Source organism: Platalea leucorodia (genome assembly GCF_965183815.1).
Source record: "Platalea leucorodia genome assembly, chromosome: W".
Lineage (NCBI taxonomy): Eukaryota > Metazoa > Chordata > Aves > Pelecaniformes > Threskiornithidae > Platalea > Platalea leucorodia.
In genome coordinates, this window is record NC_138859.1 from 6,240,761 (window position 1) to 6,301,708 (window position 60,948).

The 60,948-nt window shown below is 55.4% G+C and overlaps 5 protein-coding genes across 6 annotated transcripts; 4 read left to right on the forward strand and 1 right to left on the reverse strand.

Annotated features, from left to right (window-relative positions):
• Positions 1–9,513: 9,513 nt before the first annotated feature.
• Positions 9,514–15,694, reverse strand: LOC309601680 (prominin-2-like; the record flags this gene model as incomplete). The annotated part of the gene is made up of 23 exons (XM_082334846.1): positions 9,514–9,577; positions 9,691–9,797; positions 10,025–10,114; positions 10,263–10,331; positions 10,546–10,626; positions 11,044–11,097; positions 11,209–11,301; positions 11,376–11,447; positions 11,528–11,674; positions 11,795–11,879; positions 11,965–12,056; positions 12,608–12,731; positions 13,094–13,246; positions 13,373–13,532; positions 13,649–13,712; positions 13,800–13,874; positions 13,961–14,160; positions 14,266–14,355; positions 14,441–14,504; positions 14,699–14,819; positions 14,922–15,124; positions 15,236–15,285; positions 15,478–15,694. The coding sequence occupies 23 exons, from the start codon at positions 15,692–15,694 to the stop codon at positions 9,514–9,516; spliced, it is 2,475 nt and encodes an 824-aa protein (XP_082190972.1).
• A 2,092-nt stretch (positions 15,695–17,786) lies between these two features.
• LOC309601598 (RNA/RNP complex-1-interacting phosphatase-like) lies at positions 17,787–23,691 on the forward strand. Of its 2 annotated transcripts, XM_082334702.1 has the most exons (10): positions 17,787–17,904; positions 18,248–18,323; positions 19,289–19,420; positions 20,068–20,191; positions 20,732–20,792; positions 21,122–21,168; positions 21,646–21,721; positions 22,015–22,143; positions 22,570–22,614; positions 23,012–23,691. In XM_082334702.1, exons 1-10 carry the CDS (start codon positions 17,870–17,872, stop codon positions 23,274–23,276), a joined length of 990 nt encoding a protein of 329 aa, XP_082190828.1. In that variant the 5' UTR covers positions 17,787–17,869; the 3' UTR covers positions 23,277–23,691. The 2 variants fall into 2 exon arrangements, with proteins under 2 accessions (XP_082190828.1, XP_082190829.1); XM_082334703.1 differs by lacking the exon at positions 22,015–22,143.
• A 1,783-nt stretch (positions 23,692–25,474) lies between these two features.
• Positions 25,475–40,041, forward strand: LOC309601793 (STAM-binding protein-like). Its single transcript, XM_082334921.1, has 10 exons — positions 25,475–25,545; positions 26,082–26,322; positions 32,507–32,582; positions 33,234–33,329; positions 34,024–34,399; positions 35,104–35,228; positions 36,193–36,330; positions 37,524–37,636; positions 38,099–38,198; positions 38,658–40,041. Exons 2-10 carry the CDS (start codon positions 26,108–26,110, stop codon positions 38,712–38,714), a joined length of 1,296 nt encoding a protein of 431 aa, XP_082191047.1. The 5' UTR covers positions 25,475–25,545; positions 26,082–26,107; the 3' UTR covers positions 38,715–40,041.
• Positions 40,042–43,286: 3,245 nt separating this feature from the next.
• LOC309601642 (actin, gamma-enteric smooth muscle) lies at positions 43,287–46,664 on the forward strand. Its single transcript, XM_082334798.1, has 9 exons — positions 43,287–43,304; positions 44,091–44,262; positions 44,363–44,491; positions 44,588–44,698; positions 45,268–45,352; positions 45,449–45,610; positions 45,704–45,895; positions 46,116–46,297; positions 46,407–46,664. The coding sequence occupies exons 2-9, from the start codon at positions 44,137–44,139 to the stop codon at positions 46,548–46,550; spliced, it is 1,131 nt and encodes a 376-aa protein (XP_082190924.1). The 5' UTR covers positions 43,287–43,304; positions 44,091–44,136; the 3' UTR covers positions 46,551–46,664.
• Positions 46,665–47,257: 593 nt separating this feature from the next.
• On the forward strand, positions 47,258–49,667 carry LOC309601832 (deoxyguanosine kinase, mitochondrial-like; the record flags this gene model as incomplete). The annotated part of the gene is given in 9 exon segments (XM_082335007.1): positions 47,258–47,336; positions 47,643–47,725; positions 47,729–47,755; positions 47,842–47,979; positions 47,981–48,024; positions 48,481–48,628; positions 49,017–49,132; positions 49,255–49,354; positions 49,566–49,667. Coding segments are annotated over 9 exon segments (798 nt in total). The 3' UTR covers positions 49,629–49,667.
• Positions 49,668–60,948: the final 11,281 nt, after the last annotated feature.

Below are 60,948 nucleotides of genomic sequence, written 5' to 3' on the forward strand. Positions count from 1 at the left end.
CCATTTTTAGTAGAAGGGGTTTTCCATGCGCTGCATAGAAATCTTTACCTGCACCATTATTCTGTATTAAACTGCACAAGAGGAAAGCACAGCTCACGGATGGTGTTTCTCCTTTGCTCTTGACAACCATAGGTTTTCCTGTAAAAATTAAAAAAAAAAAGAAAAGATAAAAGGACTATATGAATTTTTAGCCTTTTGCTGTGGATGAAAACAGGCCAGGAGGCAAAACTGGCAGGAGCAGGACATTAAATACATGCACTTCCAGAGTATCATCAGCATGCAGTTACGCAACCCGTGATGGTGAGGAAGAGAAGTCCCAGCAAGTCCCTAATCCCAGAGGCACATAAGGGCACAATGTCAGGAGAGGAACCATCGAGGGGGAACAGCAAGCAACCCAAACTTTCCATGCAACATCTTGCGCTGCTTCCAGGAGGGTTTTTGGGGTTTTTTTTTGGACAGATGCAGCTCTGTTGCAAAGCCAAGGAGTGCAAAGCTAGCATGGAAAAAATAAATCAGTTTATGACTGCTCTAGTAAATCAGACTCATTGTAGCTGTGATGCTGGGGAGGAGTTTGCCTCCCTGTGTTGATCTGCTTTTCTCACCTGTGATGTCTTTTTGCAATGTGATCTACAGGCAGATGTGACTCACAGGCAACAGGATCCTGCGGACATCTGCCTGCTGGTGGGAGGTTCCAGTGAGGAACTATTGAAAGGTAATTTTGGGGGGAGAAAGCAGCAAATAAGGCAAGTTTTTTTCTTGTTGTGTTTCAAAGACAAAGTTAGATCCTTGAGAAAGCAGATTAGCCAAATTAATTTAATATTAATTTCTTTTCTGCATGGAGCAGCAACTGAAATATAAAATATTGGAGGCTGCACGCACCCTCCTTCTCTTTACTATTAGACAACTATCTTAAAAAGGTTATAAATGTTCATCCAGCTGCTACAATCTGATTAGGAGTGTAATAACCTCTGCCCGTGTGCTAGCTGCTATTCCAGGCAGGGACATACGTAAGCTCCTTACGAATGGGACCCTCCCTGGCCACAGGCTGATGCCTTCCCAATGATGCACTGCGTCTTTAGAAGATAACCTGCATGAGACACAGCTCCCAAAAATGTGCCTTTAACACCTCCCAGGGTTGGTGGCATCACCCAGGTGCGCTAGAAGGTAAAATAACAGCTTTTATTAAAAAAAAAAAAAAAAAAGCGCCTTTTTTGGAAATACTTTTTCATTTTGGAATAAACACTAATAATAAAAGTACTTTGAAGGGGGAAAAAAAACCCCAATTTTGGGTATTTGGGTCCCCCTGCTGCCAGCTGGATTAATTTATGGGAAATGAGAGAAGTCAGTCACACTTGTTCAAGGAAGATGTTTGCTGTCCGATTTGGTTTCAGCCCAGCACTTGGTTTAAAAATAACTTGTCCCTGTGCCTTGGGAGCAGCCACTGTGGGACACACTGCGTTTGTGCCTCCGGGCTGAACAATTCGCTGCTGTGTCTGGGAGAATGAGCGAGGGGAAGAGCCGTGACCCGTCACAGAAAGGGCTCCTTGTGCCTTTTCGTATCAATAAATCTCCTCTTTTTCGGACAGATGAGGACAGCCTGGTGTTCGGGCTCTTTTAAAACATGATGACCCTCCATAAAGCTGCAGGAGCAAATACTTTCCCAGTGATGCTATAATCCAGCTTCCCATAAACTTCTCCAAGCAGTGCAATACCCCCCAGCTGGCTCCTTCACAGGAAAAGCTGAATATCTGTAATTTTTTTTCCTCACAGCAGGGCTTGTAATATATGACTCACCGGGAGGCTTTCCTTTGCCTCCCTCCCATTTATTTTTAACTTGCAATCCCCTCAGAAGACTTTCCGAGATCAGAGCAGTGGCGTAAGCACGTTGCATGACATAACGTGGCTGCGCTGAGGTCACCTTCTTAAAAATAAACCAGGGCACACCCGGGATGGGCGCAGGCGCTCCCATTTTCATTGTTTTTACATCAGTCATCTATGCCAGCCTTGGATCCCACTTTGGGGAATTGCTCCTATCCTGGAATGCGTTAGCTGCATGCCGAGAGCTTGTAGGAGCATGCTGAAATCCCAGCTGATGCATTTAAATGTTGTATTCCCCAAGCGGAGCCACGGGCAGGAGCATCTTCTTTTGGAGGTCTGATGGGTGGAGGGATAATGCCACGGTCCTTGAGGCTCCCTGTGGATTCCTGGCTGGGTTGTGTTGGGAAAGGGGCAGGAGAAATCAGTTTTCCTGGTGGGAAAAGGGGCTGTGGGGTGAGATGGGGAAAGCTGAACCCCAGGAAATACAGACAATTGTTTGATTTTTAATAAAAAAAAAAGTCAAGATGACTGCAACAAGGACCAGGTTGGAGATGGAGAAATATTTAAAAGAACTGTTACATTTTTCTCTTAGCTATATGTTTTTCTTTTATATACATAATTTTGGTTCAGGTCTTCACCTTGTTTATTCATGTGAGAACAAATCGAGCTTTTGCATCTCATGACCTGGTTTCTAACTCACGTGCTCGGTGAGGATGAGATTATTAAACCCAACTCGCTCACAAAATAGTCGTGCAAATCCTCTTAGCTGAGCCGGTGAGTACGTTTCCACCCTGATTTTCCCCTCTCCCTCCATATAAAGGGTTCCCAAGGCCGGGGCTGGCTGTATGGGGTTTCATCCCCTTTTTCTCCAGGTGTAAATGAGAATAAGAAAAGACGAACTGGGCTTGAGAAACATGTGCCCACGGGGGAAATCAGGCCAGGTTTTTAGCCATTAGGGTTTTTAATCTATTGAAACAGTTTCCCATGTGATGTGCACCTTTCCACCCATTTTGGAGCATCTTCCAGCTGGGATGTCAACCCAAGATTGCACGTGACAGTCCAAAGCTTTTCTTTCCCCTAAAGCTCTTTAAGAAGCTTATGCTGAGGATCAGGCTGACATTATATACCAAAGAGACATTATATACCAAATATTCAGGCATTATATGCCAAATTGCTCCATATGTTTAATTCTTTGCCCTTTTATCTTGGAAGGGGAGCTGCTGATGGGGGGAAGCTTTACCATTGCCTGTGTGGGAGCAAGAACAAGCCAATAATCGCTGTCTGCAGCCAGGAAAAGCCCGGGGAGAGACAAGACTGCTCTGAAGATGCTCAAGATGCTCATGCAGAGTTGTCATGGGCACGATGCTCTCCGTAATCATCTCCATGGCTACCTCGGCACCGAGAGGAGGGGATGCAAGTGATGTAGGAACGGCGTTGTTAGCTTAAATGCTGCATGCTCTCTCTTGGCTGGTGTAAATAAGTAATGCTTGGGATCACCCAAGAGGTTTATCTCCAGGGATGACAGCTGTTTTTTAGCCGGAGCTTGAAGGCAGCTGAGATTACAAATGTTTTTATTTATGAAAACCTGAGATTTGTAGCATCTCCCCTAAGGTATTTCTACAGCACATGCACTGGGGTACAAGTGCATGATGTACTCAGATGAGGCTCAGGTTTTTTTACTCGCCCTTAACCAAAGCAATTAAAAACCCCAGATAATATTCCTGCTTCTGACCCAAGGTTATCCTATGAGAATGGCCAGCCTAAGAAATAAAGCTGTGTAGGAAGCTGAGTTTTGACCAGGGTGTGGAGAAGGAAGCGTTTTGAAATGAGTTTTTTTTCCCCCAGCTAGCAATATTTTTTTGTAAACAACGGCAAAGATTATTCACAATAGGACTACCGAGTCAATACAGCCTGGAGCTGAGATGTGCTAGCTTTAGGGCCTGAGTGGAGATGCCAGAGCCGACAACTCCCCTAAAGGATTTCTCCTTAATTTTATCTCCTTAACTTTTCCAAAGTAACTCCCAACGTGGTGCTAACGGCGTGGCTTGCAGCCTGCGTGGAGAAAGCAGTAAAAGTCATGTTAAATCTGTGCAGAGGGCTTGAATTACAAGGGAAGAAGCCCACAGGCTTTTCAGGGCTTGAGGTTTTCGTGATCTCTGTGCCACCAAGAGCAAAAAACCAGAGGTATCAAGCACAAGATGCAAAGCATTTTATCTAGCGATGCTTAGAGAGGATGGAGGAAAATGGTTTATAAGATGATGAATATAAACCCTGCTATGAGCCCATGTGTGGGAGCAGCACCAGAGGACAAACCCCAGCTTGGGCAACGGTGTTTTGCTCCAGTGATGGGCAAAGAGATTTTTTTTCTCTCTTTAGTTATGCCTAAAGCTGCGTCTGGTTGAACTACACAACTCTTAATGTTCCCTTTTCCCAGCAGCTCCAGCGACCTTGGCCCCTGGCTTGTTTTTCAGCGTGTTTCTCAGCAAGCCCAGCAAGGCTCTAGGGAGGGAACAATGATCAAAGTACAGAAACCAGAGGAAATTAGTTTTGCATTTACAGCGGCAGGTCGGGAGCGTCTGTTTATCCTGGGCAAATCGTTCACACCAGGCTCAGCGCAAGGAGGCTTCCTGCAAGCAAAGCCCCATCCGCAGCTGTTAAACAGCAAATAATAATTAGCACTAATAATGCAACACAGTTTATTTTTCCCAAGGTGTTTTCTTGTCCATATTCTGGCCTGAAACATCTGTGCCATCCAAAATATTTTTGCAATATCAATGATCTAAGGAGCTTTTCATGTTAAAAATAAAGGAAGCTGGAGCAAAGCCTCTGGGACTTGATTTCTCACAAAGCTTAGCCTGTTTGGGAGCTTGGGTTATTCTGCTAAGGATTCATTAGGACATCTATTGCTCAAAAAAAAGGAAAGCTTGATATAATTATGTCGACTCCTTGGCTGAGATTAAATGAAATAAAGCTGAGAATTGAGGTCTCATTGCTCCCTTACTAATCGCTGGAGCTCTTCTGCACAAATAGCTTTAAAATGAACATTTTGGGGACTGGGATGGGAATGAAGTTTTGAACAACTCTTCATGGCAGCTGTTTTGTATCTAAGCTTCCTGAGCTGTTTTCAGGGGATGATGAGAAAAGCAGATGGAAGAGGTCGCGGATCCTTTTTCTGGAGAAAAAAGGAGGTTGGCATTCCTTGAAAAATGGGGAGGAAAAAAAAAAGGGAATGAAATAACAATAGTAAACCTGGATATTATTTTAATTCCAGAAATAGGCTGATTCTGGCAGAATTGGCTGCAAGCGCTTTTCCTGTATTTCTCCTTAGTTCCGGGAATAGAGAAGAGAGATCTATGTCTTGAAATAGGTGTTGCTGGGGAACCGCAAATGGGCTGAGCAGAGCTCCTGGCTCTCTGCCACAGACCCAGCCCAGCGAGGGAGAGCCGACAATGCCACTGCCCTCCAGCCCTTTGAATTATTGATCTTATGTATCTTAATTATAGATACTTCTCAGGGTCAGTAGGTAGAGCACAAGGAAGGTGTGCCAGATGAGGTGTCGCAGGAGTTGAATTTCAAGAGAGGAAGGTTTGAGAAGGGAAGTGGTTAAACCAACACCAGTTTAGTTAAGTCCTTATAAGTGCACAGAACACGGATCCCAGACAAACTGAGACAGAAAAAAAAAACTCTGATGGAGGAGATGATAACCACTTTTCATAAAAAAAAAATACCACATCCAGGAGCTGGAAATGAGCTAATTTCAGTCTTTTATTTATCAATACAAGTAATCAAGCAGAAGGAAGGTGTGTCGGTCTCGTGGTTTAACCCCAGCCAGCAACTAAGCACCACACAGCCGCTCGCTCACTCCTCCTTCCCTGGTGGGATGGGGGAGAGAATCGGAAGGGTAAAAGTCAGAAAACTCATGGGTTGAGATAAGAACAGTTTAATAATTGAAGTAAAATGAAATAGTAGTAATAGTAGTAGTAGTAATAATAATAATACAATAATAATCTACAAAGCAAGTGATACACTCTACAATTGCTCACCACCCGCCGACTGATGCCCAGCCCATCCCCGAGCAGTGATCGCTCCCCCTGGCCAACTCCCCCAGTTTCTATACTGGGCATGACGCCATACGGTATGGCATAGCCCTTGGGCCAGTCTGGGCCAGCTGTCCTGGCTGTGCTCCCTCCCAGCTTCTTGTGCACCGGGCAGAGCATGGGAAGCTGAAAAGTCCTTGACTGGTGTAAGCACTGCTTAGCAACAACTAAACCATCAGTGTGTTATCAACATTATTCTCCTCCTAAATCCAAAACACAGCACTATGCCAGCTACTAGGAAGAAAATTATCCCAGCTGAAACCAGGAGAGTTGGCCTATGCGAGGGTCCCTTTGGGGAGGGATTGGAGGTTAACCATAAACCATGATCTTGCTTTGGGTGAGGAATCATTATTCAGTTATGGCCTCTTTTTTTTTTTTTTTTCTAAAAAATAAAGTGCCCTCCAGTTGGTTTAGGACAATTTTCTGCATTATTCGTTGGTGATTTACTATTAACTCAGAGATGCAACTGCTCACATTTTTAATCCACCTATCTCCCAGGCAGGGAACAGAGATATGGCAGTGGTGAACACACATATTTATAATACAGATCTATTTTGGGATGAATTCCTCTGTTATTCATTGCTTATCTGATATTTATTGTGACCCAGCTACAAGAAATAACTTTAGGAAGAAGAGCCAGCTGAATTTGGCTCATTTTTTTGCAAACTTGTAGCATTTTTTAATCAATGGATCAGCTAAACAAATATTATTGCATTTATGTTACTTACCATTTAAAGTAAATAATCCCCTTGCTCTTCTGCACCACATAGTGGGTATTTTATTTAAAATGTAGTACTACGGTTGAGAGGGGCTTATAAAAATGAGGCAGACCTTTCCCTTTTAATTATCTCAGAACATCAGGATTGTAAGCCTTCAAAATATACCCAGCTGGGAGCAGGAGAGTCATGGACGTATTTTCTGATTGAATCCCAGGTACCAACATCACTTCTCTGCACCCCTGGCTCTCCCCACCACCACCCTTCCTCTGACCACAAAATGCTCCATTTTAAAGCTGATTTTTGCGGAAGACGCCACTGGGTAGTTTCCAGATGGGCTGAGGACATCCCTGGGCGTGGGGGTTCCTGCAGAAATCCTCCTTTGGGCTTCAGCTCCCCAAATCCCTTTTGCAAAAAGCCTTTGCAATGCTGACCTCTGCAGGCAAATAGTGCATAAAAACAGCTGGCTCTAGGCAGCAGTAACCTAAATAATGCATAAACCAGGTATTTTACGCATTATTGCTGACTGTGTGTAGCAATAGAATCATAGAATCATAGAATCGTCAAGGTTGGAAAGGACCCTTAAGATCATCAAGTCCAACCGTTAACCTATCACTGCCAAGTCCATCTATACCATGTCCTCAAGCACCACATCTATCCGTTCTTTGAATACCTCCAGGGATGGAGACTCAACCACTTCCCTGGGCAGCCTGTTCCAATGCTTGACCACCCTTTCGGTGAAGAAGTTTTTCCTAATGTCTAACCTAAACCTCCCCTGGCACAACTTGAGGCCGTTTCCTCTCGTCCTATCACTCGTCACTAGGGAGAAGAGACCAACCCCCACCTCGCAACAGCCTCCTGTCAGGTAGTTGTAGAGAGCAATAAGGTCTCCCCTCAGCCTCCTCTTCTCCAGGCTAAACAGCCCCAGCTCCCTCAGCTGCTCCTCATAAGACTTGTGCTCCAGACCCTTCACCAGCTTCATTGCCCTTCTCTGGACACGCTCCAGCACCTCCATGTCCTTCTTCTGGTGCGGGGCCCAAAACTGAACACAGGACTCGAGGTGCGGCCTCACCAATGCCCAGTACAGGGGCACTATCACCTCCCTGGTCCTGCTGGCCACACTATTCCTGATACAAGCCAGGATGCCATTGGCCCTCTTGGCCACCTGGGCACACTGCTGGCTCATGTTCAGGCAGCTGTCAACCAACACCCCCAGGTCCTTTTCTGCCAGGCAGCTCTCCAGCCACTCCTCCCCCAGCCTGTAGCGTTGCATGGGGTTGTTGTGACCCAAGTGCAGGACCCGGCACTGAGCCTTGTTGAACCTCATGCAGTTGGCCCCGGCCCAACGATCCAGCCTGTCCAGGTCCCTCTGCAGGGCCTTCCTACCCTCCAGCAGATCGACACTTCCACCCAACTTGGTGTCATCTGCAAACTTACTGAGGGTGCACTCCATCCCCTCATCCAGATCATCAATGAAGATATTGAACAGGACCGGCCCCAACCCTGAGCCCTGGGGAACACCACTCGTGACCGGCCGCCAACTGGATTTGACTCCATTCACCACCACTCTCTGGGCTCGGCCGTCCAGCCAGTTTTTAACCCAGCGCAGAGTGCACCCATAGCCTTTTAATAATGCATAAAACCGGGGCATTTCTCTGTTGGTTAGCAAACAGAGAGTATTTCGGTGAGGGAAATACTGGGAAATCCTCGTTCGCTTGGAAGGGGCTGATCTGCTAACTCCTGTATAGATTTTTGTAAATAATTTGCTAGTTGGACAAAGTGCTTTGAAGTCAGGGGTTGAAGGATATGAATGAAAAGCAGGCATTTCATGACGTAAAGCCATCCATGCTATAAACTGGGAGTCAAAGGCCCTGCCTGGGCTTCCGTGGGGAGGGGGAAGCCAGAAATTACCTGCAGCATACCCCCCCACCCCCTTAACCTGCAGTTTTGCCCCTGAGACCCCACCTCTAATTAAGCTCTAATTAACAGCACCCTGAGGGCCAGGAGGGCCCCCCAGCTCTGCAGTGGGAGTGGGGTTATGTGTGCTGGGTCTCTGGGGGGCTGGAGATGGGGGTCCCGTGGGCCCAGACCCAGTAGCCAGGCCCTGGCCTAGCCGCCTCCTCAGGGCCCGGCCCCGGAGCTCCCCTAGCCACGGCCCCCCCTCAGCCCCGGCGGGCCTGGAGCCCGCCCGGCCCCGACGGCCCCTCGGCTGCGGCCTTGCCCCCGCCCCAGGAAGGCCCGGCCCGGTCCGGCCTGGCCCGGCCCACAGGGCAGGCCCCGGTCCCCGGCCCTTGCCCCGGCCCCGATGCCTTCGAGGCCTGCGGGAGCGGGTGGGCCGGGCCGGGCCTTCTTCCCCTCGGGGCTGCCCCCCACCCCCGGGCCTGAAGGGGTACCCTGTGGAAAAGGGGGGAGATGGTGGCCGCGAAACAAAGCAGGCGGTGGTAGGTTTGGCTGGGGAGGACTTTAATGTGCCCACTGCCCCGGGGGTCCCGGGTGTGGGGAAGCATCGTGGGGCAGCGGGCGGGCGTCCTTCCCTGGGGGGTCTGCGAGGGGTACACCGGTGGTTAGCGGGAGCTGCGGGGAACCTTCCCCTGTGCCCTGGATCAGCCGGGCTCTGGAAGCATCCCTGACGGGTGCTCAGACCCCAAAGGTGGCCGAGGAAGAGACATCGGAGAGACCTGGAGCCCCATAGTGCATGGAGATGAGTGCCCCATGCCCGGGAAGGATGCTCAGACCTTGAAGGACACCGAGGAAGAGACGTCAGAAGGATCCAGAGCCCTGCGAGATGTTGGAGGGACCTGGAGCCCTGCAATGCTTGGGCACAAGTTTGACGGGAGTTCCTGGGGTGCAGGGCATGCCACCATACCCGGCAGACCCCCGTCCTAGAGCTTGAGCACCGTGACACGGGGGATGTGGAAGGGACAGGTCTCCTCTGAACCTGTGGAGCTGCAGAAGGAGAAGGAGAAAACATCAGGGGGTCAAGGAGGAGCCCACATCTCTCCTCCCTGTGTCCTCCCACCCCAGGCAGCCTGCCTGCCCACCCCGTGCCTGCCGCTTACATGAGCCGGTTGCGGATGGGGCGGAAGTGTTTGGTGAGCCTGATGGCGAAGATGATGTTGGGGATGAGGAAGAAGGTGCAGCATCCCAGGCTGAACCAGAAAGCATTCTGCAAGAAGAGAGCACAGGGGTCCCTGCTGAGCTATGTGGAGAGAGGCAGCCCCCAGGCTCTGGAGGGGTTTGGGGAGCCTTGCGGTGGCTGGTCCTGGTGGCGTGGGGGTATTAGGGCTGGCTATTGGCCCTGGCTGTCCCGAATTTGTGCTGGTTGGTGGTGGGATGCTGCATCATGCAGGTCCCCACCAGACTCCCGCGGAGGGACAGGGATGGGATCCTTACCCAGGGGTCGGCGATGCAGTCACACAGGATCACCCGCCCATTGTCCAGGGCTGTGGCGAGCGGCTGGCACGAAGCCACATCCTCCCTCAGCTGGAACAAGAAGTGGAGACAAGGCGTAAACCCACTCCTGGCTTGGGGGGATGCATTTTGCTGCCTTGCTCAGCAAGGGGCTTGCATGCAGCATCCATGGGGGCTCCCGACCCCAAAAAATCCCTCTGTGGCGAAGGTGAGCACCTACCGTCTGCCCGACCCAGTTCAGGTACTGCGTGAAGTACCGCAGCTCCTTCCTCGTGAAGCAGCCGATCTCCTGGGCAGAGGGAAGGCAGCATGGAGGGCAAGCGCTGTGCTTCCCAGCCCAGCTCCAGTCCCGCTCCAACCAGCTCTGGGCTAATGTCGGGCTTGGAAATGAGGGCTGGAGGCTTTAGGTGCCCCTTCCCCTCTTGCAGCACCCCGTTCTGACTCTTTTGTTCTGGCTGTGGGGAATTTTGTAACCCCTGAGGGCTAATCCAGCCCCAGCTCACCTGCTGGAGGATCTGCTGGGCTTGCACAGGCAGCCGGGCTTCCACTGAGGCTGTGGTGGCCAGTGTTGTCTTCACCCGCTCCTGAGGAAGCACAGGAAGGGCAGGGCATCCTTAGTGCACCAAGCAGCAGGACGGTTGCCCTGGGGGTGCCGGGAGCAGGGCGTGCAGCGTAGTGCACGTGCCGAGCATCAAATTGGGTCTGGTTGCCGGAGGGCAGGGAAAGAGGGACCTGCCCCGAGCAGAGAAACCCCCTGGCAGGGAGCGGGCGAGATTAAACACCATGGGACAGCTCTGCTGGGGACGCTGAAATGTCCTGAGTGCTGCAGGGGGATTTCTGATTTGCAGCAGCAAATCTAATCACTAAAGGAGACCGATCCTCCCTGGATGACATTTTTCCTGGCTCTCCCATCACCCTGTAACTGGCTTTCTGCAGCCCTGACAGGTGGGACACATAGGGCACCACATATTTTTCAGAGCTGAAAGAAACCGCGCAAGTACCTGGAGGTGTGGCACCAAGCGGGAGAGGAACAGGACGCTTTCCCCCAGCTTTGCCTGTGGGACAGGGAGGTGAGAAGGGTGCAAAAGCCCTGTTGCCCCTTTCACGGGGACACCACTGGGCAAACGCCAGCAGCACCGCGAGCCACCAGCCCGGCATGGACTCACCACCAAAGCCTCCTGCGATTGCACTGTGGAGTTTTGCATCTGCCACAGGGCCTGGGCCTCAGCGGCCAGCTGCCCCGCCACCGTGCTGTTCCTCTGCGGGGGGACAGCAGGGTGAGGACGTCCCCGTGGGCATGCAGGCAGCCCCCGCTGCCCACCCCGCCGCTCACCTGCATTTTCTGCAGCCTCTCGAGGCTCCTCGCCAAGCCAGGGAGGCTGGTCTGCACCACAGGGTTTTTCATCTGGGGGAAGATGGAGTTGGTGGCTGCCTGAAATCCAACCAGCTGCAGCAGGGACCAGCTCCCCACGAGTATCCCCTCACCTCCTCCTGGAAGCGCCCGTAGTCCACCTTGTCCACACCACTGCGGGCGAAGGTCTCCAGGTCCTGCCTGCCCTCGCTGCGGAGGAGCCGCACGTCGCCCAGGCGCGCCGTGAAGTCGCCCAGGCGTTTTTGGAAATTGGCCGTGTACTGTGGGGGCGAGACACAGGGGATGCTGTGGGGTTGGGGCCAGGCATCTCCATCCCAGTAACCCCAGTAAAGCTCATGCTCGCACCGTTACCAGAAGCTCTGGCTGCAGCCAGCCCTCACCTTGGGGGTTTTTAGATGCTCATCCAGGTTGTAGGACCTCTCGAGCTGCAGCACCTCCCACAGCCCCGCGCCGCTTTTGCACTCCCTGGAAAGCAAAGGGATGTGGGTGGCGTGACCCCAAATTAGCCCTCCGATGTATAGGGGCAGAGGTGGGCTTGTGCAGCACCCACCGGTATGTAGCGCTGAGGTTGGAGTCCCTCCTGAGGTTGAGCTGGTGGGTGAGGTTCATGGATGGAGGCAGGTTCCCAGGGGTGTCAATGAACTGGGCCAAATGGGAGGAAAAAGAGGGTCAGGGTCAGACGCAGGCATCCCCAGCAATGATTTTGGGGGTGCTCTGCCCTCACAGGTGCGTCCTGGTGTACCCCATGCCAGCCAGAGCTGATCTTGCCTTTATTTATATGATCCCCATTGCAGAGCCTTGTCAGGCAGTGTTCGGAGGGAAAGCAGCAGACAGCCCCATTCAGAGATTTGGCTGTGTGTGCACGGCCACAGGACAAGCCCTGATCCCATTCCCAACCCTGCTCCCAGCCCCATCACAGCATGCCGCCAGCCCCAAGCACCCCAGGGATCCCCAAACAACCGGAGGACAGGGGTCCTGCAGGTAGGAGCATCATCACCTCGAGCAAATTAACAGCACAAGGGCAATTCCCCACTGCTGATGCAAATCCAAGGACCTAATCCTAAACTTAATCTTCTGGTTTAGGATGGAGCTTTTCTGGATGGGTTTAGGGAGAGGACACAGAGTGTTTGGAGGCATTTTGGTGCACACAAGCAGAGATTTATGGAGCAATGGGTGGATGCATCATCACCCACCTTATAAATCTCCTGGTTGACCCAATTCCTGCAAACCAGCGTCTGGATGTTGCCCCCAACCAGGAAGGTGGCGAAAACCAGGAGGATGAGGAGCCAGGAGAACAGGAAAGCCAGGCCTACGCCACTGAAAGAGGGAGGGGAGGTGCTGGTGGCAGCTTTGCAGACCCGAGCGGGCAGAAAGGCTTGTGGGGACCTGCCCCGACAGCTGCAGCCCCGCGGCTCCCTCCTGCGCCCGGGCATGCCGGCCTGCCTGGGAAGGGCCTGCGGGAGCAGGGTGTGCCGGGCAGTGGGGCCAGGGCATGGGAGCTGCCAGCTCCCAGGGAGGAGCAACTTCTCCCAAACCTGCTGGCACAGGCAGTGGCTTCAAAAGCCTTTCTGCTCAGTTGGCTCCCAGTCCCTCCCTTGGCTTTGCCCCTCAGTTTTTCGGGGGGAGAGGGGGGGGGTGAGATGGCAATAGCCCCCTCCCGCACCCGGAGAGATGCTTACACCAGGAGAAACTTGGCTCCAGCTTCTCCTCGGCACTCGTAGTCGCTCGGGTCCTCCCGCTTGGAGAGCCCGTATGCCCCCAGGGCCATCCCTGTCACGTTGCAGGCAAGGATGAGGAGGATGATGGAGCACAGCACCGTGCCCACGATCCACCTGGAGGAAAGAGCAGCAGGGCACGGCCTCAAGATATGGGGCTGATGCACCATCTGGGGCTCAGAGGGGGGCTCAGCACCCATCTCTGCTGCACCCCCTGCACCCCTTCATGCTCCCCAGTGTCACCTGTACTGCTCAAAGCGCTCCACCTCACGGAGGTACGGCTGGATCCTGTCCTCTGCCTTCACCAGGGCTTCGCTGACGGGCTGGGTGTAGTCGGGCAGTGGGAAGCTGTTGGCGATCGACTGCACTTTCTCCGTCACGCGGGCCATCTCGTCCCGCAGATCTGCAGGGCCAAGGCCATGCTGGAGGGGTGGATGGTCCCCACATCCCACCCTATGTCCCCAAATTGGGATTTGCCCCACAGAGGGTGTCCCCACTCGGTCCGGCCATCCCACTCACCCTGGATGACCTGCGCCATCCTCTCCACAGCCAGCTCCGGGATGGAGTTGAAGGTGCCATTGCCCTGTGAGGAAAGAGAGGGTGCTGAGTGGCTCGGCCAGGGCTGCCCACGGGTGCCAAACTCCCCTGCTGCACCCCAACCCCCCCCAACCTGGCGAATCATCTCTGCAAAGTCGCTTTGGGGCAGACCGGCCAGTGCCTTCAAAACCTTCTCCACCGATGGCACCTTGGGGTGGAAGAAGCAATCCGTGAGCCTCAGGGCTGCTGGAGAGGTGGTGGTGGTGATGGTGGGGGGCCAGCACCCCGTCCCACCTTGCTGTAGTCAGCGCCCAGCTCCAGGCTCTGTGCCCTGCCCAGGACGCTGGCGCAGGAGGTGCAGCGCGGGTCGTCCAGCAGCGCGACCACACGCCGACGCCGTTCCCGCAGCGCGGGCTCCAGCTCGGCCCGCGCTGATGCCAGCGCCCACGCCGTCTTGTCAAGGATCTGTAAATGGTGCAGCGAGGTCTGTAGGTCTTAAAGAGAAAGCCCAGGGCTAGTTCACACTGCTCTGCTTGGCTGCCCTGGCTCTCTGGCGAGGCTTCGGCACTGGCCCCGGTGAGAGCCGCACTTGGCCGTACCTCCAGCCCTGTCCTGCAGGTCTGCCAGTGCCGCGTAGGTCATGGCCTTCAGCTGCGCATGGATGGAGAGCCCCACGCTCCGGCTGAGCCCTGCAAGGCATTGGGCACCCTGTCAGCATCTTATCCCAGTGAGAAGCTCTGGATGGGGCCTGCCAGTGTCCTGCACAGTGCTTACCACCCAGATCGGAGATTATCTGCTGTCTGGGCACCTCGAACCGATCTACCACCATCTGCACCCCCTGCCAGGAGAGAGGAGCCGGTTGGCTGGAGGTTGCAGCTGCCAGGAGCGGGGGAAGCCCCACATCATTGCCATTCAAAATACATTTTTAATGCAGCCGCACCACCTCCTCCCGCCTCCCAAACTACTCCATGAGGGAAACGCAGCCATCGCTGGGCTGCACCCTGTGCCAGGGGAGGCTGCTTGGGGACCCACCTGGGGGACGTTGGCGATGTGCTGCCGCAGGGTGTGCAGGGTGGCCGGCACGGCCCCCAGCCCTGGCTCCATCTGCCCCTTCACCCGCTGGCTGGTGATGAAGGCGCAGATGACGCTGGTCCTGCCGGGAACAAGCAGGCAGTGATGGGGCTGCCCGGTAGAGCACCCCAGCCCCGTTCCCATGGGACACAGTTCCCCCCACCCTGGGGCGAGGGGGACTCACAGGATGACGAGGGAGGTAAGGGACAGGCAGGCCAGCAGGCAGTGGCGGCGGCAGCCCAGTGAGCGCCGGTGAGCACGCAGGCGGCCCCCGCACCGCTGGTGGCTCCAGCAGTAGCAGAAGCACATCCCAGCCACTGGCACGGCCACGGTGAAGAGCAGAGCCACCGCGGCGCAGACGACGTAGCCCAGCTCATACTGCACCACCTACGTGATGGGAGAGCCCAGTCAGCACCGATGCACCCAGTTTTTGGAGTGCTCCGTGTGCCCAGGTGGGTGTCATCCCCGTGGGATCCTCTGCCCCACGTCCTGGCTCACCTGTGATGTCTGCACCGAGCTGGGGTCATTCAGGGCTGTCCTGAGAAGCTCTGCAAAAGAAACCGTAGTGCTGGTAAAAGAAGTCCCACCCAATGCACCCCCAAACCTCCCTGGGCAGCGGGGCCGGGACAGAGGCAGCATCCCCCTCCATGAAGTGGCTCAGACCCCCCCGAGCAGCTCTGGACATGGGAATTACAGTAGGCAAAACCCCGGTGGTCCCGGCACCCCAGCTCAGGGCTCACCTGTGGGCAGGGGGTTTTGCTGGATGAGGTCCAGGCAGCGCCGGACGAGGCCATAGAGCGGATCAAGCGAGCTCGGTACCCGGTGCAGCGCCGGTACCCGAATCTCGGCGTGCGTGTCAGTGAAGCGGAGGATGCCGCCAGGGCTGGCAAGATGGCATTGCTGGGTGCCAGCAGGACGCAGCAGCGCCCAAGCCAGCAGCAACCCAGCCGCCCGCATGATTTTGGTGGTGAGGAGAGAGCTGGGGGGCTCCGTCAGCCTGCGAGCGGGCGGAGAGGCATGCCCAGCCCCAGATGGCTCTCTCCGGCTTGGCTCGCTGCTCCGGGAAACCTGCCTGACGAGTTGGCTGCTGCACAAAGCCCAGACGCTGCCGTGGCTTGTTCCCCTGACAGGCTCCCTGGGGCAGCTGGGCTTGGCAGGGCTGCGTGGAGGCGTCTCCCAAACCATCCCAGGCCTGTTTCACAGCCCCCGACATCCCTGAGTCACCACCGTGGGGTCCCCACAGTCAAGGCCATTCCCAGAAAGGGTGACAAAGCCCCTGCAGGGTTTTGGGGAGAGGGCCAGGTGGTGGTGAGCCCCCTGTCCTCGGGCTGGAGGGTGCTCGTTCCCACCGCAGCCACCTTGGAAGGAGGGATCTGGGATTTGGGCATCACTCGGGGGGTGGAAAAACCCTTGCAGATGGATCCGTGCCTGCAGATGGGGTCCCCACGGGGCTGAATTGCCCTTTGCAAAAGCATCCCAAGCCCTGGGGCAGCACCAGATGCAATGGAAGTAGAAGGGAAAACAGGGGGAATACACACAGATGGATGGTGAGCCCTGGATGGCGATGCCTGCTCGCCGGCCAGGTGTGAGATGAGTTTTCCGGGCTCAGCCAGTTCCTGCTTCACACCCCGAGGCGACCACAGCTCCTTCCCAGGGCCGGATCCTGCTCGCCAGCATGGGTCGAGCACTAATTACAGGGTTGGCTGGAAATGAGGGAGGTTCAACCTGATCTCCCTGGTGCGGGGGGAGCAGCCCCCGTGTGCCCAGATGGCTGCAGGGCACCCCGAGAGCTGGGCCCCCTGCTTGGCCGGGCGAGTCGAGCCAGCCCTTCCCCGCCACCGGCTGCTGACGCCTCCGTCCTCCCGGCGTTGATGCTAATCCATGTGGTTTTCCTCCCTCTGGAAAAGGGGCTTTTCTCCCAGCTGGAGATGTTGGCAGCATCTTTCTAGGCTGGGCACAGGGTGCTGCTCCCCACCACCCTCTTGGGAATGCAGACTGGAAAATCCTGCTCTGGCTTGGTTGAGCCCTCGTCCCGGGACAAAACTCCCAAGGCCAGGAAAGCATGGAGTCTGAAGAGCGATTACGTGCATGGTGCATATATCTATGTATATATGTCTGCATATGGCAAAGGAGCCCTGGCTGCTTGCACCATCACTGAGGTGGTGATAGTGATGCTGGTGATGATTTCCCATCCCCACAATGTTTTTCCATGCGAATGATTTCCCATCCCAACAATGATTTTTTTGGGGGGAGGTGATTTTTGTGTCCAAGGGGAAGGGATGGGGCTGGCACCAGTGACCCTGCAGTGCCGACATGTGTGTGCTGCCCCGTCCTGCCCCGGTGCTGGGGATGGAGGGGTTTTGGGATACTTTTGGGCTGTTTTTGTCCTCCCTCTCTCTGCCCCGAGGGGCAACTGCTGCTCCAAACTGCGGCTGAACCATCCCAGTACTGTGTGGCCATGATGGGGAGCCCGTGGGGTGGCCCGTGGTGGGGGTCCCCAGGTGGGGGTGGCTCCTAGTGGGACAGGGGATGCTGGTGCTGGTTGTGATGGTACTGGGAATGTCGGTACCAAGACGGGGTAGAGATGCTGGTACCAGGGATATTGGTATCAGGATGGGGTAAAGATGCTGGTACTGGGAGTGCCAGTACCAGCATGAGGTGGGGATGCCGGTACTGGGAACACTGGTACCAGTGCTGATGCAGGGTGGGGATACCAGTACTGGGGCTTTGATGCTGGTGCTGGGGTGAACCAGGGTGCTGGTGCTGGAAAGGTGATCCTGGTGCTGGGGTGGTGATGCTGGTACTGGAGCGGTGCTGCTGGTGCTGGACAGTGATGCTGGTACTCGGACGGTGGTGCTGGTGCTGGGAAGATGGTGCTGGTACTCGGGCGGTGGTGTCGGTGCTGGGCGGTGATGGCGATGCAGGTTCCGGGGCTGTTGTACCCGTTTGTAACCGCTAGGCGGCGCCACAGCATAAGATGTCGCCAGTCAGGGGGCGTGGCCTTGTTTGGGCGTGGTCGTTTTCCCTGGGGGCGGGGCCTCAGCACGGCTTCGCTGGCGTGGACTACAGCCGCGCGGCGACAAGGTGGCGGAAGCGGTGCTCGACGGGTCGGGTGTTATTGCTGTTGCCATCATGGTGGGCAGAGGGGCCTCCCGCGTACCGCAGCGGTCAGTGCTTCTTCCCCGCCTTCTCCCCACGCAGCTCCGCGGCTTCCTCCCGGCCTGGGGCCTCCCGGGGGCTGCCCCGGGGCGCAGCGGGGGCGTGCGGCCCGCTGCTGCCGGAAGCCGCGGGGCCCGGCCGGGCCATGACACCGGTGGCGCTGGCCCGTTCCATTCAACGTATCGCAGGGCTGGGGCAGCGGGGAGCCGGAGCTTAAAGCCTGGGGGGCGTCGTAGGGTGGGGGAGTGAGGGTCCCCGGGCCTGGGGAGTTTTGAGGGTCCCCGGGCGGGGGGGAGCACGGGGCCGGTTCCCCGTGTCAGCGGTTGAATGTCTCTGTGCTGCGGGGTTTAGGTGGACCGACTACGTCCCGCTGGGCAGGAGGATGCCGGGCACCCGCTTCATCGCCTTCAAGGTCCCCCTGAAGAAGGTAAGTGCCACCCATTCAGGGTGGAAAGTGGCTGTGGGCAAGTGTTGCTTTGCAGAGAATCGAGTGAATTCCTTCAAAAAAATGAAAGAGCATCAATAGGTCATTTTGTTGTTTATTTTTAGTAAGTGGGTTATAACCCAGGGGAGAGAGGAGCACAGTGTGGTCACTGCTGTTTGACTGGTCAGAGCATGTGATGAGATTGTGGTGGTGGTCACACTGTGGGGGTGACCGGGAGCAGCTTCTGGGGGTTGTTGGCAGCTTTCTGGGTGCTGGCAGCACTGCCCGGGCACCCTGGATACAAGGAGGTCTGTCCAGGCTGGCTCTGTTGGGGCAGGAGGGATGCTGTGGGCAGCCCTTGCTGGCGCTGCCAGGTGCCTGGAGGCTGTGCAGCCTGATGAATGTAGTGCCAGAGCCGAATTTCAGGAACGGAGTCTGTGAGGGGTTGGCATGGTGGTGCTGCTGCCCACCTAGCTGTGCCTGGAGGACCCTGCTGCTGTGTGCTGGGGCGAGCTCTGTTCTGGAGTGGTTTGAGTGCAGCAGTTATACCTAAAACAAACACTGGGTCACGTCTGGGGGGGGGGGGGGGGGGGGTCACAGAGCTTGTGGCAGGGAGCAGTGCTGTTTGTTCACCCCTGTTTGAGCTGAAGGCCTATTTTATAGCTTTCGCCAAACAAAAATGTCAGTTTCTGGACGTGTTTGTCACGCTGCAGTGTTCTGCCACAGTATAAAGTCTTCAGTTGCTCCTGGAAACCCTCAGCTGAAAAGTCCCAAAACAGTGAGGGCCTGAGCGTGTTCTGATTTGGCTCGGTGTAACTTGTGTGTCCGTCTGCGTCTGCCTTTGTTTGTTGCCTGTGTCTTTCTCTTTGAAGGGATGATCTTTAGGAGGTTCTGGAGCATGAACCTCTTCCCACCAGTCACAATGCACCTGAGTTTAATGTCTGCTTTTAAACATTATTTCCCTTCAGAGCTTTGATCGGAACCTTCATCCAGAGGAGAGATTTTCGCCTCATGACCTCATTAAGAAAATCAAAGAGCAGAAGGAAGAACTGGGCTTGATCATTGACCTGACGTACACAACTCGCTACTACGGGCCAGAGGTCAGTCTTGGTCTTACTGTTGGGGAAGTGAAGCACTGTGTGAGCCCTGATATTGCTGATAAAGTGGAAGATGTTTCTTGCAAGAAGATAACTTTAAACAGTGTGAGACACTTGAATCCTCTGGCAGGGGGATGAGGTGAAGCATTGCAGGCCCATCGGGATGGGGTCTTCGTCCTCGATAAAGTACAGGCCCAGGGTCTTCAACCCGCATTGTGCAGCTCCTCTTTGTACCAACCACCACGCGTTTTGGGATACCCTAAAGCTGGTTTTTATAGGCTCTCCTGAGTGAAGAGCTGATTACAACCAGCTTTGGCTTTTGTGGTATCAAATGTGCGGATACTTGCTTGGAAAGGTGTTCCGTGCTCTGCATGTGCTTCATGTTCCCCAGGGAGGAAAGAGAAAGGCACAAGAAATAAAAATGCAAACAGGCTGCTCTGGAATATTGGTCATATGTCATAGGGGAAAAAAAAAAAAGGGGGGGGGGGGTGTCAAGTGGGTGAAGCAGAAGTTTTCTTACCTAAAACTGTGTTGCTGCTCTTTTGGGCTTAGTTGAAAAGCTCGGCTTCTTCTGGTTTATTGTCTATGGTTCTCTAATTGATAAGAATCCTTGTACTTTTTCTGGAAATTATTGACTTACTTTCTTGTAGGAGCTTCCAGCCACACTCTGCTACTCAAAGATCTTGACAATGGGACATGAAATACCAAATAGGCACACCATTTTTCAATTCAAATGCATTGTAAAAAAGTTTTTGAGAGACAACAAAGACAACGGTAAGTGTGGATTTCCCTTACGTTGCTGTTGTTGGGAAGGGCACTGCAGACTTGGAGGGCAGTGACGTTTTAATGAACAGCATGAATTTCTTTTCCTTCTCTTGGCCTGTGAATGTCAAGGTAATAAGATCAGTTTGTTATGGTAAAGGAATTCATGCTGGCTCCCTGATAATTTGGCAGCGAGTTGAGCTTTAATTGAGTTTGAGACTGCATCTCTAGACTGGCTGTAAATACTGATTGCTTTTTGGTTCCAGTGTAAGCAGCAAGCTGTTAGTGCTCAGGAAACGTGGGATAGCTTTTTGTGGAGCTTTTAAATCTTTCCTGCAGTGAGCTGTGTGACCATGCAGATGAGCTCACAAAATTAAATGAGCTAATGAGCTGAATCAGTGGTGCTAATTAGACATAAATAGGGTGATGTTGTGTGGTCATTTCTGTTTGTTTACGCTGGTGTCACTATTGGAGGATGAATGCAAATGGATTTGTTCTGGTTGGGTTTTGGAGAAAGAGCACTTGAATAAACCTGATTATTTTGCGTTGTAGATAAACTTATCGGAGTTCATTGCACGCATGGCTTAAACAGAACTGGCTACCTGGTTTGTAGGTGAGTTGTCCTTAGTCAAACTGAGTTAAGTGGTGGCATTGCCAGCTTCTTGTTGCTTCAGGAGGAAATAGTGTTGCACCAGTAAAACAAGAGTCAAGTGAGCTGCATTGTCCCAGACTTGCAGTGATTTAAAGCTTTTCAGCTTCAATGGGTTGTTGTTAGGGGACACTTTTTATCCCCAATTTCAGCAGACCAAATGCTGATATTCTATTCTGGCATGTAAATAGCTCTAAAACTTCCCAGTTGTTCGTTCTTTTTGAATCATCGCTAACCTGTCAATGTTTCCATAGTTAATTGTGTAATTAGAGCTTTCTTGCTGATCTGTTCAGGTACCTGATTGACGTTGAAGGCATGGAGCCAAATACTGCAATAGAGTGTACGTATGTGTATGTTCTTTGTGTTCTGATGCAAAATGTTTATCATGGGCTCGTGGTTTTAGATGGTCAAAAGGTTTGAGCTACTGCAGGGAGGTAACTGTTTTAGCTGTATGTGTGTGCGTTTTCCTGTCGTGTAGAATGGGAGCTGGAGGAGGAGAGGTGTTGGGGGTTCTGCAAAGGAATTGGATAGAAGGAATTAAGTTCATGGCCCAACTGTGGAGCGTACCAGGGTTGAGTGAACCTGGGGGGCACTAAATGCTGGTCGGGTAGTGCCGCGCTGCAGCTCTGCCTGCGTGTCTGCCTTGTCACGGGCTGTCGTGCGAAGGGCGGTACGCTGAGTGGAATCACCCTACGTGACCTGAGTTTGGAAGTATTGGTTAAAGGGGTTAAAATCCTTCTAAAGGGTTTAAGTGCTCTGCAGCCCCAAAGATGACTTGTACAGAGTGTTGTTTTAACTCAGACCTGTCTCTCTCCAGTGTTCAACAGGGCTCGAGGGCATCCTATAGAGAGAACCAACTATATCCAAGATCTTTGGAAGAGATCTGTAAAAAAGTAAGTCTTTTTGTGTGCGTGAGCAAGTGCATGTGCCCAGAGAGAGCTGCTGTCAAACAACGGATGTTAAATGTGACTAGCTCTTAGGAAGGGAGGTAGAATGGGCCAGTGGGTAAGGAGGAAGGTGGGCAGTTGGGAGGACTGGGTTTAAAAATCTACACAGGCCTGCTGCCCTTCCTTTTTTTGGGGAGCAGTGATGCAAAGGGGTGGGGTTTTTAAGTGTAAAAGAGCTGTTGTGATCACTTGGTGAATGGTTTGCAGACACAGTCAAGACATACAGAATTCTTTTTAAGGAACTGTGGACTAAAGAATTTGGGCTCAGGCCCCTTCAGAGAAAAAGCCATCGTTACACCAAACACTAAAAAGCAGATGGCCAAACATCATCAGCATTGTTTGAACCAACCCCCCTTAGCAGCGCCTAGGTAGGTTTTTGCTTCTTGCCTCTGTGCGTGCCGTACAGCTGAGCAAACGGAACAAAAAGAGCTGCTTTCTCATTTTTAAGAAACTTAAACTTGGGTTTGTACAAGCCGCAACTCACACAAGAGAGTGCCCGTTGCCTTGCCAGCTCTGCGGTGGGGGGAAAAAACCTCCCTGAAACTTGTCTAGAGCCTACATATCAACGTCAAAGTGTTCCTTGTGTCTACAGCAGCAAAGCTCTTTGCCTCTGAATAACGCACGTGTGCCTGCAGATGTGGAATAACATTACTGACGGTGTTGGCTCTAGTTCCCAGTGGGGCTGAAAGGTTCTCAAGCTGCCTAAGAGATTTCAGGGACAAGAGGACTTTGAATGGGGTGCCAAGTGAGGCAGCTCTTCCCTGAGAGTGAAGGGGAACTCTTTTTCTTCCTAGGCTCCTCTCATATCAGCAGGGACGGCAGGGGAATGGCGAATGCAGGTAAAGAGCTTCCTCTTGCCCTAGGGCGCACATCGGAAATGGGAGATGACCTCTTGCAGCTCCTGGCTGTGGGGGAGTCCTGAAACCATCTCAGGAGCAGATGCGTGGTAGCCAGTGGCTGCTTCTGGCAGAGCAGTGACTCCTTCAGCCCCGCTCTTCAGGGGCATGCAAAATGTTTCCTGCTGAAAACTTCCCTTACTGTAAGAAATCGGCATGTAGGAAACGAGCTGCTAGCTGGGCGTTCCTCCTGGGTGTCACATTGTTCAGGCTGAAGGAAAAGGGACCGGGTAAATCCGGAGGGGCCAAGGAGATTCACAGCCAGCCCTTTTGGGCTCTGTGTACGGAGAGACTGAACGGGGCTGTGACTTCTGGTACTGACTCCTGAATTTTCTTCCAGGAACTCCGGCAGTGCCAAGAAGAACCGCAAGCGAGGTCCCAAGGCACAGGTGCAACACCAGGAGCTGGTAGATGAGCATGGGGTGATGGAGCGAAGGCGGCCGTGCGGTTTGGCAGCGAGAAACTGTCAGGTTTCATTGCCCACTAATGAGCGGCGCAATGGACTCTGCTTTTCCCCCCAGAGCCCCCAACTCTGCCCACCCCAGGAGGTGCAAGTGGCCAGGAAATGCAGGCGCCAGCGTAAGAAACCTGTTGTGACGGTGTAGGGAATGTTGTACGTGACGAAAGCCCGTCCGAGGGCTGCGTCCTCGCCCCGGAGGAGCTGCACCATGGGTCTCTTGCCACTTGAACCAGCAGCTTCGCTGTAACCTCCACCAGCAGCCGGGAACTGCAAACGCAGGTGTTCTTAATCTTAACACAGTGCTTTTTTTTTTTTAATTAATTTTTTCTTTCCCCTGCTGCTACTTTTACAAATCTTGCAGAAATGTTTTTAATCCTATGTTGTACTGGAGTCATAGCTCTGCTCCTTGAGGGATGCGGAGAATAAACGTGGACCTAAACAGCTGGAATTACCCTAAAGAAACATCCTCAGGAGCATCCCTTTAACCTTCAACAAAAAGGGCTTTTCCTTGATTTCCTCAATACAAAATGAGAAATAGTATTTGGCCTGAAACTAGATGCTTGTTGTTGTTATTCTTTTCACTCTTGCTAAAGTAAATTTCCATGGTGTGGAAACCTCAAGCCCTGGTTGTGGAGCGGTTATTTCCCCCGGATGGGCCTGACGAGCCCTGCAGGATCCGCGCTTCGGCTCTCACCCGAGTGGAGGGGTGTTGGGTGGTGGACTCTGGCCTCGCGCCTGGACAGTTTTGGGGTGAGAACGGGTGTTCTCGGCGTGGCCCGGTGCTGTGCAGCTGGGAAGGGAGCTGCCCCTTTAAGGTTCAGGGCCGGTCTCTGATGTCATGAGGCCCGGCTAAGGGAAAGGAAGCGGCCGCTCGGCCGGGCGGAAGTGGAGGGGTGGTTGCGGCGGCTCCTGATTGGCCGCTGAAAGTGAGGCGGAGCGGTGCTGTCGGCGTTTCGACAACAACCCGGAAGCGCTGAGGGGAAGGTGGCGGGTGGTGGCGCCCTTCCGGCGGCAGGTCAGGTCTGGGCCCGGCCCGGCCACTGGGGCTGCGGGTGGTCCCTTCCTCGCTTGAGGGGCCAGGGCTTGGGGGGGGAGGCGGCTTGAGGGGCCGGCGCCGGTCGGGGAGGTACCTTCCTCTCCTGGGGGACTGGGCCCGGCGGGCTCCGGTTGGGGGGCGGTCTCGTATCGGGGTTCCCTTCGTGGGGCTCCGGTCAGGGGGGCTCTGGGTGTGGGTGTCTTTCCCCTTAGGAAGCGGGATCCGTTTTGGCGCTCCCCTTGTTCTGTTGTGGGGGGCTGGGAGCCCGCGGGGGCTTTGGTTGGGGGATCCTCTACGCGTTTTTAGAGGGGAAGGGCAGGGGGAGGCTGCTGTAGGAGGGACAGGCAGTCCTGGGGGGCTCCTCTACTTTGCCTTGCAGGAGAAGGGCTGTGGGAGTCCTGGAGGGCTCTGATTTGGGGTGGGTGTGTGTGTGTCTTCTCTCTTGGTGGGCAATGGCTGGGGGGCTCTGTAGTTTGGGGGCTAGCAGCTCGGGGGGGGGGGGCGGTGGTTTGGGCACTTTCTTTATCTTGAGGGGTGCCGTGGGAATTAGAAGGGGAGCTCTGGGTTGGGGGCATGAGGAGTTACAGTGTGTGAATGGTGCCTATCCTCTCTTGGAGGAGGAGGACGACTGTGGAACTTGGCAGGGAGGCTTTGGTTTGGGGAGGTGACTGAGAGCTCTGGCTTGGGGGAACAATTGAACCCACGCCCCCAGTAGAAGCACCAGTAAGGGTGAGAAGCTGAAGCCCACTCTGAGCTGTGGCTCTGTCGCACCCTCTGTCGTGAGCGCTTTGGCATGGCAGCCTCTGGCAGAACCGAATCCCACAGCCCTTATTTAGGGCAAAATGCCTGTGGAGGCTCCTCCAGGATGCAGGCTGAGAAACATGGGCCTGCCTGCTTTAAAAAGGGGCTTCTGCTCCAAGGTAACCCCAGAAAGGCAGCTCCTCTACTGCTTGGGATCCTCAGGTGGTGCTTAGCTCAGCTCGGGACCTTTCCTCTGTTTAGGAAGGAGCTGCAGTAAATCGTGATGTCGTGCATGTGGCAGTCACATTGCTGGAAGGCATGCGAGGTGTTCTGGATTCAGCGCTGTGATTTCATTGGGAGTTTAACCCTTATGCTGGTCTGGGGTAGCTTTTCCAGGGAAAAACTGCTTTTGGTGTAGGGGAAGAGCATTGTGGAGGGTTTCTGGGCTCACTGCCCCTCAGTCTCAGCACTTCCTCAGCTTTGAATTTATTGGCTTGTGCCATGGGGCTGTGGGTGAGAAGGGGTTTGTCGGAGCCAAGCAGGAGGCAGGCACGTGGATCAGGTCGAGGTGCATTCCTGGGGTGACGGGTGTGCTTCCCGCAGCACAGGGGAGAAGAGGGATTGCAACTGTGCCCAGGTGAGAGCAATTTGGGATTGAGCTTGTTGGGTAGGGATGGATCTGCTGAGCAGCAGCGGCTGGAAGGATGGCCTTCAGCTCCCTCCTCACTGCTGTGTAAGCAGAACGGTGAATGCTGCAGTGTTGAAACCCCATGTAAAGCCGCTTCTGCTCGAGTCTGAATGAAACGCTTTGGCCTTCTCCCCCCCAAACTAGTGACTGGCACTAGTTTTGTTGTGTGGAGAGACAATTGGGAAGGAAGCACTACTTTGGGTAGGATTTGAATGGGTCAAACCCTAGCTTGAAATCAATTACTAAGGACTGATCTTGAATTTGTGGCTGCCTTTCAGGTCATAAAGGTAAATATCCAAGCACTGTGCCCAAAAAGAGCTGCGCTTCTCCCAGATTCCTCCCTCAGGACCTAACTTGGCCCATGTATTAAACGCTTTTCTGCTGAGGGGGGGTGGTTTCTATTGAGAGAAGACAGTACTGAGGAAACTGGATGAGTTACCTGGTTTATGCTGGTTTTGATGTGCTTGACTTTCCTCCCACCACAGAGTTCATCAGCCTCGCGGCAGCTTTGATGTGTGTTGTTATGCCAGACCACGCCGACATCGACCTCCCACCGGAGGAGCAAGTCCGAAGACTGATCCAGGTGGGAAGCACCGTGGAAGTGAACGAGGATGTCCCGCCGCGACGCTACTACCGCTCTGGAGTGGAAATCCTCCGCATGGCGACCATTTACTCAGAGGAAGGCAATATCGAGCATGCCTTTATTTTGTACAACAAATATATCACGTAAGAGCAGTGTTGCTTTGTTTGCAAGTAACCCGTGTTGATATGAGGGGTTGCGGGTTTGGTGTTGCGTATTTTGAGCATGTCTAAACACTGTGAGGCCTTGCTGAGCTGGAAGAACTGGGTTCTGTCCAGAGCTCTGCTCCTTTTGAATTTCAATTACTGCAGAGATGAGGATACAGCTGGTTAGACTGACCAGGAGATGTTGTAAAGGTGTGAGCCCACAAATGCCACTCACCTCTTTGCAGGAGGTTTGTAAAAGTTCCCTTTGAAACCAGGCTGATCATGTATTCCTCTGTCCTCCTGCTAGTGGAGACTCCTGTCAGCAGGAGGGAGGTTTTGGTTCCCTGCATATCGAAGCTTCCTGGTGTTTTATCGCTGCAGAGTGGCTAGATTGGCCTCGATCGTCACTAGGTTGGCTATGACATCATAGGGATTGGCAAGGATCCATGGTCAAGGATCTCAGTATCGAGTATCTGCCTGGAAAGGATCTAGGCTGGTTGGTGGTTTCTCTAATAAACCGGCTTCGGAGGAGAAACCTGCTTTACACTTAAGTTACTACATCCCTTTACAGCAGGCAGCGAGTTCCTCCTTCAGGTGCAGGGACCAGTTGAAGGTTTAGTTTTACATCTCAGGAAGAATATAATCCCCCCTCCCAAACACGCACACATACACCCAAGCCCTTCTCAGGAGTGACGTGGGGAAGAGTTCTGGGTCCAAAGAACCTGATGCCAATCAACTAGTGAGTTTCTTGGGTACTGAGCACCCTTCTAGAAAGCCCCAGATCATATATAAACCCAGCCAGGGCCCTGTTTGGTGTTTTAACTGCTGGGTCTCCAGCTGTAGGGTCTACGTTCCATGTAGACAAGTGCAGAGCTGCATATTCTTGCTATCATCTCTGCAGCTGGCCAGAAATGAGCCATCTTGGGTCTGAAACCCCACTGCTGTGCCTGCCAAGCTGGAGCGTATGCCGTGCTAACGCGATGATATGGTGTCAGGTCTAGATCGTGTCTGAGCAGCCTGGAGTACGAGCGGAGCAAACATGTGCCTCTCTGTAGCTGTGCTTGTCTGTGTTTAAAAGGCTGAAAACTGATCCTCAGAAAATATATCAATGGCACAAAGTGTCCTGTTCCTGTAGGTTTTTTGGCCAAAAGCCTGTCCCTCCTGCTTTCACCCAGTGCCACTCTGATATGGCCTCTGCTGTGCCCACGCTACCTGCTTATCCAGAATGTGGTTGGCATCTCTGTGGGCATTTTCTCTCCCTGTCCCCGTGCAGGGTTCCTGTCCCTTAAATCCAATGCATTTTTCTCTGATTAGCTTTTCTTCCTGCCTTGCACTTCCTGAGCTTTTATGGGCATCGTAGCAAGTGCCCTGGGAGGCTGCACAGGGAGCTGGGAAGCGTAAAACCCTCAGGAAGGTTTCCAGGCTGGTTATGTAGCCGTGGCCAAAGGAGAAGCTCTTTAACTAAACAAATGACCTAAAAGCACCTTTATTGTTTTATTATAGCAATGATGGGTGCTGGTGTATTTTCTCTCCAGCAGCTTTTAAATGCTCGTGGCATTTATGTTAGCCTGGCTGCTGGGCTGCCAGGAAGGTGAAAAAACTTTCCCTTAGTGGTGTGATTTCTCCAGTGCTGATGAATATGAGCTTCTGCCTTGGGTTGTCTGAAGATATGGACTTAATGTCACCATCTCATTTCTTTAAATGAAGATGTGAAGCTGTAGCTCAAGCAGTAGGCTTGCTGAAGTGTTTTCTAGATGTCCTTCCCCAAGGGCGTGATGCAGAAGGCAAGAGCGGGACGCTGGTAATTGGAGCCTCTCACAGGACTTGCTCTGCTCTCCCCTTTCTAGAAACAGGACCCGAATTCTTCCCCCGGTGCTTCAGCCCACATCTGCAGTGAGTGCTGTGGCTGTCCTTTCTCAGAGCCCAGCTCCCTGCTGGAGTGTGTGGCCTAGTGCAGGCGCTTTCTGCATCAGGCTGTGCCTTGGGGAAGGGGAGGACTCCAGCCCTGAGAAGTACAGGAGAGGCTCTTAGCTTGCTGTGTTTGGTGGGAGTGAGTGCGTTGTCCTTGGGAGTGGGTGTGGTCTGTGTGGCTTTAGGCAGCGGGATTTCTCTTTATTTCCCTACACAGCACTCCCCAAGGCTGATCTGAAGGCCTGAATTACACGGTGAGATCTGTGTTGTGGCGCCTGATTTGGAGAGCCATCGGTTTTGAGACAATCTTGTCTAGATGTGGGGTAATATCAAGACAGATCTGCACTGAGATTCCCATTGAGGCAGCCAGTTCCCTGCTTGGCCTCCAGCCACCTGCTTGATCTCGTGCAGGTCGTTTGGCTGCACAGCACCTCTGTTTCCCATGCGGAAATGAAGCTCATTGCCCAGCCCTCCTCTTGGGGGGCAGGAGGGTGGCACGGGTATCTCTAAGAATAACCAGACTGGACATTTAACATATGTCTTGTCACCTTGTAAGACGTCTGCTTGCTCGTCTTCTTGAACAGCTTCTTCTGCATTGATCTGAATGGATGTTTTACTTGAATCGCCATCAGACACACTAGGTTTGATTTTGCGAGAGACAAATAAGAAAGAAAAAAATACAAGATGTGAGTTTTCTGTGGTGTTTGGGCTCCTGGTTTGCCTGCGTGGCTGTGAGCTGCTAGGATTGGCTCCAGGGGTTTGTGTGGGGTGTTGCAAGGGACCCGAGAGACGCCAGCTTGGCGTGCGTGCTGTAGCAGTGCTTAAAAATAGCCTGTGATGTGGCTGCTCAGTGCCAAACAGCTGCTGCTCATAGTGGACTGGGGAGCAGACGGAGGTTTGAACAAGCCCAAAACCCCTGGTGATGGGAGCCGCAGCTTTCAGTCTTGCCAAGCCTCAGCTGGGCTGTCGATAGGAAACGTGAACTGTTCCTGCCCTTCCTCTGCCTCCATCCCCAGCCTGCCGCTGCCTGGTCTTGCTCCAGAGTTTTCCTCTGGCTGCCTGAGTCCTCCTCTCATCCTGCTGCCCACTTTTTCCCCCCTTCCTGACTTGTGGAAACCCAGGTGCCTCTGCTGGTTTTTCTATCCTCCCCAGGCCAGCATCTGCTCTTAATCCTTCTTAGTTAATCCCTTCCATTTTAATCTGCTAGCTGTTGGCAATGATCACAGCCTTGTTTTGTCTCCTCGACACAGTGACCTACTTCGCAACAACCAGCCAGGAGTGGGGACCTTGCTGGGTGTTTCAGATGGTGCAACAGCTTCTCTGTGGCTCCAGGCTGTGATGTGGTTATGCTGATCCTGCAGTCTCTGGCGAGAGCATCCTCATGCTCTCTGTGGCAACCAGGTGCATTTGGGGTTGCAAAAACTCCTTCCTTTTCCCAGAGGACTGAGGTTTTGAAGCAGCTGAGTTTATTTACTGCACACACAGAGGCTTCTCAGTGTGAAGAGCATTCTCACTCTGTCCCCCCTGAGTTTTTCCTGCTTGGCTCTGCTTGGTTTGTTTGTGCTGCTCCCTGGGGCACAGTCTAGTCCTCACTACCCTTATTCCTCATGCCTGGTCAGGAGGCTGCTCTCTAAAGGAGCTGGAGAGCATCCTCCTTCAGAGGCTGAAGCGATGTAGCAAAGAGCCACGAAGGAGGGCAGGGTTTTTTGCGTTATGCCCACAGGCTTTGTGGACACTCAGAGCGAGCACAGCTCCACTTGCAGGAAACAAGGACCCAGCTAAGCTCGCTGTCAGCTCACCCTGGGTATGCAGTCAGCTAGTGTGCCTCTAGGGACTTGTTTGCAGAGGTAACTTGGGGATGCCTCAAGCCTGGGGAGCCTCATAGAGCTGAGCCAGAGTGAATTGCCCCATGTCTGTGGGCTTTTTTCCTTGTTCTAGTGCTTGCAGTACTCTTTCTCTGTATCTTCACCACTGTGTCCTGCAGAGCTCCCTGGAAGGGGTGAACAGTTATCCCGTTTGTAGAGAAGCTGAAGATTAACCTGTTCATAGTTGTGCTGGGAGTGGGGCGATGTTGAGCTCAGTCTTGATTTCCCTCCCAGAAGTCTGCACAGAAATAGCCCTGCTGCCTGAAATATTGTCCTGATCCTCTGGGGTGGTCAGGCCACAGAGCCAAAAGGCTCCTGATGGGGGTGTTGTGAACTTGCTTTTAACTTACCTGCAAGTTTTCTCTTTTCAAGGTCTGAGTTAATTTCCCCATCTCTTGCACAAACTGTTTGTTCCCCCATACAGAAGGATGGTGTGAGCACTGAGTCAGCTGAGTCCTTGAGCTTGTGTGTAATCCCTTTGGATGCTCACAGAGGTGTAGGCAGGTGCCCAAGGACCTTCCTGAATCACTGCCAGCATCCTTGGTGTTTTAGACCAGCTTATTAATGTTTCTGTTCAAAACAAATGTATTTATCCCTGAGGATCATCTCCAAAGTCCAAGTGGAAGAAAAATGTCCTGTGTGAGGTGCTCCCCTGGGACTGAATGAGATCTCATGTGTGCCATGAAGAGCTCAGAAGGCCGTTATAGAATCACAGAATCATAGAATCGTTAAGGTTGGAAAGGACCTCTGACATCATCGAGCCCAACCTGTTAACCTAACTGCCTGGTCTACCTCTAAACCATGTCCCTAAGCACCACATCCACACGGTTTTTGAATACTTCCAGGGACTGTGATTGCACCACTGCCCTGGGCAGTCTGTTCCAATGCCTAACCACTCTCTCAGTGAAGAAATTTTTCCTAATATCCAATCTAAACCTCCCCTGGCACAACTTGAGGCCATTTCCTCTTGTCCTATTGCTTGTTACTTGGGAGAAGAGACCGACCCCCACCTCACTACAACCTCCTTTCAGGTAGTTGTAGAGAGCGATAAGGTCTCCCGACCGGCCGCCAACTGGATTTGACTCCATTCACCACCACTCTCTGGGCTCGGGTGTCCAGCCAGTTTTTAACCCATCCAAGCCATGTGCAGCCAGCTTCTCCAGGAGGATGCTGTGGGAGACAGTGTCAAAGGCCTTACTAAAGTCCAAGTAGACAACATCCACAGCCTTCCCCTCATCCACTAAGCGGGTCACCTTGTCATAGGAGACCAGGTTGGTCAAGCAGGACCTTCCCTTTCATAAACCCATGCTGGCTGAGCCTGATCCCCCGGTTGTCCCGCACGTGCTGCGTAATGGTACTCAGGATGATCTGCTCCATAACCTTCCCCAGCACCGAGGTCAGGCTGACAGGCCTGTAGTTCCCCGGATCCTCCTTCCGACCCTTCTTGTAGAGGGGCGTCACGTTTGCTAGCTTCCAGTCAGCTGGGCCCTCCCCGGTTGACCAGGACTGCTGATAAATGATGGAGAGTGGCTTGGCCAGCTCCTCTGCCAGCTCCCTCAGTATCCTCGGGGGGACCCCATCTGGCCCCATGGACTTGTGAGCATTCAGGTGGAGGAGCAGGTCAGTGACTGCCACCTCTTCGACAACTGGGACTTCACTCTGCTTCCCATCTCCATCTCCCAGCTCAGGGGCCTGAAAACCCTGAGGATGACCAGTCTGACTATTAAAGACTGAGGCAAAGAAGGCATTAAGTACCTCTGCCTTCTCCTCAGCCTTTGTGGCAATGTTTCCCTCTGCATCCAACAAAGGAGGGAGATTCTCCCTGGCCCTCCTTTTGTCATTGATATATTTGTAAAAACATTTTTTGTTATCCTTCACTGCAGCAGCCAGTTTAAGTTCTAGCTGGGCCTTTGCCTTTCTAATTTTCTCCCTGCATAACCTCACAACATCCTTGTAGTCCTCCTGAGTTGCCTGCCCCTTCTTCCAAAGGCGGTAAGCTCTCCTTTTTTTCCTGAGTTCCAGCCAAAGCTCCCTGTTCAGCCAGGCCGGTCTTCTTCCCCGCCTGCTCATCTTTTGGCACATGGGGACGGCCTGCTCCTGCGTCTTTAAGGCTTCCTTCTTGAATAACATCCAGCCTTCCTGGACTCCTTTGCCCTTCAGGACTGCTTCCCAAGGGACTCTGTCAACCAGACTCCTAAACAATCCAAAGTCTGCCAAATGATGGAGGGTTTCCTGCAGAAAGGCAGACAACTGTCCTGATTGTGGGGAACACAGGGCCCAGGAAGGTGGGGGAGCAAGGGGACAGTGCTGGAGGGGAATGATCTGTACCCCCAATGTGCCACTTACTGTCTTGTGTTTGTCCCTTTCTGCAGTGATTCAGCAATGCAGTTTCTCTCTTGTGTTTACAGGCTCTTCGTTGAGAAGCTGCCACAGCACCGTGATTACAAAACTGCCGTCATACCCGAAAAGAGGGAGACAATGAAAGTAAGTAGTAACATTGCCAACTCTTTAATGGCTGCTGTTGGAAATGTTTTGGGGTCATCGACCTTGGGTTTTCGTGGCTCTGGGATGAGTGATCCACACAAGTGCTGAGAAGCCTTGGCTTGACCAGGCAATCCTGCCCTTGGGAGTTATGGTTTGGGTTCTTCTTATCCCATTGTACTTGCGCTGGGCTGGCTGTGGTTGTCCAATTTACTTTCTGTTGAGCACTGGGTTGTCCTTTCTTTTCTGTTAAACTCCCTGCTTTTTAAAGACCACGTGGCTTTTCCATGGTGGCTGGATGCTCAATGTGGTGGTCTTCAAGGGATTTTTCCAGGGGATCCTTGGAGATTGCTCACAGCCACAAGAAGCTACTGCTCCTCTGCTCAACGTTGACCAGAAGAGCAAAGGACAACGCTGCCTAAGCTCTTGCTCAGTGTTGTTGGCAGTGCTGTCTGTGCCACCCAGCTACAACGTTCCTGTCTGCAGCCTGTCCACACGTGGTGGTGGAGCTGCTCAGCCCTTCTTGCCCCACAAACAAGCAGATGGTTTATAATCTCTGGGTGCTACATGTCCATTGATTCTTGCATCTGTTCAGGTCTTGTTTTTCTTGCCTTGGGGCTATCACACTCTTAGGACTCTGTTTCCTCCCTTCAGAAACTGAAAGAAGTAGCCTTCCCCAGAGCTGAAGAGCTCAAGAAGGAGCTATTAAAGAGGTACGCCAAGGACTATGCTAAGTACAAGGAGCAGAAGGTGAGTGAGAGGAGACTGGAGGTCTGTGCTCCCCAGAAGACCCTCAGCCACAAAGGGTTTGGAAGAGGGCAGGTCTCCAGGGCTCCCTGGGTGCTCTGAAATGTGAAGTCTGGGTAGCCCCAGCTTGCAGGGTCCAGCCTCGTCACCTGCAGCACAGGGCTGACCCGATCATGTCTCTGCTGCCATTATGTAGGTGAATCTGTCATAGGCATCCCTGCGTCTCTTTTTCATTGTGCATCCTGGAGGCAGCCTGAGCTGGGACTCTTGTTTGGTTGTTTTTTCTCTTTGTCCCAACATGAGGTCTTATGATCCAGAAACTCAGCAGACATCTGGTAACAGCACGGACAAGGATTTGGGGTTCTGTGGGCAAAGCAGAAAACTCTGCAGTCAGTTTTGCTGCGGAGGAGTGCGATTTTAGAGATAGGATAGAGGGAAATCAACCTGGAATTGTATTTCTGTGGAAGAGGGAGGGTAAGGCAGCAGTTTTACAGCCCTGGTCTAGCTGGCTCTCCTGATGGAAGCGCAGATCTCTGTTTTGCAAGCTGAAGCTTCCTTTCAGGGAGTGCTGTTTGCTGGTTACCTACCTAGAAGTAGTCTGGGATTGCTGAGGATCTGCAGTGCGTAGGCCTCGTATTCTGCCTTAGGCTAGTGTTCCCCTGTCTGCTGATGTCCCTTGGCGTATTTCTCCTTGCAGAAGGAGGAGGAAGAAGAATTTGCACGCAATTTGGCTTTGCAGCAGCAGCTGGAAGAGGAGAGAAATCAGGTAGCCCTGATGAAGCAGCAGCAGGCAGAGCAAGAGCAGTTTCATGCCTTCGAGGAGATGATTCGACGACAGGAGCTGGAGAAGGAACGTCAAAGGATAGTGCAGGAATTTGGAAAGCCAGAGCCAAGTCCCGAGTCTCTGGACGGACCCCTCATCCCTGGTGTGGAAAAGCCCCCAACTGATTTAATCCCAAAGGTTCCCGTCTCTCCAGTTCACCCTGCAAGTCCATCAGCGGGGACTGTCTCATCCAAACCTCCTGTTGTGGACAGATCTTTGAAACCTAGTGCTTTGGGGAGCACGGAAAACAGTTAGTACCTCTCAGTGCACCCTTCTCCCTTGCTGGGGCTGAGCCAAACACAGCCGAGGAGCTGATTTGACTGGGAGGCTCTTGGAAGTATCTGATCATGGCTCCGTCCCTTCTAGGGGTTTGGCCTTCCAAGTCACTGGATGTTCTCCCTGTTGTCCAGTAAAGGTTTGCAGAGCTGGGGAGAACTGTCTCCTCTTGGGAATCAGCTTCCCCTGCTTCTCCAGCCCAGTCTCTCTGCTGATCTAGAGTCTACAGCCTATTTGGCTTTCCTAGATCCAAACACTTGTTGGAGATTGGGGTTTAGTTCCTGGCTAGGCTGACTGAATTCTCTTCTGCCAAATATGTCTCCAAAATACCGATTCGGACACTTCCAAGTGACTGGTTCTTTCCCAGTGACACATCTTACTTTAAATGACATTTTGTAAGTGTTTGTGGTTCATTTTCTTTAACAAAATACTTGGGTTTTGACACACTGCTAAAGGTCTCTTTCTCTCTGTGTCCCTGTTTTGAAAGAGGTAGTGAGTGTCCTTTATGAAGTGTCACGGAGACTTCATTTATCTGTGACTGCTGTTGTAAGGGTAGACATTAGAGCAGTTAATGTTTCCAGGCTGAATTTTCTCGGTCCCTTCAGATACTGACCTGAAGGAACATTTCTGCAGCGTCCCCAGCTGTCATTGCTCATTGTGCTCCCATTCTCCCCACAGATGCAAGTATGGATGTCCTTCGCCAGGTCATCGTTCCTAGGGAGCTCTGCCAGAAATTCTTCCAGCTGGCTGATGCCAACACAGTCCGGGGTGTGGAGACGTGTGGGATCCTCTGCGGTAAGCTGGTAAGGTGGTAATCCTAATTAAGACCCTGGAAGTGGCACAGGGGCCTTCTGTCAAGGTGTGCAATAGCTTTGAAAATGGATAGAAGACCCTGATTTTTGCCGTGGAAGGCTGTAATGCAGTTTCACTGAAGACTAGGGTTTCATGTGAGCATTAGGGACGATGTGGCTCTCCTTTTCCTCCCTTTTATGTTAGGATTTCCTCACACTGAATGAGGTGCTGGCCACCAAGTCCCTATGGGTGTTCAGTTTCCTCTCTCCTGTTGAAGACTCTCCCTGGGTACCTGCTTCAAGCACTCCTGCGTTGCCGGTGACAGGCAGCTCCGGTGACTTGTCTTTTTGGTACCAGCAGGACTGAGGTGTCCCAGCTATGAACTAGGACCCTCACCAAGACAAAGGCTGTGCAAACACCAACAGGAAACAGTTAGTTCTCCCCCAAAGACTTTGTGTGTGCAGGTTTCTATTGGCAGCTCCAGCCTGTCTCCCCTGATTGGGGCTGCTTTGCTTGCAGAAGTTTGCTTTGAAATGAAGTTGTTTGATGTAGCAACTTTCTGCAATCCAGCTGCTTCCAGACACGTGGTGATTATTTGATTATGAGGCATCATCTCCTAGTGAGTGGAGAGATTTACTTTGGTGGGTGTCCAGGACTTCTCTGAGCAATTGTGGGTGCTCTGCATGGAAGGGAAAATGAAATAGAAAGCCATGGGTCATGCTCAGACTCAGAAAATCCTATGACTCCTTTGTCAGTAACTTGCAGTTAACATTTCTGTGACTTGTAAATGGACAGTAGATGCATCCACGGGCTTGTTTCCAGACCTGCTGTTCCCCTGGCTGGGCCCCTGTGTGATGAATACAGAAGTACCGTGTTCCCAAAGCTTAGGAAATTACCTTCGCACCAGTGGGCGGCAGCAGTGTTTCCTGCTTGGGGGTGTCCAGTGGGTAACAGCCTCCCTGTGCTGCCTTGCAGATGAGGAATGAGTTCACGATAACCCATGTCATCGTTCCCAAGCAGTACGGAGGCCCCGATTATTGCAACACGGAGAATGAGGAGGAGCTCTTCATGATCCAGGATCAGCACGGCCTTGTTACACTAGGCTGGATCCATGTGAGTCTCTCGTTCCTGTTTCATGTCCCAACTGGCCTTGCATTCAGCCAGGAGGGAAAGGGGTGCATGGAGCAGGGCTGGCAGAGGAGAATTTACTGGAGGAGGTGGCATGGAGCAGGCAGCATCTTCCGGTTGGATTTCTCCCTCTGGTGCAGTCCCAGTCACTACTCACACTGCTGGAGAAATCCAGGCCTGTTTTAAGTTTGGGTCCCTTTCTAAAGCATCAGGCCCTTTCAGAGTGGGATATTGGGGCATGAAGTTCATGTTTCATCCAGCTAAAAGCTGACTCCAGAGGCACTGTTGGGGCATCCCGAGCTCCTGCTGTCAGCGCAGGGCCTCTCCCGTGATGCGTCCCCGTAGTAGCGTTGCTTTTTGCAGACAGCTGTGTGCTGCTCTGCCGCGGGATGTGCCAGTTGCAGATTCCTCCGCTGGCTTCAGCGCTGCCCTGCTGCCCGTCCCCACGGAGCCTTTGGCAGTCGGATCGGTGCCAAGCAAAATGTTTGGTGCTGCTGAGTAATCTCTCGAAAGCAGCAGCTGCCTCGCAGGCTTTGACAAATAAATGCCTGCTGTATGTGCCTGATATGTGCGGGGCGTCTGCTTTTGGTGTTAACTCTTCAGTGACGGCCCTGCAACATCCAGGGACCCGCAAGAATCCCTTTGACCTTTCTGCTGGTCTTGGCAACAAAAACCGAACAAGCAAAAGGGGAAAGACTTTTCAGCAAGCATTAGGCTGTGAAATCTAGCTGTCAGCCAGAGTTGAGTAAGGTGGTGGTTGTCTGTGATCTACAACCCTTGGCCGTCGTGGTGGCATGTGATATCTTGAAGTGCCTTGGCAGTATGTTATGTGCCGGGTGATGCTGTGGCCCAGGAGTAGCTGCACTTCAGAAACACGTGAAGTGCCCTGCAGGGACGCATGCGTGAAAGCAAGGACAGTGTTGTGCCTTAAAGTGTGACTTTCTGTGGGATATGGCCAGAAATATAGAGCTCCTCCTGTACTTACTCCAAATGGAAAAGAGGAGCAGAAGTTTTGGGGCAATCCAAAACCATTTTCAGTGTGCAAGCATGTCCTCTGTGCCATCCGAGAAGCCGTGTCTCTTCTCTGTTACAACCTTCTCTTGGCAGACGCGGTCCGTTTGGACTAGTCCTCCCACCCTGCTGTAACCTCCTTTCCTTTATGTTGCTTTGCGTTTCAGACTCACCCGACGCAGACAGCCTTCCTCTCCAGTGTCGACCTGCACACGCACTGCTCCTACCAGATGATGTTGCCAGAGTCCATTGCTATTGTGTGTTCTCCGAAATACCAGGAGTAAGTATGGATGTGGGGTAGGTAAGGCCTTTCCCTCTGCCTGTGCTGCCCAACCAAAAGATTGGGCAGGAGGTTTAGCCTCTTCAGAAGGTATCAAAGGGCTGTTTACCACGACCTTTCCTTTGTCAGATTCCTGGTGTGGAATAAAATGTCAAGTCACACAATGAAAGTTTTACCAAAAGAGGCTGGAAGAGTATGCGTGATTTGACGGCTCTTCTGAGCTGGTTCGGGGGGGGGGGGGGGGGGGTCGTAACTGGGCCATGGTTGCCCACCCGTGAAAGGGGACCAGTCTGCAGCCGCAGAGCTGGGGAGAGGAGTGTCCCAGGCAGAGGAGCGTCCCACAACATGCACCTCTGCTCTCGCTCGAGATGAGCAGACTCAAGCTGCTCCTTCAGACACAGAAGGAGGTGCTTCTATTTGCAGAGGCTTGAGCTACACAGAGCTTGTGTTTATTTGCTCTAGGACAGGGTTTTTCAAGCTGACAGAGCATGGCCTGGAGGAGATATCTTCCTGCCAGCAGAAAGGATTCCACCCGCACTCCAAAGACCCCCCTCTCTTCACTGTAAGTCACACCACGAGGCAGCGGGGGCTGTAGGACCCTGAGTTGGCGTACTGGACACTTCACTTGAATTTATATCTGTGTGGAGGTGCTAGGCTGTGACCCAGGACAGAAGGGTCAGCCTGGCAGGGCCTTGTCTCTTCCTAGAGTTGAGATGCAAAAGCTTTCTAACTTGTTAGCGTGTGTTGGAGCTGTGATGCAGAGCACTTCTCTGCAGAAACAGGTCAACGCAGCAGCAAAGGCTTGTATTTGAGAGAGAGAGAGAGAGAGAGAGAGATTTGTATTTGTGTCCTGCTATGGTCTCTGTGTGGCATCGGGCAGGGCACTAGTTCCTGGTCAGAGAGGGCTGTTCTGCGAAGGACGCTGGGTGCAGGTTGTGTCAGGAGGTAGAAGGGACTCACCTGAGCTGTGGGAACATCTGAATAACCCCCTGTCCCCTCTTTCTCTTCCCCTCTCTTGCAGACCTGCAATCACGTGTCAGTAGTCGAGAGAGATGTGGTCCTGATGGATCTCCGATAGGCCTCTTGCCTTACAGAAAACCAGGCCTAGGGAATTTTTTTTTCCCTCCTGTAGCAGATGATTTCTACCTTGTAGTGATCCTTCCCCTTTCTCTCCCAATAATCGCGGTGAAATCGGTATCCTGACCTCAGTGAGAGCACGTCAAACCTCAGTGCCTGGTGTCAGGCTGGCAAAGTGGTGCTGAGGTTCAAGGCATGGGGAAAAGCTAACTGGAAATTCGAAGACAGAAGCTAACACTGAAGCAATTGTTTAATACTCTAATCTATGGCTTGAACAGCTTCTTGGGGGGGGTCCCCCATGATTTGCTGCAACCATGAGGTGTAGAAACCTCTTCAAGTGCTTTCCAAAGTGGGACTTGCCCAAATTAATCCGTGCTTTGTTTTGCCTCTCTCTCTGGGTTGTTGTGGTCTCAGTGCAGCTGGCTGGAGTAAATGAGTCTTTGCAATAGTTTAAGATTAAACCTTCCTAACCCCTCTCCCCCCATGCAAGAGTTTATTGCTGCTGAGCCGGAGCGGGTCCTGCTTGCTGGTACTCAGGTCTTTGCCTGGTGAGGTAAGAAGGGGCCCAACCTCCTTTGGGACCCCCTATTTCAGTGTTTCAGGGGAGAAGGTGCCTGGATGTGGCACCGCTTTGCACAAGCTGCTTCATTCCAGCGCTGGGGAGGGGTGTCTGGCTACTTTATTCCTTTTCCTGGATGGGGGATTCACTCCGGCCCTTGGGCTGTCCGGCGAGGGCTTGGCTTTGGCTTGTTGCTGGTGTCACCGTGGAGGAGGCTCTTGGTCACTTGGCTGCAGTGCTGCTGTGTGAAGGCTCTGCAAGGCCATCGCCTCTCTGAGACGGGACTCCAGCAGCTTGTGCTGCTTCAGTCCTCAAAGGTCACCGCCCCCGATTGCCTCTGCGATTCTCAAAGCAGTATGAAGTCTGTCCTTGCCAAAAACAAGAACTCTGTGACGTCGCCGTTATGTGGTACACCAGCCAGGGACCTCCTCCAAATTACTCTTGTCGGACGCCAAGCAGCAGTTTTCCTTCCCTGCGCTATCCACGCTGAGCCTCTGCTGGCATTGAAAATTGAAAGGTGGAAGGCATCTGGCCTCAAAGGGCTGAGCGTGATCCACGACATCTCCACATCCTCTGGCAGGATGCTGTGATCATCAGCACATGGCCGTGCGGGGAGGGGAAGAAGGCTGGAGTTGCCTTCCCACCTGGCATGCATACATACGTGTTCTATATGTCATGTCCTTGTACTTCTCCATACAAAATTCTTTGCTGTACAGTTTAACACAGATGGATTGTATTATCTTGGCTGGGTTTCTTTTGCCACTTGTTTTCTTTGAGCTAACTCAGTGGGTTGGAGGGGTCCGGCGTGGCTGAGTGGGGAGGGAATGGATTTATTTAGGGGTTGTGTTTATTTGCAACAGCCACCTCCTTGACTCGTGCGTGACAAACTGCTGCTGCCATCAGTTTTGCAGTCGGTTTTGGAAACAGGCTACCCCTGGCAGTGGGAGGGAAGCAAGGGGACTTCAGGGCATCTATGGGAACTAACTTTCAGACCTAATTTATTTAAACCATGCTCAGGAGTGGGTTTTGCAGCCTCGGTGTAGGGGTGTTCATCCCACAGCTCTACGCAGAATGGAGCAGTCTGCTCTTCACCCTGATGGCTCCCCCAGAGCATCACAGGGACACGAGCTGCGGAAGCCTGTCTTGTAAAGCAACGATTCCATCAAATCGGTAGTGAATATCACAATGCATTTATCTCATCTCCCCATCCCTGAAGGTCTCAGGTCTGAGCTGACCCCAGCATGGAGCAGAGAGCACCAGCTGGGGAGAGGAGCTGGTGGCAAATCACTGCTTCGTTTGTAAGCTGTCCCAGTGACCGATAAACCCTCGTGGAGAATTTTTCAAATACCTCAGCGTGGCCGTACACAAGGGCTGCGTTTCTCATGTCAGCGGCCAGCAGCTGCCTCGCACCCAGCCCTGTTCTCCAAGCTGGCGACTTTTTAATCACATTTTTTCACTTAAAGTCACTGAGTCATCAGTTTGTGCATCGGGATGAATGCTGATGCACTACTACTGCCTGTGTCCCACTAACCCACCCCATCTGTTCAGCTGCACCAGATGTGACTGTTATACCTTAAAATCATGCAAAACAGGGCACTGAATTTGGTAGGAGCTAAACACTAACAGAAACCACCCTTTGTAGGAATGGTTTATTTTCCGCAACAACGTGGGTTGCATGTTTTGGGGGGTTTCCTGCAGGCAGGGAGCGATGCTTATCTCTGCCTTGGGGATCGGAACAGACCCAAATCCCTGCCTGAGGTCTCGTCGCGGGTTTGTCCATCCTCGGCAGCAGCCCGAGAGGTTTAAAGCACAAACGTTACCCTTATACGGAGGTGCCGAGGGCCGGCCTGCGCGCCGGGAGTTTTGAAATCCCACAGCAAACCAGGGATTGCCCCCCTCCTTGTCCCATGTTCATCCCAGCTCGGACCAGCCTTGCCTATGCCATGGGATGCTTGGCGTTCCTGCGAGCATCCCAGGGCTGCCGGCCACCCTCCCCACGGCCGCCGAGCGCCAGCAGAGCTGGCGGCTGGATGGGCTGTGGTGGCCGAACCTTTCCTTTTTAGGCTGTGTGCCTGCTTCAGCTTGGGCCTTGCTGCCATGGTCCCAGCTTCAAACTGGCTGTGCCGAGGCTTCCCGCCCCGGCTGGCTGCGGTGCCATGGGTCGGGGCGGTTTGGGGATCCTGCAAGGATGGGGAGCTTGGAGCCAACCCCCCTGTCCCCAGGCAAATGCCAGGGATAGAAAAGCGATGTGACTTGGTGCTGCAGAGCGGGGTCTCGGGTTGATACCCTGTGGTTTGCACCAGCCCAGGGTTTGGGGGCAGCTCTGTGGCTTTGGGCACGGTCCCCCCCACCCTGGGGTGGGATGGGGTCCTGCCACTGGCTCCGTGCAGACCCCCAGCATGGCCCTGATCCCTTCATGCAGGGCTCTCCCAGCGTCGGCACAGGCTGCTACCTCCATCCAACCCCTTCCCCCCCACACTCTGCTGGATTTGGGGTTAATTTTTTTTTTTTTTTTTCAGCATGTCATATATGGCAACCTTTTGCCTCGGTGACCTCATGTTTGGCAGTAGACCAAGGGAACCAGGCTGGGATGCGAGGCAGCAGCAGGTCCCCAGGGCTCCGGGCATGCGGTGGGGACACGAACAAATGCACGGCCAGGGGACAAATCCAGCCCCAGCATGCTGAGGTTTTCCTGGAAGAAGGGGGATAACCAGGGCAGAGCCACCAACTGGGGACATTGTTGGGGGTGTGAGCGGGCTGGCAGTGCTGGGGAGACACCGTGTCCCTGTCCTGCCCTGCCCCGTGGGGTGACAGCCCGGCGTCCATTCCCTTCCTCCAGGGCTGGGGGGACACCAGGACTCTTGGGTCCCTTCTGGTGGTGGTGGGACCCTGCAGTTCTTGGTCCTTATTGCTGCACCGGTGCCTTGATCCCCCTGCCCTGAGCACAGCTTGGGACCCCACAAAGCAAAGCAGGAGGCAGCCCAGGCACCCCGTGCCTCAGTTTCCCCATCTGCAGCCCGACTCCCCGTAGCTCTGGTGGTGGTTCTGGGGCATCTCTCCTGCCTCCCCCCTGCCCCAGGTGCTCGGGGAGAGTCCTCTGTGTGGGACCGTTGCCCTTAAAAAGGCAGCTGGGAGTTTGGCAGCCGCTGGTTGGCCTCTGCGAGGGCCACAGGCTGCTGCAGCTCCGCTCACCTCCTGCCAAGGCTGCATCCGCAGAGCCAGGGGTGGCTCCGGCCCCCCCGTGCTGCATTCGGGCAGGGGGATCAGGGGGCAGCACCCCCATTGTCCCCTGGGGCATCCGGGCTCATCCTGCCTCCAAAATCCTTTTGGGGAGAGGGTGAGAGCTGGGTGCACCCGCGACACAGGGCTGGGCTTTGGACCCATCAGTCCCGGCCCTGCTCGAGTCAAGGATTTGGGGGATGAGGGGCTTTGGGGCACCGAAAGCCCAAAAATGGGGGCAGAGAGAGAAAACCCCAGGGAGAGACATCCCAAAGGTGCCAGATGCCAGGGAGACACAGGGGAGCCGAGGCCGGGAGGAAGCGATGCACCAACCCAGTGCATTTCCAGTGTCTCGGAGGTGCCAAATTCCCATCCCAGACCCAGGGTGGCCCCCACGGCAGAGCCCCGACACCCACCTCCACCCGGGTGGGGTTTCTCCACGCTCTCCCCGGAAACTGGAGATGCTTCCACCTCCTTTTTGCCGAGACTGTCGCTTATAAGGACTTCTGTCTCACTTGTTTATCGGAGCAGAGCATAAAAGGAACAGACTCACAAATGGGATGTTGCCTCCCAAGCATCCCCACATACATTTTTCTTACAATAATTAACCGTGCTGGGTCCTACCATCAGTCCAAGGTCAATTTAATGAAATAAAACACCTTATATGGCCATATGGCTAACACACCATCATTTAGCCTATTTAGGGTCTTTGTTTAGAGAGGATCCGCCTCTGAGGTTTCACGGGCTCGCTGGTATTTATACCAAAGGCGCATCGGGACTCGGTCCCAGAGGAAAGGAGCTCTCGTGTCCACGGTGAGTACTGCCCAGCCCTGGTTTCCCTTTTGCTTGCCGGAGAGTGGGAAGGAAAAACACCCTGGGGGGTTTCGGGGTGCCCCAGTGTTTATGGGGCGGCCCCAACTCGGTTTGCACAGCATGGGGGGTGCCAACCCCAGCACGACCCCGCAGCCAGGGGCTTCCATGGAGGCGACGAGAGCTGGGCTGTGGCCAGAGCAGGTCATGCTCTTCCAGAAATCCCCATGATTTTGTTTTTTTTTCTTTTTGGGCTCCTGTGAGGTTTTTGCCTGCTTCCCTCCAGATTCGGGAGTGCATCCACTGGCGGAGGGGGGCACCCCCTGGGAAGGGCTATTTTTTTCCCGTTTTTGGGAAAGGATGTGCGGGCAGAACAGCCAAGGGGCTGCTGAGACAGGACCCGATGAAAGGGTATCACCTGCCTTTCCCCTGCCCGCTCGGGAGGCACTGGCTGGAGACAGCGACACCAGAGCTCCCCGGGGAGCGCTGCTGCCGGGCAAGCACGGACAGGAGGCTTCGGCACCCATTTTGGGCACCAGCTGGCGAAGGATGGAAAAGCAGCATCGGTGTGGAGCAGCACCCATGGAGGATGAGCATCACTCCACTCCCAGCATCACCGCACCAGGGCCAGACCTGGCAGCCACCCCTCGGCACAGCCCGTGGAGCATTTTGGGGGGCTGTGCATCCCCAAGGACTCCAACGCTTCCAACACTCAAAGCCGGACGCGGTGGTATGGCGTAGCCCTCTCCCTCACCCACCCTTTAACGCTGTTTCCCCCCCTTGCCCCAGCTTTTCCCCCAGGTCCCCCTGAACGCCAGCCGCTCCCAGCCCCACCATGTGCGAGGAGGAGACCACTGCCCTGGTCTGCGACAACGGCTCTGGCCTCTGCAAAGCCGGATTTGCCGGCGACGATGCCCCCCGTGCTGTCTTCCCCTCCATTGTGGGGCGGCCCCGGCACCAGGTGTGTACCCGGGGGGGTGAGCGGCAGCCCCCAGCCACCCCCCACCCTGCTTTAATCACCGAAATGAGGCTAACGAGGCCGTCTCTCTCGCTGGCGTTAGGGTGTCATGGTAGGCATGGGGCAGAAAGACAGCTACGTGGGCGACGAGGCGCAGAGTAAGAGGGGTATCCTCACGCTCAAGTACCCCATCGAGCACGGCATCATCACCAACTGGGATGACATGGAGAAGGTGAGACCCCACCCCGGGCCACCCCGGGCTGGGGAGCGGGTGCTGGCCCCAGCTTTGGTTTGGGGTAAGACCCCAATTCTCCTTTGCCCACCTTAGATCTGGCACCACTCCTTCTACAACGAGCTGCGCGTGGCCCCCGAGGAGCACCCGACCCTGCTCACCGAGGCACCCCTCAACCCCAAGGCCAACCGGGAGAAGATGACCCAGGTAAGGCACTGAGAAACCCCTGAGGATGGGCCCCCCGAAACCGCAGGAAGGGCTGGAGGATTTGGGGGTTTAGCGAGCCAGGAGGGGCTGGCGCGGCAGGGGGGAGCAGGCGGTGGGGTGAAGCTTGGTGCTTTAATAAGAGCAGAGCTCTCAGCGGTGCACTTGCATGCACCCATGGGTTTCTCTGCAGCACGTGGACCTGCAGGGTTTGCCATGCAATGCGCTGACCCACGTTTTTCCCATGCAATGCACAGACCCACGTGATTTTCTGTGCAATGCAATGACTCACGTTTCCATGCCATGCATTGACCCACGTTTTTCCATGCAACGTGGTGACCCATGTGTTTTTCAGCATAACGCAGCGATCCATGTGTTGTTCTGTGCAGTGCATTGACCTGCACGTCTGTGCAATGCAATGATCCGCCTATTTTTCCATGCAATGCAATGATCTGTGTGTTTTTCCATGCCATCTCTCCGGGAAGGCATGGCCCCCGTGGGTTGGGGTGGGATGCCACTGGGGACCCCCATGCTCCCCCCTAACTCACTGCCCCTCTCACCGTCCCTCCCAGATCATGTTCGAAACCTTTAACGTCCCCGCCATGTACGTTGCCATCCAAGCTGTCCTCTCCCTCTACGCCTCTGGCCGCACAACCGGTGAGTAGGACACGCAGCATCCCAGGGACCATCCGTGATGGGGAAGGGATCAAGCCATCTTCAAGCACCCTCCCTCACCTTCCCCCCTCTTCCCAGGCATTGTCCTCGACTCCGGGGATGGCGTCACCCACAACGTGCCCATCTATGAGGGCTACGCTCTGCCCCACGCCATCATGCGTCTCGACTTGGCCGGCCGCGATCTCACTGACTACCTCATGAAGATCCTCACCGAGAGGGGCTACTCCTTCGTCACCACCGGTACGGGGTTGGGGAGAGAGGTATGGGGTGACGGGGGACCCTGTGGTGCTGCCGTGGCACTGAGTTGAGCCTGTTCACCATCGTCACCCACAGCCGAGCGGGAAATCGTGCGTGACATAAAGGAGAAGCTCTGCTATGTGGCCCTCGACTTTGAGAATGAGATGGCCACGGCCGCCTCCTCCTCCTCGCTGGAGAAGAGCTACGAGCTCCCTGATGGGCAGGTCATCACCATCGGGAACGAGCGTTTCCGCTGCCCTGAGACCCTCTTCCAGCCCTCCTTCATTGGTGAGCCCACCCCAAATTGTCCTGGCTGTCCCCCATCCCCACCACCCCACCAGCGGGCAACCAGCTCCCATGGGTGCCCCGCAGAGGCATTTCAGGGCTCCCCAAGCGCTTTGTACCCCAAATGGGGGGACAAACCCATGGGTGACTCTATGGCTCTTTTGGGGAGCCCTGAGGAGGCATGGGTGGGGGTCAGGGTGCTGACAGCCCCCTTCCACCCCAGGCATGGAGTCAGCTGGCATCCACGAGACAACCTACAACTCCATCATGAAGTGCGACATCGACATCCGCAAGGACCTCTACGCCAACAACGTGTTGTCTGGCGGCACCACCATGTACCCCGGCATCGCTGACCGCATGCAGAAGGAAATCACGGCACTGGCTCCCAGCACCATGAAGATCAAAGTAGGTGGTGGAGGAGGCAAACCGTGGCCACCAACACCCCAAATCCTCTCCCGGTGCAGGTTTGGGGGGGGTGTCAAGGGGTGCATCCTCATGGCTCATGTCTCGGCAGATCATCGCCCCGCCGGAGCGGAAGTACTCGGTGTGGATCGGTGGCTCCATCCTGGCGTCCCTCTCCACCTTCCAGCAGATGTGGATCAGCAAACCCGAGTACGACGAGGCCGGACCCTCCATTGTCCACCGAAAATGCTTCTAAGCCTCCTCCCCACCCCGTGGCGGCCCCTCACGCCCGGGCTGGGGCGCCCCGCTCCTCCTCAGTCTCCACTGCTCCTCCCTACTGCCCACTGCGCATTAAAGCCTTTTCTCCAGGCTCTGCCCCTTTTCTGGGAGATTTTTGGGCGTTGGGGTTCGGGGCGGGCACTGAGGGTAACAGGGGGAAGGATGGCTCATGTTGGTGCCCCTGATCCCATATTGGTGCCCCTGATGTCATGGTGATGCCCTCAACCCTGCCTTGATGCCCTCAACACCACGTCAATGCCCTTGAGCCCATGTTGTGGCCCCCAACCCCATGCTGATGCCTCCAACCCTGTGTTGATGCCCTTGACCTCATGTTGGTGCCCCCAATGTCGTGTTGATGCCCTTGACCCCATGTCAGTGCCCTTGACCCCCATGTCGGTGCCCCACATTGATACCCCTGACCTCATACTGGTGCCCCCACCCCCATATTGCTGCCCCGCCCCCGTGTTTGTGCCCCGCCCTGTCCCCCTCCAGCGCTGTCGGGACATGCCGTGGGCGGAGTCACATTTGCATAAATTAGCATACCACCCCCGGCACTGCGCGCGTCTCCTGCCGCCGCTTCCGCGGCCGTTCCCCCCCTCCCTTCCCACCCCCCCCGCCCCGCCTGCCCGCGTGTTGACGTCACGGGGCGGCAACGCGCGCCGCTCATTACCATGTCATTAGCATATGACGCGGGAAGGCGGCAGCGGTGGCGGCATGGGGCGGTGCGGGGCCGCCCTGCGCCTGGCCCTGGAGGGGAACATCGGTACCGGGGCGGGGGGACAACGGGGGTCCCCGGGGTGACAAGGGGAGGGTCGGTGGCATTTGGGGTGAGGGGGGGTCCGCCTGGGGAAGGGGCTGGGGGAGCAGGAGGATTTGGGGTGCGATGGAGGTGGGGGGATTTGGGGGGGCGCAGCCTGAAGCCTCTCGGAGTCCAATTTAATGTCTGTAATTAATTATTCTTGCTGCCCGGCTTGGGGGAGGGCACCCAGAAAACCTGTGTTACCCCATGGCAGGAGCCGGGGTGGGGGGACACACAGTCTCACCCTGCACTGCCCCCTGCTCTCCGCAGCCATGGGGAAATCGACCTTCCTGAAGCTGCTGGGTGCCACCTTCCTCAAGTGGCACTTCATGACCGAACCCGTGACACAGTGGTGAAAGGTGCCAGCTGGCAGCATGGCGGAGGTAACGGCAGCAACTGGCTGTGTCCCAGCACCATTTGGCACCATGCCATGGTGGGCCAACCTCATCCCCCATCTCTTCCTTTGTAGGCATCCGTGGGCTCTACCAACCTTCTCCAGATGATGTACCAGGAGCCAGCCCGGTGGTCCTACACCTTCCAGACCTTCTCCTGCATCAGCCGGCTGAAGGCGATGCTGGAGCCACCGCCCGAGCAGCTCCCCGGGACCCCCCCACCCCGTGCAGGTCTTCGAGCGCTCTGTCTACAGTGACAGGTACCCAGCACCCCCAAATTAAAATAGGAAAGAGGAGGGATGAAGGGATTAAATGGGATAATGAGCATCTCTGCAGCCCAGGTTGTGTCCCCTGGGATGGCTGTGCCCACCGAAGCCCGGAGCAGTGCTTAATTATAGAAATGTGCTTGTTGGATAATTTGGGACTTCGTTATATCCCAAATAATTTTTGCTCGTGGCTGCCCCATCCTCACCTGTGTCAGGTGGCGGCTCAAAATCCCTTGGGTGATGGATGGGCTCGGTGGTGGTGAGCCACGCCAGGTGGCTGTGTGTCCCCCAACATCGCTCAGCCCCAAATTAAGGATTTCCACCTTAATTCCCGGTTGGTGCAAAAAAGGTGAAAAAATGGCAGTGAAGCCGTCTGGGCGCAGAGATGGCTTGGAGATCCCGATGCCAGCAGTGCCGGCTGCCCTCTCCCCTCTCTCCGTCCCTTCCCAGGTACGTCTTTGCCAAGAACCTCTTTGAGGCCGGGCACCTGCAGCCGCTGGAGTGGGCCATTTACCAGGACTGGCACGGCTTCCTCCTGCGGCAGCTGGGGCCCCGCACCGCCCTCCACGGCTTCCTCTACCTGCGGGCAATGCCGCAGGTGGGTGCCGGCAACAGCCCCCGTGTTCAGCAGGGAGGGGGATGCGGCAGGCATTCGGCTCGGCTTTGAGCCCAGCGAGCTCCTGGAATTGCCAGAATGTTGGGGTTTAACCATAAATCGCCGGCCCGGAGGAGCGGGACCCACTTCTGTTCCCATGGGAATGTCAGTGGGAGTTTTGCTATGGATCCTAGAGTGGATTTTGGGGAGGGAGGGCTGCAGCATCTTCCAGGGATGCCCGACGCCTGGCTGTGGGTCCCTCCCCTGGGGCTGCTTTGCCAGACGCTGGCATCGCACTAACCTCCCTGCATCCCGCTAACCTCCCATCTTTCCCACATCTCGTTAACCTCCCGTCTCCCCCGTTAACCTCCCGTCTCCCGTGCGGGCGCAGACGTGCCTGGAGCGGCTGCGGCGGAGGGCGAGGAGCGAGGAGGGGGGGATCCAGCTGGGGTACCTGCAGCAGCTCCATGCCCAGCACGAGCACTGGCTGGTGGAGAAGACCACGGAGTGAGTCCGAATCCATCCCCGCCACGCTCCCCCCTGGCACCCAGACCAGCCGTGGTTTTGGGGTGACCCCTCTGGTTTGGGGGTTTATTTGGTTTAACTCTTTCTCTCCCTCCCTTCTTCAGGGTCCACTTTGTGGACGTGAAGCACGCCCCCGTCCTGGTGCTGGATGTGGACAAGGACTTCGAGCATGACGCGGCCATGCAGGGCATCCTCATGGCGCAGGTGGGCACGGCCGAGGCGTCACGGCTCTGCGGCATCCCGCTGCCGGGAGCACTGGGACCGCGGTTGGAGTTGTGCTGACCTCTGAGTCTCTGCCTCATCTTCATTTTTCCATGGAAAAAATAATTTCCACACCCTTGGTCCAAGCTGGTTTAAACCTCGGCCATCCCAGTGCCATCCCAGTGCCGCACTCTCAATCGGCTTCTCCTTGCAGGTGGAGGCTTTTGCGACGGCACTGCGAGCCGAAGCTTTGCCATCGCACCCTGACCCTCGCTGAGTGACAGTGGCAGCGTCCCTGCCCATGGGTACCTGCGCCGAGCAGCGGAGCCGGGAAAGGGGCATCACCACCGTGAGCTCCGGCCAAAGATCCTGACACTAAGGACGAGGGACAAGTCCTGGTCCCCAACTGTCCCCCTTGGTCCTTTTATTTTGGGCAAGGGGTGTATTTAAGGCGCTGATAGCACGGGATGGTTTTAAGGCAAATAATCGGAGGCGCAGCCGTGTGATGAGCTTCGGGGCAGCGTGGCACGCTCCCCGTGCTCCCCTGCATGCTGGGAGGACTGAGTCACTGCCACAACCCCATCCCCATCTATAGGGCTCCCCAGCTGGGGATGCCGGAGCCGAGGATGCTCCGTAAGGTGGATTTAATGCGCTGGTTAAATTCCAACGGAAAATCATCGTGGCTCATGTTGAAGTTACACCAACCCCCATATTTTATTATTTTTTTTTCCCTTAAATTAAAAGCAAAGTGATGTCAAGCTCTTCTGCGTCTTGACCCGCGGGCAGGGGGGGTGGGGGGGGGGTTCCAGTGGGTGCTGTCCTATAGCAGCGATGTTGTTCCTCTGATTTTGGGGTGTTTGCGGCCGGGGGAGTGGGGTGACCCCGTGGAGGTGGGAGGGAGACGGTGTCCCGGGGCCCTACCTGGTGTGGGTCAGGCTGGGCTGGGCTGGGTTTGGGGGAAAACCATGGGGATTTGGCACCCGCTGGGTGGTTTTTGCGGGGGAGGGGGGGTTGGCTCTTCAGGGGGACCCCTTGGTGTGGGGGGATCCCCCCAGGGTGGAGGCAGGTGGGGATGGCGGCCCCCCTCTGCCTTTAGGGGAGGCTGCGGCGGGGTGCGCGACCCTACATAAACACGGGCGGGGCGGGGCCGGCAGGGGGCGGGGCCGAGCACGTGCGAGGGGCACCTGCCCCGGAGGTACCGGGGGGGGCGGGGCGGGGGGGGGGGTTGGGGGGGCTTTGGGGCAGGGATCGGGGGCTATGGGGTAGGGCTTGGGGTGGGGGGCACAGGAGCCGGGCTGCCACCCCCTGGGTTTTCTCCAGCGACCCTACAATAACAACAGAGCAGGACATGCACGGACTCCACTAACGACCCTACAATAACAACAGAGCAGGGACGCTGACATGGACCCACGTCCGACGACCCTACAATAACAACCCGGCATGGACCCATGGCTGACAACCCTACAATAACGATCCAGCGCACCCTCCCATCCAACAACCCTACAATAACAACCCCACAACCCCACTCCCCAACTCACAGCCCCCCCTGCTTCCCCTAAAACCCTCCAACACCACCGTGGCGCACCCCCACCCATAACCTCAGAGGGTCTGGGTGCCCCCCCCGCCCTTGCTTGCTGCAAAGCATTGTGGGGGGTGGCACAGGGCGCTGGCCTTGAGCCCCCCAGCCGGCCTGCGGGACCCCGAGTGGGCGCCTGCAGAACAAAGGAAGCAGCAGCAGGAGCAGCAGCAGCAGCAACGTGCAGCTCCGCTGCAACACCCACCCGGGGACACACACACACAATTTGCAGCCACATTTCAACCCCGCTTTTCCTTCCCCAAACATCCCACGCCGCCGTGCATGCACGTAGCTCCGGGTGGAAGCCACCCGGCCCCCTGTTTCCAAGGGGGTGCCGTACCCCTTTTTTCCGGTAATGCTCTTTATATCTCAATGGGGAGGGGGTGTGTGTGTGGAAAGTTGCTGGTGTGCGGCTGAAGTTGTGCAGTGGCAGGGTGAAGTTGTGCGAAGCTGCATGTTTTTTTAAGGGAAAAAGAAAAATAAAAAGCAAAATGGGGTTGGAAAAAATCAGGGGTGGGATAAGGAGTGGGGGCAGCAGCACCCCGTTTTGGTGGGAGCTTGGGGGAAGGAGTGGGGAGCCAGCGGGGCCGCCCCCGGGGTGGAAACAGCGTGGAAATTAAAAGTCGGGGCGACTCGCGTCAGCCGGGTGCTTCACTCCACTTCGTCTCTGTCCCCACAGAAGCCACCAGCGTCCCCGCGGCGGGGGGGGACAGTGACAGCGTTATGTCCCTCTCGCCGGGCACCCGGTTCGTCTGCCAGCCCGGTCCAGCCACCGGTTCCCCCCGCTCCCCCGCGGCAGGGGGGAGCCCCGAAATCTAACGTTCGCCCTGGGAGCGAGATGGAGAGGTGCGAGGGGCTTCGCCAGGAGGTGAGTGCTCCCCCAGCCCCCCAAACCCATCCGTCCCTCCCCTTCCCGGGCTGCCTTCACCTTTTTGGGGTGATTTGTGGCCTCTTTGGGTCGGTTGTAACGTCACCATAACTTGTAGGGGGGCTCGTCGGGGTGGGCAGGGAAAGCCCCTTCTTGGTTGGTTGATGGTTTTATTTTTTTAAGGGTATTTCCGTGGGAAATGGAACCTTCTGCTGCCTTAAAAGCCGCTTTGATGCCTTAAACGCCCCCCAAAATCTCAGCTCATCCCTGGGGCACCCCCAAAATGCCACCAGGACACACGGGACAAAACCCACCTTTAAATTGAATTTCTTTGAATTTCTTGGTATAAAGGAGCAAAACGCTGCATGAAACCCACCCGGGTGCCATTGGGGGGGGGGTCCCCCCCAAAAAGAAGGGGGTGTTGAGGAAGGGGGCATGCGGGGAGGGCAGAGCCGTGCCCGGGGGGAACATTGCCAAGAAAACAAGTCGTGGCATTTTCTCCACCAAAAATTACAACGCCTTCCTTCGGTGCTTCTGGTTTTACCGGCCGGGGTGGTTGTAACCGGGATTTCTAATATCGCACCCGTCGTGCCCAAGCAGGCAGGGGGACGGGGGGGCTGCTCCGGCTGGGGGGGTCTCTGAAGTGGAGAGGTGGGGATGGGGGAACATCTCCTGCTTGAGGTTTATTTTTAGGACTTTGCCCCCTAGAAAATTGCTGCTGCTTTGGTTTTTTTGGGGTATTGGGGTGTGAGTGGCCGCCTCGCATCTCCGAGTTGTATCCGGGAGGTTTTGCCCTTGGGATGGCCGGTGGGATGATGGGATGGGGCGGTGGCAACATGGGGACAGGTGGCTCGGCTGGCACTTGGCACGTGGCAGGGCAGGAGGAAGGACTTTGCCCTTGGCAAAGCGCCAGTGAAAATGTCTGATGGTGGGGATTTGAGCCCTGGCACTTTTCTGGGGCAGGCATGCTAAAAAAGATGATTTATAAAGATGCTGCCGGAGCTGGGGTCGGCAGCGGTGGGTTTCCCCTGGGAACCCAAGTGCTGGCCGGCCCTGCCCACCCTGGGCTGGTACTGGTGGTGCCGGCGGCCGAGCAAGGGGTGTGCCGCAGTTCCCACGTCCCAGCGCCTTTCCCGGGGTGGTTTGGCAGACGAAGCGAGCCGGGGAGCCAGCCCCTTTCCCCGGCACCAGTTCTGCCCGTTCCTCTGGCTTGGCCGGGCCCAGGAAAGCCGGCGTCTCCCCTCACACCTCCGTCGCAGGAGCTGCGCTCCTGCTGTCTCCCTTGGGGTTTGATTTCCATGCCAGTTGATGTGGCCCCATCCATGAGGGTTTTGGGAAAGGAGGAGGAGGGAAGATGCCAGAGGTCGAGGTTTCACTCCGCTCCCCGTCCCGCAGCACTGCCAGGCCCTCTCCCGCCCTCCCTGGGCAGCTCTCGATGCCTTTTCCATTTGCATAACTAATCAACGTCTTGGGAACCCGCTCATTACCGCCGCGGCAAAATACACGGCAAAGCCTCGCTCAGCATCGGGGAACTGCTCATTTCTAACAAGAGCTGCCCAAACTGCCCGGCAAAGATCGGGGCTGGTGGAGGGGAGGATGCTCTGAGCCATCTCCCCCAGCGCGGGGGGACAAACCTTAAATAAACCCCACGGGAAACTCCGTTCCCAGCAGGAATGGTTACGCTGGGACCCCAAAACCCCTTTGCCAGGTGGCGGTGGGATGTGATGCAGCTCAAGGTGTCCCCAGCACTGGGAAATGAAAGCCCCTAACTGAATTTGGCAGGCTGTCTCGGTGCCAAACGCTGGAGATTAGGGATAATCTCATTTAAAGCATTACTAATAAAAAGTTACTAAATTTGTCCATCTTGAGGGGTTTCCCTGGTGGGTTGGGGTGGGTTTTTTTTCGCCGGCATGAAATTGCCCCAAACCGGGTCTGGCATCTCCAAAAAAGCATCAGGGTGATGGGTGGGGTGAAGGACTGGCCGGGGTTTGTCTCATTTTCCGCCGGCGCATCCCGGTGTCACCCGAAGGACCGTCACCCGCCCGCCGGGGGGATGTCCTCGGTTAATCCAGAGCGATGCGCGCCGTTACCATGCCTCCGTTGAAAATATTTCAGATCTCGGCTGTGATGTTAACAGCTAAAATGACTCGGGAGCAAATTGCTGGGTGGATGCTGGTGGATGTGCTGCCCTGTCCGGCTGGAGGAGGAGGAGGATGGGAGGAAGGAGGTGTCTGCACTAATTAAACCCCCCAAGTGTTTTTTGCAGCGACCTGTTGCATGGTGGTGCCGAGCTTGGCCAGGCAAAGGGGGTTTGCAGCCCGCAGCGCCATCGTGCAAGGTTGGAAATTGGGGGAAAACCAGATCCTGGCACCAGTTTTATCCTATTTATTCCCATGGGAGTTGCATTGCTCAGAGCAAAGGTCGGATCCCGGCAGCCTCCGGCTTGGTGCTGCAATAGGGCTCTCGGCTCACGTGTGGCCTTTTCAGGAAGAGACAAGCTCCAGCAAATATCACAGGGATGGGGATGTCGGGTCCGTGGTTGCATTTTCTGCCGGGATTCAGCATCTGGTTTATCCATCCCTCTGGGCATTACATGGGCCTGGGGCTCCTTGGGTCACTCTGTCTGCTGCAAATCCCTTTGGAAAACAGTTTTTACCAGGATGCTCCTGGGAAATCTTTGGGACCTTGGAGTTTGTAGAAATTTTGCTGGTGATTTGGCTGGGAATAGGCTTGGAAAGCTCCAAAGCTGGAGCATCACCTCTAAGCCCTGGATGGGGAAGGCTTTGGGGGAATTTGCTTTCCTGCTCCCCTTTTTCCTCCCCCCCCCCAATACACCTGTGCAGAGACAGGAGCTGATTCCATCAGGGCTGTTTTAAGGACTCCAGCCCTGGCTTAACCTTTTCACCGGCCCATTCCCACTGCTTTTCCCATGGGAAAATGCCCCCCCCCCTTTTCTCACCGGGGCCCAGATTTTGGGGAGAATGGGGCAGCTGGGCGACATGTGGGTTCTTGTGCAGGATTTAAACCTCACAAAGCTCTGATGTCCCCAAATTAACAACGTCCCCAAATTAATGAGGGCCCCAAATTAACGAGGGTGCCGGGGGTTTAACATCAGGAAAATATTTTGGGGGAGGGGCAAAGCGTGGTTTTGGGGATCCCCTGGCTGCTATAGGGGGCCCGGCCCCCGCGTGTTGCTGTTCCCACCCCCCAGCGTGGGCTGCTGCCTCAGTTTCCCGGGGGGGGGGGGACACGACGGGGGTTTGGGGGTCCTGTTACCCAGTTTTTTGGGAGTGAGGGGGGAGCGGCAGCGGCGGGGCCGGGGGGGGGGGAGTCGCGGCGTGGAGAGGAGGCGCCTCCCCTGCATGTCCGTGTGTCCGTCCGTCCGTCCGTCCGTCCGTCCCCCCCCCCCGCTGCCCCTGCTCCTGCGCAGCGGCCGGGATCGGCTCGCGGCCCCGGCGGGGGGAGCGGGCGGGCGGTGTCGGACTGCGTGGGGAAGGGGGTACGCGCGTGGAGGGGGGGGGGAGCTGCACGGAGGGGGAAGGAGGAAGGGGGGGAAGGGGAAGAAGGAGAAGGAGGAGGAGGAGGAGCAGGAGCAGGAGCAGGAGCAGGAGCAGGAGGAGCGGGGGGAAGAAGGGATGCGCCGGTCAAACACCCCCCCGGCTGCAGCAGGGCGGCGGTGAGGGAGCGTGGAGGAGAGGGAGACAAGATGGCTTCCTCCTGAGGGCCGGATCCGTGCCGGGGCCCGGCGGGGGCTGCGCGGGGGCAGCGGCGGGGGGAGCGGCGAGGTAAGTACCCCCCTCCCCAAAATACCCCCCTGCATCCCCCCCGTGCACCCCCCCCGGACATGCAGCCTCAGGGGCGGGCCGGGGTGTGTGTGTGAAGCCCCCCCCCCCCGCGGTGTTTGCGCGTGTTTTGCGGCCCCGCGGGCGCGGAGGCGCGGCGGGGCCGGGAGGACAAAGCGGCGGGGCCGGGGGGGGCACACGCAGCGCCCGGCCGGGCCCCGGCTCTGCCCCGCTCCCCTGTTGGCTGATTTTTGACTATTTTCCCTCTTTTATCCCTTTTCTTTCTCTCCAGCAGCTGGGGTGGGGGCAGATGGGGGGGGAGAAAGCCCTAGCGTGACCCCCCCCTTCCATCTTTATTACCCCATTGCTTTTCAGCTTTTTAAAAAAATTATTATTTTTATTAATCCTCTCCCCTCCCTCCATCCTCTAAATGTGCTGAGCTCAGAGGTATGGCGGGTGATGCTAACAAGGGCAATGAGGCTCCCCTGGCGTGACGTCACCCTGACGTAACCTGGCAGCTGTCATCCCTCGCCGTGACGAGGACACGGGGTCCGGCGAGGTCAGCCCCCCCTGCTTTTCGTCACACCGCTAATAACAGGGGTAGGATGGAGGTGGGGAGAAAAGGCGGCTTGTCCTCCCCGGGGAGGGTCTCATTCACCATCCGAGGCGGCGATTTGGGTTATCTCAGTGCCAAGAGCGGTGTGGTTTGGCAGCAGGCAGGATCTGACCAGCTGTGGATGCTGGTGGCATCAGGGGACATCTCCGAGGTCAGGGAGAGCGTGCCAAAATGCGTGGCTGCCCCGAAGTTTTGAGTCCACGGTGAGTGGCTTTGGCACCACGTGTTTTCGAGGGACAGGGATGCTTCAGATCTCGTACCCGGGATGCACCCGGCATGTGCACCTGCCTGCCCGCCAACGCCGGAGCCACCTCCGGATCCGCTGATGCTTTGCAAAATAAGACCCCTTCATAGGCGCTGAGGTGCCAGGATGCGGCGAGTGCCGGTGCGGCCCCGCGGTTGCATCATGCCGGGGAGGGATGGGCAGTGCCAGAGCAGAGTCCTCTCAGGTTGTTACAGTGGCCCCATAAACGAGCCCTGCTCTTGGTCTTTGGCACCTAATTAGCTGTGACGAGGTTTGTTTTTCAGATTACTGACCTGGACCCTTTATCGCAGGTAATTAAGGGGAGAGGTGGCTCGGAGGAGGAGCCCGTGGGACCTTGGGAAAGCAAAACGTGTGTCCCCCCCAGCCTTTCCTAGTGGGGCTTTGCCGGCCCCGCTGGGGATGGGGACGGCGAAGCGGTGGCGCAGTGCCTCTGGGACACATGGTTGTGCTGCGGCTCTGTGTTCCAAAAAGCCTTTCCCGAGGTGTTCCCTGTGCTGGCACACTGGGAGTGAGCTGTCCCTGTGGCACTGGGGTCCCCGGTCCCCTGCCTGCATGTGCTGGGGTCCCCAATCCCTGTCCCCATGGCATCAGGGTCCTCGGTCCGCTGCCTGCATGTGTTGGGGTCCCCGGTCTCTGCCCCATGGCATCAGGGTCCCTGGTCCCTTGCCCACATGTGCTGGGGTCCCTGGTTCCCATCCCTATGGTGCTGTGCATGTGCTGGGGTCCCTGGTCCCTGTCCCTGTGGCATTGGGATATTCAGATTCCTGCCTGCATGTGCCAGGGTCCCCGGTCACCATCCCCACAGCATCAGGGTCCCTGGTCCCCTGCCTGTGTGTGCTGGGGTCTCTGGTCCCCATCCATGTGGCATCAGGGTCCTCAGTCCCCTGCCTATGTGTGCCAGGGTCCCCTGTCCCTATGGCATTGTGTGTCCCTGTCCCCATAGCATCGAGGTTCCCGACCCGCTGCCTGCGTGTGCTGGAGTTCCCCAGTCCCCATCCCCACTGCATCAGGGTCCTTGGTCCCCTGCCTGTGTGTGCCAGTGTCCCCATCCCTATGGCAGTGGTGTCCCTTGTCCCCTGCCTGTGCATGCTGGGGTCCTTGCTCCTTGTTTCTGCAGTGTTGGGGTCCCCGCTCCCTTCCCTGCATGTGCAGGGGTCCCTAGTCCCCATCCCCGTGCCATCAGGGTCCCCAGCCCCCTACCTGCATGTGCTGGGCCAGCGCTGAAGCCCACTGTCCCTGTCCCCTTGCTGTCCCCACCACGGCTCGGGATGCGGGCTGGGATGAGAGTGATGCACCCCAAACCCAGCCTTTCTGGGGACCAGTCCCCCTTCTCCCCTCCTCTGCCAGCTCTTTAATCTCACTGTTTTGAGCTCGGTGCAAGAGGGTGCCAGACCATTTTTGAGGATGAAAGAGCTTTTTTTATATCTCCCCCCCGGGCCAGAATCCAAGGGGAGATGAAATGAAACGGGAAGAGGCTGGAGGTGAAACAGCTGCGATTGGCTTCATCCCCGCTCCACATCTGCCCGCCACACCACTGCCAGCTCTGCAAACTGAGCTCAACCCCAATTTTCTCCTCTCCCCTGGGGCCAAAACCCCATTTCCATGGGAGCTGGGATGCTAGGCGGTAGTGGGACAGGGATGGCAGTGCACAGGCAGCGGGGATTTGCAGGCGGGGTTCTGCCGGGTTGTCGGAGGGAGTCGTGTCGTGGGGACAATGTGGCATGTTTGTTTGCTACAGCTAAAATGGCAGTTCTTAAGTGGAAAAAAAAAAAAGAGAGAGAAGTGCTTCTGCACATCCAGTCACCGCATCTTTTGATTAAATGAGATTTTGCTGTTGAATGGGGGAGCTGGGGACCACGAGCTCCCGAGCCTGCAATTTCCATCGCAGCCAAATGAGGGGGAAAAAAAACCTCTATCCACCCCAAGCCCTGAAAATGCTGTAAAAAAACTGGATTGGAACAAGTTTTAACTGCTGCAGTCATCAGCACAGAGGCTGGGGGATGCTGTGTAATGGCTGGAGGGTTCGTCACCGCAGAGCTGGTGGCTGCTGGTGGCACGGCCCCAGTCACCGCAGACCCCTGCTTCCCAGCCTGGCCAAAATGGGTGGAAGAGCATCCTGGGAGCTGTGGCCCATTGCAAATGCTGTGCTGGAAGGCGATGGGATGCAGGAGGGGGACGAGCAGCAACAGGGCGAGGGGCTTTAAAGACCCTGAGCCTCTTACAGACCCCAGTTGGTGTTGCAGTTGAAGCCATTGCATTTAAGGCCATTGTACTTAAAGCCGTTGCATATAACGCCGTTGCATTTAAGCCATTGCACCTAACACCATTTTATCTAAAGCCGTTGCACGTAAAGCCATTCCATCTAACACCATTGCATTTAAAGCCATTGCACTTAATGCCATTGCATTTAAAGCCCTTGCACGTAAAGCTGCACCAATTAAAGCCATCACAACACAAGCCTTTGCAGCGGGGCTGACTTCTCCCACCCGTGCCGGGTGCCTCGCTGAGCCTTCCCCAGTTGGGTAGTCGCTGCCTGTCCCTTGCCCGTCCCCGTGCTCCTCGCCTGCAGCCGCTGGCAGCCGGTGCTGCCGGCCGGAGCACGCTGCCTGCCCGCACGTGGCTTTTTTTAGGTTTACAAACATGACGGCCCCATGCATGTGCCGCTTCCCCCCCTCCTTCCCCGTGAGTCATCAACCCCGTCACCGGGCGTCACCGGGCCAGGGAAGCCAGAGGTGGCGTCAGTGCATCCCCCACGGCACTGATGACCCCAGTGGGGGGGAGGAAGCAAAATTAGATTTATTTTTTTTTTCCCTTTTTTTATCATTCCCATTCCTCTTTCGGCGAGTGAGATGCGGAGGATGTGGATGGCGACTGCGGCAGCCATCCCGGCTTGCGGGTGGTCCATGATGGAGTGTTTTCGGAGAGGACCGCAGCACTGGTTGGAGGGTGGGAGAGCTGGAACACTGCTGGCTTCCTCGCCCAGCCAGTGGCCGTGTTTCAGTAGCCTTGGATTCAAAGCGATGCTGATCGGCACGGTTTTGGGGATGGGTAAGCTTTCGGGGGGGGAAAGCCGGTGATACCCCAAAATTGAGGCAGAGGTGCTGGCAAAAGCCTCGCTGTGTGGCTCCCTGGGGCCCGGCAGTGCCAGTGCTGTGGCTGCCAGTGAGTGCAGAGGTGTCGAAGCCCCTGCGGCTGAGCTCATCACTGGAGCCGGTTGGCGTCAGGGCTGAGGTGGCTGTGGTGACTCAGCAGCACTGGCACTGACTCAGCGGCACTGGCCCCCGGGGGAGGCAGCCGGGATGGGGGAGGCTTTAAATTTTGGTGGAGAAAAAGGGGATTTTTTTTTGTACAGTGTGCTGCAAAATGGTTTTGCCGGTGCCGAGCTGGTGTTGTGCCGCCAGCACGCGTTTTCCACCCTGTGCGTCTTCCTCTGGCCTTTGGAAAAGGGATTTCATCCAGAGGGCTCGCGTCTCCCACCCGCTGCAAGATGCTTTTCCCCATGGGGGACAGGTCGTGGCAATGAAACCAGCTCCAGGTTTGGCAGAGCCGGCGTTTTCCCTGCTTCCAGACGGGGCAGGGCCGGGCTCCCACTCATCTCCCGGCTCCTGCCCGCCGGCCATCGCGCCGCCGACTTGTTTGTGCTTGCCAGGTGGGAGGGTGGTGGTGCGCACGGTTCTCCTCCTACTCGTACTCCTCTGCTGAAAGGTCGGGCTGTGCGGCACGGCAGCAGTGGCACGAGGAGCCCCCACGTCTGGGGACGACGACTGCAGCATCCCCCAGGTACGATGGGACGGGGATGGGCTGGAGGGGAGCCGAGCACCCATGGATGCTGGGTGGCACATCCTCAACTTGCACCCAGGGGCCAGGAGCGTGCTCGAACCGGCAGGGCAAAGCCTTGAAAATTGGGGTGCAGTTTGGTTAGTGCATGGGTGCAGGGTGGCTTTCTTTCTCGCTCCCCAAAAACTGGCTTTTCCCTCCCAATTTGCAACGCAAAGCAATCAGGCAGGGAGGAAATGTCCCCACTGGGGGGGGGCGGTGGGGCCAGCAGGGGACCAAGCCTGGTCCCAGGGGGGACGCTGGCAGCGGGGCTGCGAAATCCGGCCCAGCCCCGCGGGGGCGGCTGGGCTGGGGCTGGGCGAGAGGAGAGGCAAGGCCCCAGGCCTTTCTCCTGTGGCCCACGTGCTTCCCCCTTCCTTCTTCCTTCCCAGGTGGGTCTTTTTTCCTTCCCGACACTGTCCCTTTCCCTTTCTTCCCCTTCTTCCCCTTGTTTCCCTTCCTCCCCATCTTCCTCTTCTTCCCCTCCTTCCCCAACCCCTTTCTCCCCTTCTTCCCCTTTCTCCCCATTTCTCCTCATCCCCTTCTTCCCTTTCCTCACTTTCTCCATCTCCATCCCCTTCTTCCCCTTCTTCTCCCCCATCCCCTTCTTCCTCTTCACCTTCTTCCCCTTCCCCTTCCCCTTCCCCTTCCTCTTCCCCTTCCTCCCCATCCCC

Coding starts and splice junctions, on each gene's coding strand:
- LOC309601598 (XM_082334702.1), top strand. CDS start 17,870: ATGGTGGGCAGAGGGGCCTCCCGCGTACCGCAGCG. Junction 19,421..20,067: donor CTCGCTACTACGGGCCAGAG/GTCAGTCTTGGT, acceptor ACTTTCTTGTAG/GAGCTTCCAGCCACACTCTG. Junction 20,192..20,731: donor GAGAGACAACAAAGACAACG/GTAAGTGTGGAT, acceptor TTTGCGTTGTAG/ATAAACTTATCGGAGTTCAT.
- LOC309601642 (XM_082334798.1), top strand. CDS start 44,137: ATGTGCGAGGAGGAGACCACTGCCCTGGTCTGCGACAACGGCTCTGGC. Junction 44,492..44,587: donor ACTGGGATGACATGGAGAAG/GTGAGACCCCAC, acceptor TGCCCACCTTAG/ATCTGGCACCACTCCTTCTA. Junction 46,298..46,406: donor CCAGCACCATGAAGATCAAA/GTAGGTGGTGGA, acceptor ATGTCTCGGCAG/ATCATCGCCCCGCCGGAGCG.
- LOC309601793 (XM_082334921.1), top strand. CDS start 26,108: ATGTGTGTTGTTATGCCAGACCACGCCGACATCGACCTCCCACCGGAG. Junction 36,331..37,523: donor TTACACTAGGCTGGATCCAT/GTGAGTCTCTCG, acceptor TTTGCGTTTCAG/ACTCACCCGACGCAGACAGC. Junction 37,637..38,098: donor TGTTCTCCGAAATACCAGGA/GTAAGTATGGAT, acceptor TATTTGCTCTAG/GACAGGGTTTTTCAAGCTGA.